At 34.5% G+C, this 72,089-nt stretch overlaps 4 protein-coding genes and 1 pseudogene across 13 annotated transcripts; 1 reads left to right on the top strand and 4 right to left on the bottom strand.

Moving 5' to 3' along the window:
• The first annotated feature begins 17,467 nt into the window (after positions 1–17,467).
• On the top strand, positions 17,468–18,371 carry LOC145159714 (uncharacterized). Its single transcript, XM_079078737.1, has one exon. The coding sequence runs from the start codon at positions 17,594–17,596 to the stop codon at positions 18,170–18,172; it is 579 nt and encodes a 192-aa protein (XP_078934863.1). The 5' UTR covers positions 17,468–17,593; the 3' UTR covers positions 18,173–18,371.
• A 5,133-nt stretch (positions 18,372–23,504) lies between these two features.
• Positions 23,505–24,382, bottom strand: LOC145156602 (aspartyl/glutamyl-tRNA (Asn/Gln) amidotransferase subunit B). The gene is made up of 2 exons (XM_079075901.1): positions 24,256–24,382; positions 23,505–23,853 (listed from the first exon to the last, which is right to left on the bottom strand). The coding sequence occupies exon 2, from the start codon at positions 23,844–23,846 to the stop codon at positions 23,604–23,606; it is 243 nt and encodes an 80-aa protein (XP_078932027.1). The 5' UTR covers positions 23,847–23,853; positions 24,256–24,382; the 3' UTR covers positions 23,505–23,603.
• A 4,204-nt stretch (positions 24,383–28,586) lies between these two features.
• LOC145157959 (kinesin-like protein KIN-7K, chloroplastic) lies at positions 28,587–34,119 on the bottom strand (annotated as a pseudogene). Its single transcript, XR_013737232.1, has 20 exons — positions 34,036–34,119; positions 33,578–33,845; positions 33,380–33,477; positions 32,501–32,590; positions 32,119–32,171; positions 31,949–32,014; positions 31,822–31,875; positions 31,478–31,537; positions 31,307–31,385; positions 31,147–31,214; positions 30,925–30,987; positions 30,750–30,854; positions 30,545–30,649; positions 30,362–30,469; positions 30,078–30,281; positions 29,625–29,744; positions 29,353–29,526; positions 29,212–29,262; positions 29,064–29,144; positions 28,587–28,988 (listed from the first exon to the last, which is right to left on the bottom strand). The product of XR_013737232.1 is annotated as a kinesin-like protein KIN-7K, chloroplastic (transcript).
• A 5,462-nt stretch (positions 34,120–39,581) lies between these two features.
• On the bottom strand, positions 39,582–46,070 carry LOC145159713 (kinesin-like protein KIN-7K, chloroplastic). The gene is made up of 18 exons (XM_079078736.1): positions 45,579–46,070; positions 45,308–45,405; positions 44,439–44,528; positions 44,158–44,210; positions 43,996–44,061; positions 43,851–43,904; positions 43,673–43,732; positions 43,436–43,514; positions 43,277–43,344; positions 43,124–43,186; positions 42,949–43,053; positions 42,750–42,854; positions 42,570–42,677; positions 42,256–42,486; positions 41,259–41,402; positions 40,994–41,176; positions 40,530–40,577; positions 39,582–40,465 (listed from the first exon to the last, which is right to left on the bottom strand). Exons 1-18 carry the CDS (start codon positions 45,635–45,637, stop codon positions 39,821–39,823), a joined length of 2,259 nt encoding a protein of 752 aa, XP_078934862.1. The 5' UTR covers positions 45,638–46,070; the 3' UTR covers positions 39,582–39,820.
• Positions 46,071–53,717: 7,647 nt separating this feature from the next.
• LOC145159711 (calmodulin-binding transcription activator 2-like) lies at positions 53,718–55,685 on the bottom strand. Of its 9 annotated transcripts, none has more exons than XR_013737873.1 (7): positions 55,313–55,685; positions 54,943–55,221; positions 54,766–54,862; positions 54,610–54,666; positions 54,419–54,527; positions 54,179–54,307; positions 53,718–53,967 (listed from the first exon to the last, which is right to left on the bottom strand). XR_013737873.1 is itself a non-coding variant. In XM_079078728.1 (7 exons), exons 1-3 carry the CDS (start codon positions 55,338–55,340, stop codon positions 54,836–54,838), a joined length of 360 nt encoding a protein of 119 aa, XP_078934854.1. In that variant the 5' UTR covers positions 55,341–55,683; the 3' UTR covers positions 53,718–53,967; positions 54,179–54,307; positions 54,419–54,527; positions 54,610–54,666; positions 54,766–54,835. The 9 variants fall into 9 exon arrangements, 7 of the variants coding, with proteins under 7 accessions (XP_078934854.1, XP_078934855.1, XP_078934858.1 ...); XM_079078728.1 differs by having other exon boundaries at positions 55,287–55,683; XM_079078729.1 differs by having other exon boundaries at positions 54,615–54,666; positions 55,287–55,683.
• Between the last annotated feature and the right edge of the window lie 16,404 nt (positions 55,686–72,089).

The raw sequence follows: 72,089 nt of genomic DNA, 5'->3' as shown, positions 1-72,089 counted from the left end.
CTCAAGGATCTGAGATTACCTCATCATTTGGCACTCATTGGAGGTATAAAGCTTTCAACATTCCTTATGTGTGCTTGGATCTAGTGTAGTAATGTTTTGGGATCTTTTAGCCCCAAGAATGCATCTTTATGACTCAAACTCGTTTCTAGGTCTAGCGTTGCCACCCTTAGTGATATATGAGTCCCATAAGCTGTAAAGTTTCGATCTTTAAGGCCCATTTGTGACCATGCATGAAATCTAGCCGTTTCCATGGAAGTTAGTTGCTATATTCCAAGTTTGGGTTTATTTGGTGGGTTGCAAGCCACCAAGTAGTCGACTTTATGAGTTAAGACATGCTAAGGGAATCAGGTCTATAATATGGGCTTATGGTCTTAATGGAATAAGCATTTTTGAAGTTGATGGCTTAACAGGGTAGTACGTTGGGCATACACGCCAGTATGCGCAACGTACAAGCCATGCAAGTTGTACGCTCAGCGTACTCTCAGGTTTTGGGCTTTGCGACGTTTGGGCCTCGGTTTGGGCCAATCTTTGGGCTTAGCAGTTATTGGGCCGCAATGGGTCATTAGAAGTCAGATAATGGACAAAGGACATGTTTGGGCTTAATGGAAGGCCTATTTGAGGAGTTGGGCCCAATTTAGAAAATTGGGCCATTAGTGGGCCTTTACTGGGCCATTAGTGGGTTTGGAAAGATTAGATGGAATCGGGCCTAGGATATGGTCCAAATTAGATCAGGGGGTAAAATAGTCATTTTACCCTAAGAAGGATTATTGGATTTTGACTAAGTGTTATTGTGATAATGATAGCCGAGGAGTCGCGGGAGCAGCCGATAGAGATTCCTTACCGAGAGGTTCAGCAACCAGCTTTGTGAGGTGAGTTTTCCTCCAGTAGGAACGGGTCGAAGGCACCAATGTCGGCCCGTTTATATATGTTAGCATATGCCAGACTTAGGTCCGATGCCGGGGTTAGCCCGATGTAGGTTATATGTTTCCGGAATTCGGTCCGATGTCGGGGGAAGCCCGAGGAATGTTTGTATGCTTGATGTCTTCGTGATTCTTGCATGTCTTTTTTTATATGTTCCAGGCTTTGGTCCGATTTCGGGGCAAGCCCGAGGAATGTTTAGCTTACATCTTATGTTTATATGTTCCGGGCCTCGGTCTGATGTCGGGGCAAGCCTGAGGAATGCTTATGTTATGTGTTTATGTTATATACGTTGTTGATATGTTATATGTATACCAGACTTCGGTCCGATGTCGACCGGGGACCGATGCCGAACTGCGGTCCGATGCCGGGCGGGGCCCGATGCCGGGTAGGGCCTGATGCCGGACTTCGGTCCGATGTCGAGCGGGGCCCGATGTAGCAGGCAAGGCCCAATATATGTTATTATGTGATTATGTGTATGGTATGTGGTAGTTTGGGGAGACTCACTAAGCTTCGTGCTTACAGTTTTCAGTATTGGTTTCAGGTACTTCCGCTAGCAAGGGAAAGGGCTCTGGATGATTGCAGTGCACACACCATATGTTCAGCATGGGATTTTTATACTCTGATGTTGTTGACGAATGTTATGATTTTTTGAGATACGATACTTATGTCTTATGAGATGATTTTGATGAGTATGGTTTTATTTATAAATTAAAAATGAAAATTTTGGACTGTATTTTTGGGATGTTTCACTAATTCACACTTTATTCTTAAAGATATATTTTTATAGGCTTAGTCTGTTAAAATATGTATAAAAATCATAACTCTTTCATATGGATTTTGTTCTCAGCTGTCTTTATATCGATGGATTCATATTACGAGATCTTCAAATCTCACTTACATTGTTTTGGCGAACACTTAACTGATTTAGATTTCAATTTATGTGTTAACATTGTTGCGCTCGAATGAGAGGTCAAAAATGGCATATGAACGATATAGAACTGGTGGTCGATGGTTGTGAAGAAGAAGAGAGCTAGATGAAAAAGAGATCAGAGATGTGGGAGATGAAAAAGGGAACTAGTGGCACAAGTTCTTCCGTGTTTTTTTTTAACAAAAATAAAGTGAATTTTTATTGATAAAAATCGATTGTAACATCAACACCAGTTCATGCAATAAGGGCGTAAGAGCTCCATTTCCTTCTGTCTATATCAAAGTTGAAGACTATGGAGATGAAGAGACAAAATCTAAGGTATGAATTAGTTCACATGGTGAGCTCAAAACTCGAACCAATCGTGAGACCTAGAGAAGAGAGGTAGAGGAAGGTGGGGTACTTCAAATTTTTTGGGGATTTGGTTTCCCCTTAGCTATATAAAAGAGGGCAATGCGCGCGTATTAAAAATTATAAAACGCCATCTCTACACGATGCTCATTTAACTTCGGTGCCCTCCGTGTTTGTAATTTTTTTGGCTGACAATAATTTTAGGGCACACACAAATGCATGTCCTCTATCCTTTATATTTTAGAAAACTGACATTATTTTTAGGACACACAAAAAATGAGTATTGTAAATCATTGTGTGTCATTGTTTGCGTGTCATTAAAGGGTTGTTTTCTACTAGTGTAAATTAAAAATAGTGAAGTACCAAGCATTCCAAATAAAACATGCAAGCGCCCAAATTGTTAACTAAATGCAAGAATTAGGAAGTAAAATGCAATGAAAGGACGGAAATAAAGATGCAAAATAGGTGCATATAATGCACCTATTAGTATGTGATTATAAAAAGGTTTCATAAACTGTTGTCAAGCTGGATGTTTAATTTGCTTTCATTTTAGGGTCGCTTAACCTCATTAAAATATGTTTTGGGGAGTCTTGATATCTATTAGATGTCTATGTTTAAGGTACTGGGAGGTATTCTCCGTTTGTTGGATTTGACGAAAGCTTGCTTCTTTTGGGTACGAATTCTCAGGATCGCCGTCTTAGCTGGGAGAAATGGGACCTCATCTTAAATTCAAATCAAAAAGGTGGGTTAGATGTTGGGAGCTTTAAAATATTCAGTTATGCCCTTTTGTATAAATGGCATTGGCATTTCTTTAATGAGTCTAACACTTTACGGGTTACAATTATTAAGGGTTTATATATGAAAGAAGGCGGGTTTGGTGTCGGTCATCGTTATCGGGTTTAGAGAGGTGTCTTGGCGAGTATCATGGGCTCTATGTATAAATTTATTAGTGATGGGACTAAAACGCGGTTTTAGACGGATACCCGGTGTGAGGGCATATGTAACAGCCCAAATTTCCAATAAAATTTTTCATTTTAAATAATCAAATCATTTCCATAAGATATAAAATTTCCATTCACATTTGTTTTCAAAATCCATAACATCAAATAAATTATTCATAATATCAGAGTGTCCCAAATAAAATGCCAGAGAGTGCATGTTGCACCATCACGCCGGGCTTTTGCCCTTAGATCCTAAAGTGTCACACCCCCGGACCAGACGGCAGAAACGTCCGGAGGCGGGTGACTTCATTGTGCAGTATCATAACAATTGAATATATATGAAATATAGCAAAATCCAAACATCATACATTGAGATAACAAACTTACATTGTTTACATATTGTGTTTGTTCTTCAAATTACACGAAAGAGACATAAGTAAATAAATTCCAAACTACAGCAAAATAATCCTGAATCCGCGTCCCTTTAACCTGCTTATTGATTTCCTAAGAATACAAGTCGTTTGAAAAGCGTCAACTAAAAAGTTGGTGAGTTCATAAGCATTTTCGTATAAAACTGGTGATAGTTTAGAAATCCAGAAAATTCCAATGGTTTCTTATCAAAATAGTTGTAAGTCTTGTTTTCTATCTAGTATAGTTGCATGCGTGTATTTTAGTTTATCATCTTTCGAAATTGTGAAATCGTTTTCTCCAGAAATTCCTATATTTTTGTTGTATAAAATAATCGTAAGTTCTTGTTTCCATTTGAGTATAGTTACATGTGTGTGTCTTAGTTTATCGTTTTTGAAATCATATAAAATCGTTTACTCCAGAAAATCCTATATTTTCTAATATACAAAATGGTGGTCATAAACCCTAAGACTGGTGAGGTGTGAGAAATCAACAGGCGATTGTGGACATTCCGCAAAACGCAAGTGGACGATCAACACAACGAATGTGGACAATCACTACCATGCATAGGGGACAGTCAACACAATGTGCCAATTTATTTGTAAGGTTTTCCCTACATAAATTTCTAATTAATATTATCATATTCTAGTGAGCCGTTATAACCATACTAATATGACGGAGGCCTGTCTTGGTGTTTCTCAGGCGCCCAAATCGATTAAAGACATTTGTCACCCTAGACTGGCCGGTCTAGCTGTAGCGAACAGCGAAGGTGCGGGGTGTCAACCCCGTATAGATCTATACACAAATTCCCGCTCTCCCTCTAGGAGACTCTGGTTACAACTCTTTACAGGACTTTAAACGTACACTAATATATATATATATATATATATATATATATATATATATATATATATATATATATATATATATATATATATATATATATATATATATATATATATATATATATATTAGGTACATTGGAGATTCGTCTGACTATAATACTAACAGGTTTTTGAGCAAATCGTGAAAATCCATTATTGATTAAATAAATAACAATAGTTATACTCGTTGACTAGATCTATCGTTTTCGTTTATTGAGGATAATCCACTTGGAATCATAATTATCAAAAATGACCCAATATTATCGGTATTGGCAAAAATGGCCATTCTTTTTATAAAGTATCAAATAAGACCCATATTTGCCAAAAGGTGTCATAAGTGGCCCAAAACTTGGTGAATTGTTGAAAACGGCCCATTTCTTCTAAAATGTTCATTTTAGACTTATATTTATGAAAATATTCAAAAAGGCCCTTGTTTATCCAAAAATTTCATTTTTGGTCCTTTAAAATTGAGATGTTCAATAATTCTTCAATTTTATTCCATTTTCCAAAATGGTCCTTATATATATATATATATATATATATATATATATATATATATATATATATATATATATATATGTGGCCGAAAATGGTCCCCAAAATATCATTAATACTCCAATTTAACCATTTCCAAAATATTATGTTTAACAATTTGTTTAAACAATTTTTGGAGCAAAACCTTATGATTCTTGATATAACAATTTATGATTTATATTTCATAAACATATTGGTTTTTGTTTCTAACTTCTACTTTGTGATATATAGTTCAAAACCTTGAGACTTGCTAAAAATCTCGAGTTCTTGAACCAATATATATAGGGTTCATAACTTTAAGCACATAAATCATATCATACATGCATAAACAAGCAATTATACTAAAATTTCACAAGACCCTTAACTTGTATCCTCCCCCAAAACCATGAAAACATCAAAAAGAGGGGTATGAAGTTTCAAGTCCTAACACTTAAAGAGTTTAATAACTCTTTGAAACTTAGTATCTCCTAGAAACATCACCACATAATATCTTGTGTAACTATGATGAAATAAACAAAATAATATGGAGAAATACTAACCCAAAACATGAACTACTTACTAGAATGTAGAGAGTGCTTAGAAGAATTAAAGCTTGAAGCTTGAATCCATATGAGAGCAAGTTATGAGTTCACAGAAAGGTGAATATGATAAATGGGATACAATGAGGAGTTTACAGAGAGTGGCTTGAGTTTTGGTGGAATAGGAGATGGGGTTTACGCCCCTAGTAAGGAGATGGAGTTTGATAGAGTTCTTGCTTAGTTATCTGATGTATAATATATGTTTATCCGTGAAAGCCTTGAAAATAGTTGAGATGTTGCATCATAAAGTCAAATGTATTTGTCTTATTCACACTTTATGGTCGTAAACCCCATGAAATGGAGTTGTTTACGGCCTAAAAGCCTCCTAGAATTGTGTTCATGGTCAAAGTGCCTTCTAGGATGGAGTTTACGCCCACAAGATGGTCCACCAAAGGAGTTTACGCCCTATATCCTCCTAGGATGATGTTCACAGCCTAGTTAAGGTTCCATGAAGTAGTTCACGGCCAAAGAGAGTCCATAAGGGGTGTTCACGGTCTAGATTCCTTTCCTTTAGGTGTTCACGACCAATGTGCTTTCTAGGATTGAGTTCATGGTCTTAGGTGGGTCCTATGGAAGTGTTTATGGCCTTAGCTAATAGTAAACCCAAACATATTGTCCTTATAATTCAAGTGTCCAAATTGTGGCACAATTACAAGCTTTTGTGTCTACACCATGTGATCCTTGTTTGATTGCATTGTAGATTGAATTCTCAATTTATTTGTCCCACTTTTTCTTGCTTAACTTGTTTACTTTTCTAAGAGATTACCTTACGTGCAACTTTCAAAGTGTTTACTTCCTTATACATGCACTTATGCTCTCATGGTTTTCAAGGTTCTTATTGTAATAGGGATACAATTTAGACCTTGCCTGGTCCAAATAGTTTGGGTTGTCACATCATCCCCCCGTTAGAGGGAATTTCGTCCCGAAATTTTGTAGGAGTCATTTTTACAGACTAGCGAAAGGTGGGGGTACTTTTGCATCATTTGATTCTCGCGTTCCCATGTGAATTCAGGTCCGCGCTTGGTATTCCATCTGACCTTCACGATGGGGATGCGGCCTTGTTTCGTGCGCTTAACTTCTCTATCCATAATTTCGATAGGCTGCTCAACGAATAGGAGTGTCTCGTTCACTTCAATCTCACCTAATGGAGCCGGTGGGGGTTTGTCTGATAGACACTTCCTTAGGTTCGACTCATGGAATACAGGGTGTACATTACTGAGTTCTGAGGGTAGTTGGAGTTTGTAGGCTACCTGACCGATCCGGGCAAGGATCTCGAATGGTCCGATGTATCGGGGATTTAGTTTACCTTTCTTCCACATCGTATCACCCCTTTCCAAGGGAGGACTTTTAATAGTACCATGATTTCCTACTTGGAACTCCAAAGGCTTTAGTCTGCTATCTGCATAACTCTTTTGTCGGTCTCACGATGTTTGGAGTCGTGCTCTGATTTGGACTATTATTTTCGTTGTTTCTCGAATAATCTCGGGTCTAGTGAGTGTGCTATTGGGCATTTGTCCTCTTGACATCTGGGTGTCTCCCACCTCAGCCCAACAGAGGATGATATGCACCACCGGCCACGCAGGGCCTCAAAGGGTGCAACTCCTATGCTATAGTGGTAGTCGTTGTTATGTGAGTACTCGATTAGAGGCAGGTGGGTATCCCAAACTTTGTCTATGTCTATTATACATGCTTCTCTTCGGGACGTGGGTTCTTGTTTACCTTGATCTCGTCGAGGGGATTTCCAGAGATTCGGTGGTCAGACACTTATGAGTGCTGAATACACGGAATGTGAATTGTTCGAAACTGAGTTCCTATGATAACTAAATGCCGTAGGTTACCGGACCTATCCTGGCGAGGACTTTCGAATGGTCTACTAGGTATCGTGCTCCTGGTGTCCTAGAAGTAGAGTTTTCCTGGGCCTTAAGAGTTGGCACCATTGTCACCAAAGTTGAGGTTGCGTGTGGTGTAGCTGACCTTATGAGTCTTAGGTTACTTTGGGAGTTCTCTTCCTATAGTGTTCCGAGCTAAAGATGGATCGGCCTCTGCCAGTTCCTTGCTGTTGGTTGAACAAGTCTCTGATTTGGGTAGGGAGTATCGATCCTTGAGGATGGGTTTATTTGACCTATTAGCAGTTAGCGACCTTATGGGCAATCCGTTTTCCCTTTTCTTAAGTCAGGCGGGTGTCTACTGAGGTTAGGGGCTTGGTCTGGTAATTTCCTTTCTTATTAGGTCGTTCTATTGATCGGACAATATTTGTTCTTGTGTTGGTGCTAGGTGGTATCGAGGGTTTGGTTATTGAGATGGTTCCAAAAGTCGAGGTGATTCTATCTCCGCTTAGCACATGGTTGAGGTTTCCAAAGGGATTCTGGTAATATCTGGGGGAAGGTTGGAAGTCTTTCGGATTCCCTTGATGTCTTTTGTTTCTTGCTTTTAATCTTCATTGGGGCTAGGAAAGAGCGTGACATCTCTTACACAGGAGCTCATGGGTTTGGATGCTAGGGATTTGTCGTTACAGGTTGGAAGAGTTTTGTTATTCGGTTGTGTAAGATGGAAGTCTCTTTGCAGTGCTCGAAGCTGGTAAAGTGAGAATCAAGCCAGTCCATGCCAATTGATGACGTTGGACTCCTTATTATAACAGATGTTACGTCGATTGGGAAGTAATGGTTGTTAGGAATGATAGGGTGTTCTACGTTCATGTTCTCATCACTACTAGTTTCGTTTTCGTTGTTACTATTGCGTCTATTCAGTTCCTGCTTGCTGGGGGTTTTATTAATACGAGAGCGCTGATATAAAGCAATGGGATTCGTAATCTGAACTCTGCTAGGTTTTTCTATTATAGATGGGCGTGACTTAACCGTACGTACTTAGGATTTTAAAAAGATAACTGACTGCGTGGTTCTGCCCTAATCAACATTCAGACCAGGGACAGGAAAATAAGGCGGGATCACACACTCTTAGTTTGTGGAATCCTAACTATATATGATACTAACATTCATATGGAACCATCATGGTCCTTTCACAAGGATCTCTAGTTTCTCCGTGATTTACAGGATTTTCTCGAATGAGGAAATAGTTTTTGATTATGTTTTTAATTGACAAAACCTTTTTGTGAAAATTTGATGCATAAAGTTTATCGTGGGAACGTACCAAAAACCTCGGTAGGGTTCCTTGTCGCCTCTTCCTGTCTAGTTGTTAACTCCTCCGCCATTCATCTCTGTTGGACAATCTCTCTTGAAATGTCCTGCTGCACCGCATTTGTGACATGCTGGACTTACTTCTGGGTTGAGGGTCGGAGTGACGCATGAGGATGGGGCCCTACAGTAGCGGGAGGTGTGCCCCATCTTGTTGCACCTTCTGCAACGAAATTCCTGGCAGGCTCCCCGATGATGGTATTTGCACTTGTTGCAGTGTGGAAAGTTCCCAAGATATGATTTTCTCGATGTGGGAGGAGTAGGGTTAGTAGGGGTAAGGACTGCTCCCGCTTGTTGCCTCATGGTAAGCCTCTGAGTCCAATTGCCTCCTTTTTCGTTCCTGAACTTTCGCTTCATGACCTTAGGTTTGGAGTTTGGGGTGTCTTGGTAAGTCGTCCTTCGTTGGTTTCCTTGGTTATTATTACAGTTGAAATTATTGACACCGCTTCCATTTTCGTTTGTGTTGTTGGCATTGAGGTATGCCATGACAGCTGCCACGGCAGCCGTTACAGTGGTTTGGAAAGTGGCGGAATCTATTCATAGGACCGGTGCTTCGCCGGGGTGTTGGTTGTTCTCATGAGAGGACATGATTATGTTGCATGATGGGAAACAGGTTCGTGAGTAACTATGGTTATTTCTAGTCATATCTTATCTATGATTATAGAGATGAACTTATGCATGTACGCATATAAATCACATGTTTCGTTATACGTTTCTCGTTGTTTTCGACCTACATCCCTACGATGTATTTACGATTGAGAGTAGAATTAAGCATCACATGAATGTTATGTTTTATCGGGATATGGTATAGCCATCTATACAATGATTAGATTTATATCACATGGGTTCTTGGAGGGCGTACCTCTCTTGGGTTACTATTACTGGTTGTGGTTTAAGACATTATAAGTCTCAGGCGAATAGTATGGGGATTCTCCTATGCCGAAATAGCGCACAAAGTGCTCGGCCATTTTACTCATTTCATGAGCGGCCCCTTCCGCTCCTTGCTCTGCCAAGGCTGTCCTAGTATCAGTTATAATCAGGTGTCGTCTCAGGGTGGTCACTTCCTCCTTTATGGAGTGTAAACGGTTCGTGCAGTTCTCTAGTTCTACTGGTTGGTTCCATAAGGCTTTGGAATGGTGTTCTTGTTATTCGTGGGGAAGTCGGATTTACATTGTCGTATATCAAACTTTGCCTTCGATATCCTTTAGTACACGATGGAGAGTCGTAAACTGAGGGTCTAGACGGATCACTTGTGGCCCAAACGGGGGTGGTGCTTGAATTGTGAGGGTGTTGGGGATCGAAGCACGGTGCACCTCGATTGTGGATGGGATTGTCTTTTGTGGGAATGCATCCTGAACCTGGTAGGTGTCAATCACTACGCTTGTCTTTGCGTGGGTATTGTTTTGTTACTAGGTACGTCTATTCCAGGGGCACTTATATTAGGTGTTTACGTATCTGGGAAGAGAGGGGTGAAAGGGTCTCTTGCCAATAGGATAAAGCTCACTAGGGGTTTCCTCGACGCTTTCATCCTTGCTTGGCTCTTATTCAGAATCTTCCCTTTCATAATCCATCTCTTGGCATTCCTTAGGATTTCACCTCTGGGTTTTCCTCATGGGCCTCTTTTGGTCCCTCCTTGGCCCATTCGCAAGTTACCGCGACAGGGTAGTAGAGGTCTTTGTGAGGAATTTATGTTGTTCGTACGAGAATCGGGGTGTAGGAAATACGGGGAAGATTTAGGTGTGGGGGTTTATGGTATCCTAAAATACTCCTATAGTATTTTAAACTTGATGTTCAATTCTGATGTTCTCTTGCATGTATAGTTGGTAGGTTTTAGGTTTGTTGCAACACCACCATCACTCCCAAGCACATGTTGGTCATATCTCAAATAAATATAGTTGATCAGGCTATATTTATCCCAGATATGATTACATAACTGCCTAGGTTTGACTGTAGTGTTCAACCTTTAGTTACTTTTGTTTTCTTCTTATCATGATACTGTGCTAGTAAATATGTATACTTTTAGTCAGAGTGTTTTAGTCCCATTGTATTTATAGTTGTATATCTTGTATGGCTAGATATACTAGTTCACTATAAACAATGTAAGTATGTATACTTTTAGTCAGAGTGTTTTAATCCCATTGTATTTATAGTTGTATATCTTGTATGGCTAGATATACTAGTTCACTATAAACAATGCTCTGATACCAATCTGTCACACCCCCGGACCAGACGGCGGAAATGTCCGGAGGCGGGTGACTTCATTGTGCAGTATCATAATAATTGAATATAAATGCAACATAGCAAAATCCAAACATCATACATTGAGATAACAAACTTACATTGTTTACATATTGTGTTTGTTCTTCAAATTACACGAAAGAGACATAAGTAAATAAATTCCAAACTACAGCAAAATAATCCTGAATCCGCGTCCCTTTAACCTGCTTATTGATTTCCTGAGAATACAAGTCGTTTGAAAAGCGTCAACTAAAAAGTTGGTGAGTTCATAAGCATTTTCGTATGAAACTGGTGATAGTTTAGAAATCCAGAAAATTCCAATGTTTTCTTATCAAAACAGTTGTAAGTCTTGTTTTCTATCTAGTATAGTTGCATGCGTGTATTTCAGTTTATCATCTTCCGAAATTGTGAAATCGTTTTCTCCAGAAAATCCTATATTTTCTTGTATAAAATAATTGTAAGTTCTGTTTCCATTTGAGTATAGTTACATGTGTGTGTCTTAGTTTATCGTTTTCGAAACCGTATAAAATCGTTTACTCCAAAAAATCCTATATTTTCTGATATACAAAATGGTAGTCTAAACCCTAAGACTGGTGAGGTGTGAGAAATCAACAGGCGATTGTGGACATTCCGCACAACGCAAATGGACGATCAACACAACGAATGTGGACAATCACTACCATGCATAGGGGACAGTCAACACAATGTGCCAATTTATTTGTAAGGTTTTCCCTACATAAATTTCTAATTAATATTATCATATTCTAGTGAGTCGTTATAACCATACTAATATGACGGAGGCCTGTCTTGGTGTTTCTCAGGAGCCCAAATCGATTAAAGACATTTGTCACCCTAGACTGGCCGGTCTAGCTGTAGCGAACAGCGAAGGTGCGGGGTGTCAACCCCGTATAGATCTATACACAAATTCCCGCTCTCCCTCTAGGAGACTCTAGTTACAACTCTTTACAGGACTTTAAACGTACACTAATATATATATATATATATATATATATATATATATATATATATATATATATATATATATATATATATATATATTAGGTACATTGGAGATTCGTCTGACTATAATACTAACAGGTTTTTGAGCAAATCGTGAAAATCCATTATTGATTAAATAAATAACAATAGTTATACTCGTTGACTAGATCTATCGTTTTCGTTTATTGAGGATAATCCACTTGGAATCATAATTATAAAAAATGACCCAATATTATCGGTATTGGCAAAAATGGCCCTTCTTTTTATAAAGTATCAAATAAGACCCATATTTGCCAAAAGGTGTCATAAGTGGCCCAAAACTTGGTGAATTGTTGAAAACGGCCCATTTCTTCTAAAATGTTCATTTTAGACTTATATTTATGAAAATATTCAAAAAGGCCCTTGTTTATCCAAAAATTTCATTTTTGATCCTTTAAAATTGAGATGTTCAATAATTCTTCAATTTTATTCCATTTTCCAAAATGGTCCTTATATATATATATATATATATATATATATATATATATATATATATGTGGCCGAAAATGGTCCCCAAAATATCATTAATACTCCAATTTAACCATTTCCAAAATATTATGTTTAACAATTTGTTTAAACAATTTTTGGAGCAAAACCCTATGATTCTTGATATAACAATTTATGATTTATATTTCATAAACATATTAGTTTTTGTTTCTAACTTCTACTTTGTGATATATAGTTCAAAACCTTGAGACTTGCTAAAAATCTCGAGTTCTTGAACCAATATATATAGGGTTCATAACTTTAAGCACATAAATCATATCATACATGCATAAACAAGCAATTATACTAAAATTTCACAAGACCCTTAACTTGTATCCTCCCCCAAAACCATGAAAACATCAAAAAGAGGGGTATGAAGCTCGCCTTGGTTTGATTTGGTGTGTGATTTTGGAGAGGTGATGAGAAGTTTCAAGTCCTAACACTTAAAGAGTTTAATAACTCTTTGAAACTTAGTATCTCCTAGAAACATCACCACATAATATCTTGTGTAACTATGATGAAATAAACAAAATAATATGGAGAATAACTAACCCAAAACATGAACTACTTACTAGAATGTAGAGAGTGCTTAGAAGAATTAAAGCTTGAAGCTTGAATCCATATGAGAGCAAGTTATGAGTTCACAGAAAGGTGAATATGATAAATGGGATACAATGAGGAGTTTACAGAGAGTGACTTGAGTTTTGGTGGAATAGGAGATGGGGTTTACGCCCCTAGTAAGGAGATGGAGTTTGATAGAGTTCTTGCTTAGTTATCTGATGTATAATATATGTTTATCCGTGAAAGCCTTGAAAATAGTTGAGATGTTGCATCATAAAGTCAAATGTATTTGTCTTATTCACACTTTATGGCCGTAAACCCCATGGAATGGAGTTGTTTACGGCCTAAAAGCCTCCTAGAATTGTGTTCATGGTCAAAGTGCCTTCTAGGATGGAGTTTACGCCCACAAGATGGTCCACCAAAGGAGTTTACGCCCTATATCCTCCTAGGATGATGTTCACGGCCTAGCTAAGGTTCCATGAAGTAGTTCACGGCCAAAGGGAGTCCATAAACGGTGTTCACGGTCTAGATTCCTTTCCTTTAGGCGTTCACGACCAATGTGCTTTCTAGGATTGAGTTCATGGTCTTAGGTGGGTCCTATGGAAGTGTTTATGGCCTTAGCTAATAGTAAACCCGAATATATTGTCCTTATAATTCAAGTGTCCAAATTGTGACACAATTACAAGCTCTTGTGTATACACCATGTGATCCTTGTTTGATTGCATTGTAGACTGAATTCTCAATTTATTTGTCCCACTTTTTCTTGCTTAACTTGTTTACTTTTCTAAGAGATTACCTTACGTGCAACTTTCAAAGTGTATACTTCCTTATACATGCACTTATGCTCTCATGGTTTTCAAGGTTCTTATTGTACTAGGGATACAATTTAGACCTTGCATGGTCCAAATAGTTTGGGTTGTCACATAAAGTACCTGAAACAACCAACAAACTGTAAACTAATGCTTAGTGAGTTCCCAGAGCATACCCCACATAATCCACATAATCATATAATTCATATCAGTCACATAAGCCATGCATATAACATATAGGGATGTCGTGGGCTCCCCCAGGTTCTTACTCCAGGATGTCGTGGGCTCCCCCCAAGGTCTTACACCTATGTGTCATGGGCTCCCCTATGGTCTTTACATGGAAATCCATGGGGTCCCCCACATTGTCTGATATCCAAGTGTCATGGGCTCCCCCATGGTCTTTACCTGGAATGCCATGGGCTCCCCCATATGGTTTGATATCCAAGTGTTATGGGCTCCCCCCACCCCCATGGTCTTTCATGCAAATATCACAGAAACAACTAGCATACCACATAACATATAACCAACTAGTATACCACATATCACTACATCAACTAGTGTTCCACATATCACAAAACGGGTCGGCATTAGTGCCTTCGACCCATTGGTATGGTGAGGAGACTCACCTTTGTCTGCTGAACTCGAAAGCTGCTCGCCTAATAGTCTGAAACCATGAGTGTTGAACAATAATACAGTTAACCCTAAATTAGGATTAAACATAATCTGATTGAAGGACCCAATTACCTAAGCCCAAGTCCTTTTAATGGCCCAAGAGTCTTCCATTGCTAATGGGCCCAAAGTCCATATCCAAAACTATTAATGGGCCTCATGGCCCAATAAGGCCCAACTAAAATAACCATGGCCCAAAACAGATTAACCGGTCCACTAACCCAAAATATGACTAGGCCCAAAACTGCTTAAGGCCCAAAAAGTTTACAATCCCACACGAAGCCCAAAACCAACTGGGGTGCGTATGCCAAGTGTACCACTTCAATACGCTTAGCGTACTTAGTCCTTGGATGTACGCGCTGCGTACGCTATATTACGCCCATCGTACAAGCAGATTAAGCACCACTTCCATTAAGTGCTTAATACTTGATATTATAACGTCCAATATCAGATCTGAGCTCATTAAGACGTCTTAGGGCATAAAGTTGGCAACTTTATGCCCTTGCATGCTATAAGGAACTTCAAAACTTCATTTTTCACATTAGGACTTCATATAAAGCTCCAAACTCATGCATAGAGTTTAGATAACCTTCAAGCTAGCACCTTTATGCATCTAGCATGCTCACAAAACTCAGATCTAACCATCTTAGTCTTTGGATTTGCTCAAACTCCCAAGAGATAATTCATGAACACAAAATGGGACAATATAGCAAACCCTAGCTCAATCTAATGAATAAGATGGCAAGATTAAGACTTTATATCTCTAAAAGCTCCTCAAGGTGAACTAGATGTAGGATCTTAAAGCCCAATGCTACCCCAAGCTTTCTTACTAACTTCTTCTTCTTGAATAAACTCCAAAATGGCCACTAACACACTTCTATGCTCCAAAATCACACTCTCAAAGGAAAACTGAGGTAAAGGGACGAAATGAGACTCTAGAGGCTGATTAGGGTTTGGTCCAAGTGGCTTAAGGATGAATAAATAGGTCTCAAGTTCGGGTTTTAGGGTTTTGGTCCTTTGTCGCGTACGCCCCGCGTACCTACATGTATGCTCCGCGTACCTACATGTACGCCCCGCATACTCAATATTCCTTCGCGATCCTTCCTCCGTAGTATGCTAAGCGTACACTTAGGTACACCCAGCGTACAAAAGGGACCATTTTTGCCAAATTAAATCATTTCAAGGGGGTTAGAACGGTTACCTGATTTGGAGTGTTACAACATAATTGTCCTGAAACAGTTTCCTAGATTATATGCTTTTTATTGCAATTAAGAGGGGACAGTTCGATATTTTTGGAGTAATCAGTCGTGGAGGTTTACATGGAATATGCTTATTCTAGGTGGAGTGGTGGTTCTCCAGTTATCTCAATTGTTGTCTATGTTGCAAGTTGTACAACTGACTTCGAGAGCATATGCTTAGGGTGGGAGTTAGTGATGGGTTTGATATGCATCTTTACACTAGATTTAGGTCATGGCAGCATTCAAAAATAATCCTAAGTATACATGCACCCAAGATCTAGGTTTTACTATTACAACAACCTACTTTCAAAACTATGAAGTTAAACTAACAAGAGGGATAAGATTACCATCCTTTCAAGTATAATCATATATACTTGTAATCCACTTGAAGATCTCGAATCCTTGCAATCACTTGGAAGAACTAGCACCCAAAGTAAGAATGTCTCTAATGGCTCACACCCAAAAGTCAAAAACCCTAGAATATTTAAAAGAGGGGAGAGATGAATATGAGAATGAAATTCTCACCCTAGGAGATGTTAGGAACGAAATTTTGAAGGCAGAGAGGTCTTTATATAACTGAGATTACTTGCAGATAAAGCTAATTTGAATCAATTAAATAATTAGATTTAATTCATATTCAAATCATTATCCTTAACATCTATTAGGATCGATTCTAAAACCTTTCTAGAGCTCCCAAAATTGTCCACCCTCTTTGGGGATTCCGGAATGTTCTTTTTGCTCAACTATTGAACAATTATCATTCAGTCTCTGCACCTTTAAACAATTTTTGATTAATTGCAATTAATTCTATTTAGTTTCTAATTAATTTATTATCATGTGATAAATTAATAAACTATTTTCCTCACTCTCTTAAAATCTATTCTAGCTATTTTAGCTCTTGAGGACTTTATTATTGTTCTCAAAGTTATACTAATTTAGTTATGACATTGGACCCCTATTTCCAACAGTTAGATCCTTCTAGTACGTTCTCGGTTCGATCAATCGAATTCCATATCGATGAGATGACACATGTCTTCCAATGGTAGTTTTGTGACTCGTTGGAATAGGTGGATTCCTGTAAAGATTAATGTCTTTATTTGGAGAGTTATGATGGATCGAATTCCAACACTGAGGAATTTAGATAAACGTGATGTGGAAATGGAGTCTCTATTATGTCCGATGTGTAGTGGTGATGTCAGAGATGTTAGTAATTTGTTCTTCAAATGTTCTCTCGCTCATCAGCTTTGGTCAGGGATTGCGCGTTGTGTGGTATTGCAGTTCCCGGTTTTTGATTGCTTCTTGTCTATGACAGAGTGGATTGATATCCAGCTTGTAGCTCGTTTAAAGCATGCAACTTTGGACTCGGTGTGTATGACAATCCTTTGGGTTCTATGAACTTACCAAAATGATTTGATTTTTCGCCAAAACAAGTATAAGAAAGATTTTATTTTCGATAAAATTATAGCGTTTTTTTTAATTGGTTTTTTGTTAGATCGCTAAAGCTAGGAAGAATTGAATTGGACGGTTAAAAATTCAGATTCTTAACTAGTTTGTTCGTGTTGATGATTTCTATCTAGCTTTTGTTTTCATTTCATGGTTAAAAAAACGTGTAATTTACTCTTATACTTTACTAAAAAAAGTTTCTTTAGTTCGATCTAGATTAATGTTATTTTATTCCATTTTTTACCATTGCAGATTTGTAGGCAACGTGAGTGGGTTTATCGGCGAATCTATCAAGCATCACACCCTTTTCTCAGCCTCTCCAGAAACCCTCGTCTCCCTTTCCCCTCTTTCTCTCTTCCCCCAATTCTTCAGTCAACAATGACATCCCTCTTCTCCACCTTCAAGTACTCCGACGGCCTAACGGTCGTCGGAATCTCTTTCTGCACCGCCGTCATCTGCGAAGCAATCTCATGGCTCTTGATCTACCGCACCACATCTTATAAATCACTCAAATCCTCCATCGACAAAGCCTCCAAGAAACTCGAAACCATGAAAACCGATTCAACTGTCGCCGCCGCCCCCAAAAAGTCCAAAACCAAAAAAATAGATCGCGTGGAAACGTCGTTGAAGGAATCCAGCAGAGATTTGTCTCTCTTCAAGTTCAAATCTGGTGGCGTCGTTGCTTTGGTTCTGTTCGTTGTGTTTGGGTTTTTGAACAATCTTTTTGAAGGGAAGGCGGTTGCGAAGTTGCCGTTTGTTCCGGCGAGGATTGTTCAGAAGATGAGTCACAGAGGATTGCAGGGAGACGATCCGACGGATTGTTCGATGGCGTTTTTGTATTTCTTGTGTTCGATCAGTATCAGGACGAATCTACAGAAGTTTTTAGGGTTTGCACCTCCTCGTGGAGCTGCCGGCGCCGGTTTGTTTCAGATTCCGGATCCTGCCAAGACCAATTGATGATGACGACTGATGAGTGAGTTATAGATCTATTCTTCTATTCTGTTTTTTTGTCTTAAATCTTTGAATTAGATGAGCCATAATTGTGAAAATCGTGAAGCAATAATTAAGATGAATTCTGTTTACACTTGGATTCCAACATTTAGAAAACTTCAACGCTTGTTAATTCCATTATCGAGATTCACGATTTGTTTTGATCCGTGATTTTCATGATCTTCTTTCCCTTCATCGTTGAAATTAGTCATTTATTTCTGTTGTGCTAAGATCTAGATCACAAACTTATTAAATATTGATTATGATTATTCTTATTTTGAACAAGTTATATCAAGTAAACATATCTAATGATCATGTTGATTTGTTCTTGTTCATGCTTCGAACATACTCCATCTGATGATGAAGATTGATGTCATTTTCGCACTGGTTGATTAATTAGGAACTTCCAGATTTACATAATATTTTTATTATATTAATATGCATGAACATGGTTAAAATTAACCAAAATGATGAACATGATCAAAATTTAAAGCTCTTTATCACGTAACTTTAGAGCAAAAAGAACATATTTTAAACCTATCTTCTTTTTCTGAATTTGGCTCAACCCATAAACGAAATAGTTTAGTTTCAAACTTTTATTTTGTACTTAGTTAATTTATATTTATACTGTGGTTTATTTTAATTTGTTTTACTTAATTATATATAAAACTTACTAATAAATATTAAAAAGAAAATTAAATATCAAAAAAGTTGAAATGAAAAGATACTTTTTTTAGAGGAATTGCTATTTTGACACTTAAAAGTTTCTTCTATAGGTACTATAATCATGCTCTCACAAAGAAACTTTTACACTATTTAAGAATATGATGTGTATAATTTCTAAACAAATTTCTAAGCGACCTAAACATATTTAATATTCAATTAATTGAATTATGTGATTAAGAAACATATTATAATAATTAAATATTAAATTTAATAATAGAATAGAGAAATACTTTTGTTCGATTACCATTAATTTCAATAGGACAAAATAACCATGAACTTGCGCACTAAGAAATTGCAACGAATGTGGGCAGCAACGAGAGATTTTAAGCGTTTGTGGGTTGATTTATCTGATTTTATTCGGGTTAACCCCGAATCTGAAAATCTTTATAAAAAGTGACCCAAAACCCGACACTATATAAATATCAGGTTTGACGGGTTAATAGGGTCTGGAAATCAAATCCGGTTATTTAGGTTATTCAGGTTAACCCGATATGTATATAAGGTCGGGTTTCGGGTCACTTTTTATAAAGATTTTTCGGGTTCAGGTTAACCCGGTTATCCCAAATAAAATCAAATAAACCAACCTACAAACGTTTAAATTTCTTGTTTCGTTATTGTTGCCCACATTCATTGCAATTTCTTACTACCCAAGTTCATGATGATTTTGTCCACTTGACATTAGTGGTGATCGAGCAAACGTATTTCTTCATTCTATAATCTAATTTAGTATTTAGTTATTATACCCTGTTTCTTAATCATATAATTCGCATTTGATTCATTGAATATTAAATTCGTTTAGGTCTTTTAGAAATTTATACACGCCTGGTTCTAGAATTGTGTAAGAGTGTCTTTGTGGGAGCATTAGTATTCTTTCCAAATTATGAAGGTCGGTTTATTTTTTTTTCTTTTGAGTTTCTAGAATCTATTTATGTGATGGGGTCATGGACTTAATGGGGCTGTTTTCCATAACTCTTATGTTTAAGAAATCCATTTAGCTCTTTTAGGATTACTAAATCACTCATTCAGTAGCAAAAAGATCAAAACATGTATTAACTCGAACCCGACTAACCCGAAGTTTAATGGAGTCGGGTTTTGAATGAATATTTCTTAAACAAAACCCGACTAATCCGATCCGTTTAACCCGATTACGAACCTTTGTTCTACCCATTATTAAGCCAATGATGGGTTTATTAACCAAGCTAACCACACTAAACTCTTCTTTTTCAATATACTTGAAATCTAAAAAAATGAGACCATTAGAATGCTATGAAAAATAGGATCTCTTTGATATTTAATCTTGGCAGAACGAATGTCATACTGGGATTTCCAAAACACCTACATATAAGCGAAAGTGGCCGTATCAAAGCATTTTTTTAATTAGACAACTGCCTTGTAATGATCCGCCACCAAGAACATTTCCTCAACGGTAGTTGGCTATTGGGTCCGAGTTATGTCACACCATTTAGTAATTTTTATCCCCGCTTCTTTAGCTAGAGCTCAGTGGATGAAGACGTGTTGCGCTCTTTTGAGCATACCCAAGTTTGGCCTTTGCTTCCTGGTTCAAATTATGGTTAATATTATAAATATATCTTATATTTTTCGATTTTTAATATTTTTTTCTTTTTTTTTTTCTCAAAAGAACTCATGTTTTTTTTCAATTTTTTTCTTTCTAAGCCTTTTACAAGGTTTAGTAGTAATTGGTAAAAAAAAAAAAAAATCCGAAAATCCTAACATGAAAAATAAAACCTCTCATATTTGACAATTGTTTCATTTGCATAAACTTTTTCGTTTTTTTCCATAATAATATTGCTTATGGTGTGCTTAACGGGGGAAGATCAATGTTTTGATTATATATGTGTTTGTTAAGTTGAAAACCAAAAGTTTTGTATCTTCTAACTTAGATGTAATTGTATAACAAATGGTTATGTAGTTGCTAATTTAAAGATCGGAAGTTCTGCGTTGGTTAACCTGGATGGAATTGTATTGCAAATGGTTTTGCATTTTCTAATTTGGAGACCGAGTGTTCTACTTTTGCTAATTGAAGGTTCTATATTTTCTTATTTGAAAATAAATAACAATGAAATGATAAGAAGTTTGTTGACTATGTGATTATTGATATGACTATTGATTAGAAAAACTTAGAGTCTCAAATAAATCATAGGGAAATCTCTGTAAAGTCCTTACATTTTGGTCTCATATTCAATTAAGTATATATAATTTTTTTGACCTCATATTCAACACTTAATCATATATATATATATATATATATATATATATATATATATATATATATATATATATATATATATATATATATATATATCCGATTAAGTGTTGAACACCGGTTAAATTATTCAATCGTGGACACTTTTTTAGATTAACTGATTTCACGTTTATGTGACACATATAAAGTCCTTACATTTTGACATCATATTCAATTACGTCCCTAAACATAACACCTACGTATGCAGGTAACATGTTGTAATACCGACTAACCTACAAATTTTCCATAGTTGATAACCAGTATTCGGGACTTAATATATATATATATATATATATATATATATATATATATATATATATATATATATATATATATACTCTAATAAATGAAAATCAATATGCCACATGTCATTCTTTCATTACTTTTGACACTTGTAGTTTTGTAATTTTTTTGGATTAATAAAATCCAAATGTCAAATTCTAGGTTTTTTCAAAATTTAAAATTAAAATCTACATAAAACTTTATTTAAATAAGTAATGTATTAAATGTTTTAAATATGGTTTATTCATTTCTTATTTTAGATCCCCAATTTCCATCTATACTTATACGTCCTTGATTTGCTCAACAATTCACAAAGAAGGATTTCAAGATTTGATTCTCACCATAATCTTTCATTTTTTTCTGAAAAAAAAATCAAATTTCAACTGAACATTATAATTAAATAAAAAAGTCGCAGCATCAGTAATGACATTTACAAAACCATTTATAAGATGAATTTCAATTCAATCTAATATTATGTAGTTTGTATGATTAAAAAATAATTTGTATATATCTTAAAAATATCAAAATATATTATACGAAAACTTTTTCATAATGACACCAACAACATGCTTATCTAGCTTGTATTTGTTTTTTTTTTATTTTACAAATAGAATTTATTTAAACATATTTTTGAGAATAACAAAATAATAGAAGTTATTAACAAACTAAATTATTTCACTATAATTATTTTAAATAAAACAATAATATTAGTCATATTACTATATATGATTGTAGTTTTTTTTCGAATATTAAAATTTGTATTTGATTGTACAACACGATGATTTTATCATTAGTCTCAAGTTAAAACACATTGCTGATATTTTGATATTGAAACCTTAATATTTAACTTTTGTTTTAAATAACCCGTGTATTACACGGGTTTCACACCTACTATATATATATATATATATATATATATATATATATATATATATATATATATATATATATATAGAGAGAGAGAGAGAGAAAGAGAGAGAGAGACTTAACTTAATATAAGTTTAAAATGTAAATTTATAGGATATTTCCATCGGAGTTCAAAAGTTGTCTTTGTGTTTGACTATATGTACATACAATGGAATAAATATATGTACATACAAACATGTATACTCAATGTGATGAAAGAAAATTCCCAAACTAGAAGAAATGAATAAACAAATATGGGCATTTGGATGCTTATAGTCATTATTTGGCCATGATTTATTCTTCACCTTCAACAAAACAATTATTGTATACGGATAAAATTGTTGTGTACGAATAAACAAATTTAGTCTTTTTTACAAATTTAATTTTCTACAACTTTTTTATAATGGTTTATAAGATTTTATTTTCTTTAACTTTTTTTTTATAAATTTCTAATCTACAAGTTGGTTGCTAATTTGCTAATGTATATGAGGTATTGCAAAAGTTGAAAAAAGGTTAAAAAAATATATTGTAAAAGAAAATTTTTTAATAGTTGAAAAATAAATTAAGAAAAAAATCTTATAAACCATTATAAAAAAATTCTTAAAAAAAGTTTGGAAAAAAAAAACTAAATTTGGGAAGAATTCATAACAAAATTTTAAATTCAGATCAAATTTGTAATAAAATTTAAAATTTAGGTCAAAAATATAAATTTAAAAAAAGATATGACGTATTAAATTAAACCTAAGATAACAATAGCCATATAAAAAACATAAGTTGATTTCCCTTTTAAAACATAAAATCAATTACTTGACAACTTTAAATATTCTGAAAAATTAATTTCCAAAAATCAGTGATAACACATCTCAGATAATAGTCGGATATGATATTCCGATTTGTACCAAAAAATTGTAAATAATGGAACCCTACACTCAAACAATCTAATGTGGTTTGGTCATTAACAAGACTCTTAACCAAATATACAGAATGAAAAAGGAATTCACGTCTTTTGAGCTAATCCTACCCCACAAATTTCCTTATTTCCATATGATAAAAGACAAAAATTACAACTTTTATCAAATTTACAGCATTGCCACGCAATTACACCCAAAAATATCAAAAACATTTGAAATATAAGTACTTTTCTATTACGGATAATTTGAAATATAAGTACAATCATACAATGCTATTATGGATGATAAACAAGAACACTTTAACACGTTGCTATTTGAATAAATGGGCGAGGGCAGGATCATTTAGGTCAAGATCTAACCATCCATTCATCCTCATGTAATCGATGTAATGATCTGGTGGTTTAATGGCACGAGGTTTTGAAGGAACATACCCATGAATCCTCTCCAAATCTTTGGCAAGCCAACGAACATATGCAGAGTCCAATGGAGGCACAATCTTTATCACTACTTCTTCTCTTTCCTTTCCCTTTTCCTTTGCAGATATGTTTCCCATCTTCAATCTGACAAAACATTTTTTTATCAGCAACTCATTCATGTCGAATCGGAAAACATGATTGATTCCCCTAATCTATTTGATAATTCAGTGTAGAGTTGATAAAACTGTGCTCCAATTTTGATTTTTGTGACTAACCTAATAATAAAATGAAAATTTGGTTGCAGGAATTTAATCGAGATTAAATAGAAAAAAGATCTGCGATTCTGTGCAATAGAAACAGATACAGATGGATGTTCGACCTAAAACTAAAACAAAGGCAAATTTGTGAATTGTGAACTGTAAATCGGAAAACAACCGAAATTAACGTAACGTAGCATTCGAAGATGATATGAATGAAGGAAGGCAAATTGATTAATCGGATAGAGAAAGTAGGTAAAAGATAGATAGTCCAAGTGAAAGAAAATACCAGAGAGTTACAGACGATGATGATTGATGATTGATGATTTGATGGGGGTAGAGAAACACAGGTGGCCTTTCCAAGACTACAACGGCGAGCTCTGTGTTGGAAGGGCTTTTTTTAAATAACAAAAATTAAAAAATAAATAAAAATTGTTCGAGCCTTCGAGGGTCTTATTTGAAAAAAAAAAAAATCGAAGCTTTTAAATTTATAAGCCTTTGTGACGACTATTTTTAATGATTATGATATCGACCTGGAGAGAGTGGTATGTAGGATTTTTTTAGTTTTTTTTAACTTCGTGTAAGTTTAGCATGTCTAACATAAAAAATAATAATAATAATAATAAATAATAAAAAAATAAAATGGTAGTGTGCCAATTTAATAGTTTGATTTTAAGAGATAACATTAAGAAAAATAAATAAATGCCAATTAATCACGACACTCCTTTCCATTTTTTCTCTCATTTCTCACTAAAAAAGTGTTGTCATACTTACGACACGTCATCTTCATTACATGTTCACTACCACACTAGTACTCCTTAGAAATGATTACCACTCCACATTACTTATTTTTTTTAATTTTTATTTTTATTTTACATTAGATTAAGCAATCATATTGTGGTCGTTTGGACCATTTCGAAAGCAAGCAATCATATTGGGCGTAAACATACGTAGAGAGGTTTACTCCACATTACATCCACTAGCGGACATGTCCGCCACATAGGATTTCACATGTGGCTTTGTATGCCATATCAAATGGCCTAATAAAATTTTAAAAACAAAATTATTGGTTTGAAACTAAGTAAATTGAAAAACTATCATATCATAGAAATATAATAAACTTTTTCATTTAAGTTTATATATATATATATATATATATATATATATATATATATATATATAATAGAAAATACATAAAAGTTTGGAAACCCTAAAACCTAAAAAATCAATAGTAATACATAGAAAAAATTATTTTAAGATATCTAATCTTTTTTTTTTTTTTTTTGACTTTACAGGCTAAAAATCGTAGGTTTTGGAACAAATTCGTTGAAAAAAATTTGAAATTTTTTATATAAAAAAATTATTATTTTTTAATTTTCTTTAAGAGGTTTTATAAAAAAATTAGTGATTTTTAAGTTTGTAAAGTCAAAAAAAAAAGATATCTCAAAGTATTTTTTTATACATTTTTATATGCATTTTTCTATTGATTTTCCCAAAATATATATATATATATATATATATATATATATATATATATATATATATATATATATATATATATATATATATATATATATATATATATATACAGAGAGAGAGGGGATCGGGTGAGGACTCGAGAGGACGCCTTAAAAAAATTGAAAAAAAAAATACAAATCATAAAATCGAGCATAATACTAAATCGGAGAGAAAAAAGTTGGAAAAAAAATTTGGATCATTAAAATTGAAGCATGAATCATTTTTTACGATCCATGATTCAATTTTTATAATTTATGATTCAATTTTAATGATACAAAAAAATTTTCATTTTTTTTCTCCTGGATATAGTACTATGCTCGATTTTTTGATTTGTATTTTTTTTAGATTTTTTTAAATTTTTTTAAGGTGTTCTCACGAGTCCTCACCGAAAAGAGAGTCATCACCGGAACTGGACCCTATATATATATATATATATATATATATATATATATATATATATATATATATATATATATATATATATATATATATATATATATATATATATATATAAGGAAAATCTTCATAAATGGTCCATGTGGTTTCCAAAAAAATCTAGTCCCCTCCTTAACTTTTTTTTTATGTCTTTAAGCATTATCCATATGGTTTCCAAATATAACGTTTTACTTCCAAAATTTTAAAAAACATAAAAGAGACAATTGCTCGTACCTTGTTTTGTGTTGCTTGAATCTTGATGTGTTTTGCATGGTACATGAAATTCAATGTGTTATTTGTTAGGAATATGTGAAAACAAGTATGTTCTTTCTCACGAATATGTGTTTTGAAGGATCATGTAGTCAATTAGGTTATCATAAATTATTTCTAAGGATAATCCTACAATATAGCCATTTACATTGTGTTTATCTTTGTGAAAATGAACAACTTCTATTTATTGTTTGTTTTTTTAGAAAACAGAAGACATAAAACAAATGTTTGTGTTGTAGAAGATATAAAAAATAATTTCTAAAGTTTGAAGGCATTTCTAACCCTTAGCTTTTAAAGTTCATCATCTTTTCCGATTTGCTTTTCAATTGTTTTTGTCGATTTATTTTTTTTGTTTTGATTTGTTTGTTTTTTTTTCCGATTTGACTTTTTTGTTTGCTTTTTTCAAATTAATTTTTTTATGATTTTTTTTTTGTGTTTTTTTCATTTTGTTTTGATTTGGATTTGAACATGGTTTTTATTAATTTTCGAAACATGATGTTTTTGAAGATGATAATGGTCGTAGTGGACGATGTGGTGGTAGTAATGACTTCGATACGATTACGGGCAGATGATGATTTCACTTAATTTATTATATATACATAATAAAAAATAATATTAATTTGCAGACTTTTGAAAAACAAACCGTCAATAAACAGTCAATACAGTAAACTTCTGATCCACATATTCTTCTATAGACTTGGGAAAAGACTGCATACATTTTACCTTTTCAAAACCAAACACCACTTTAATGTCTCCGGCACAAGAACAATAAGCAACATACCACATTTGTATTTGGATGTTCAAGATTTTAGGAGTTCAAGAAAGTAGTGTATTATATGCCATGTATCAAAAGTTGCTAGGCGGATACTAGGTATATGTCAACTAGGAAGTAGCGAGCATTCGACATAGTCGGGGAGTACTCGCATAAGATAAATTTCTTAAAATCAAAATTACCTGAGTTTGATTGACTGAGTTTCTAAGTAAGACAGAAATACGACCGAGTTTGACTAATTTCTAAAAAATCGTTATATTACATGCCCAAATTCCAAATACTCAACTAGGTTAACCGACTTTTACAACATTGATTATATGTTATATATATACTCATATAGCTTCATTTGGTTGCTTATTTATACAAGTATAATCTTTTCTATTTCGCTTACTTTGCAAGAAATATAATTTATAACAAAATACCAAATACGATGAGTCAAAAAGACAAAATTGCAAAAATGGTCCCTGTGTTTGGCAAAATTCTGTAGTTTTGGTCCAAAACGAAATGTTGGTGCACCACTGGTCCAATTTTAGATACCTTGTGTGGTTTTGGTCCCTATGGTTGTATTTTCTTGTGTTTTTGGTCCAGATCCCACTAAAATGACTAATATGCCCCTTAAATAATTATATTTTAATTTCTTTTATTTATTTTCTTATTCTTATAATAAAATGAAAAACAAACAAAATAAACCCACCTCTCTCTCTCTCTCTCTCTCTCTCGCCTGCTTTCATCTTGATCAGATAGATCAAACGGGAATATGTGGCAAAAAAAAGTTAATTCATCCCTAAACTATATAGTGAACACAAGAACCCACCCACAATCAACCAGATTTGTTACCAATCGTGATTTGCAAGTTTGAGATTCAACAAAAATCGAGACTCATCGTTGGGTCTCTTGGTCTCGACCTGTTTCTTCGTCCTCTGTCATGAACCACTGGCTGTAGTGGTGCTTCAGTGAGCCATCGAGACAGCAGCCTCACCTCTCGCACATCTCTTCTTCTCCCGTCAAAGCAAACACCACTGGACCACCTGCGACGTCCTGCTTCTCGTCTGAACTCTTTTCTGGCCTCCTTCCCTTCGAAAACCCTAGCCACACCGATCCCCCTTCCTTCGCATCCTTCTTCTGAGACAGAAGAGCACAAGATCTGCTCAAGCAGCCATTGCTGCCCTCGCTTCATCCTTCGCTCCGGATGAGTAAAACACCAAGAGGCGGCGATTTCTCTTCCCGATGAAAGATAAAAGGTGACGGCCTCTTGTGTTGCTCGCCCCTACTCGCGAATTCGGCCACTGGACCATCGATCGACCTTGGGGCTATTCCAATTCGTATTTCTTTTTCTCCATCGGACGAGGATCTTCATAACTTTGTGTATTTTGTGTGTGTGTGTGTGTTTAAGAAGACGAAGTTAAAGAACCCAGATGAAGATTTAGAGAGAGAGAGAGAGAGAGAGAGAGAGGATGGTGGTGGTTTTTTTTATTTTGAATAAAAATAGATAATAAAAAAATGGAAAAAAAAATTATAAGGGCATAATGGTCTTTTTAAGTAGATAGGGACCAAAAACAATAGAAATATCCAATTTTGGACCAGTGGTGCACCAACATTTCGTTTTGGACCAAAAACACATAAAATTGTCAACCACAGGGACCATTTTTGCAATTTTGTCATTCAAAAACCAAATGAGTAGTTTCCACTTTCCACTTTCCATTCACCACACTTTTTTTTTTTTGTTTACAAACAAGTATATGTGCAAGACCATGTAGCCTTTAGCAATGAAAACCACACCATTAATGTTTACAAAGCAACCAAATACTCGCACAATCAATCAACCTCACTGACTTAATTCAGACAACACCTTGATTCATTAGCTTCACGACTTGTTCAGACATCATCTTAAGCTCATTTGCAGCAGCAGAGGCTAATTCATTGGCGTATGCACTCTCTTCTCTCAGCCTTTTGTTTTCACTTTCTAATTGCTCTTTTGACTCTGTAATCTTGGCTACTTTCTGTTTGAGTTGTTCAATCTCAACTGCCTGATTAATTAACATGAAATTGGTAAATTATTTAAGTATGTTATTTTTTTGGGTAGTGGTCATATGGAAACAAACCTGTGCTTTAATTGTTGTATTTTCTGAAAGAAGTTGTTTCAAGGCTTTGATTGTTTCTTCAAGTCCTTTACATTCATTGTTCTGAGGAAACACAATATTTTTTAAGTAAAAATATTAAATTAATAATAATGTACAACTTCAGTTTTACCTTTCCGTTTAGCTGCTCTTGGATTGCTTCACTATCTGTGAGTACTTCAACCTGATAGTAGAACAAACATCTTTCAATTTACTCAATTATTATATAAAATATATTAATTTGTAGTAACTGTAAGTTATATAAAAAGTCAACCTGTTGCAAGGGCTCTGATGTAGATTCTGATGGAGAAGAGTAAGAAAGTCTTCTGGATTCAACAATAGCAAGAGTATGAGTATTTGCTGGAGGTGTAGGAGTAGGATTGCTTGTTGTAGACATGCCTCCACTTGATTTATCACTACCACTGGTCAAAGTCAAACCATCTCGTTTCTGGTCAAACCAAGTTAAGAACAAGATTTATCACTACTAAGTACTATCACTGATCTAAATTTAATAAAAAAAATATTTGTTAAAAAAATTAAACAGACCTGTGGCTTCTTGATCTTTTTATCATCCTTTATGTGTGTGCCTTCATTAAGAGTAACATGCAGTTGAATGTTTTCATGATCCAAACTTAAGTTGCGCCCTCTTTTTGGAAGATATGCAAGCTGCCCATTTATCAGATTATTCAAGTTAGCCTAAATTACAGTTTTCGTCCCTATGGTTTGTTGAAAGTTACACATTTCATCCCCCGTATACAGAACTTTTAACGTTTTTCGTCCCTACAGTGAAGTTTTTCAACACTTTTCGTCCCTCCTGTTGACGTCTGTATTAACCTTTAACCCCATGTAAAATGACTAATTTGCCCTTTCTCTTACATGTATTATTATAATTATTATTAAGTTTTTTAGGATTATTAAATCAATTGATATGGACAAAGTCAACTACAGGGACAAAAAGTGTTACAAAACTTCATTTCAGGGACGAAATCGTAATTTTACCTCCTCTTCCATGAAGGAATATCTGCTTCCTGGATCAGTCTGATGTGGCGATTTGGTTGAGACTAGGATCAGTCTTGTGAGACTTTGTATTTGGCTTAATAAAGCATCTTTAGCTTCTCCTTCATGCTCCAACTGATGTAACTCCTCTTTTAAAGATCGAATTTGATTTTGATATGTTTTGATAAGGGATTTTTCATCATTGATCTGAAAATATAAAGTTTTACTTTCAAAACTCTTAATTACAGATTTAATTCTCAAGTGCAAATAATTCAAATGCTCATAACCTTATTTTGTGCTGCTTGAATTTCAATGTGTTTTGCATGATGTGCAAATTTCAATGTGTTGTGTGTCTCCTCTGAATTGCTTGAAGAGGGAGTAACAGTGCAAATAAGCTGAAATAATAAATAAATAAATAAAAGATATATGGGCATTAAATAATAAATATGGAAGTTGCATAAAAGACTTACAGATACCCTTCCATGACCACTTAAAGAAGACTGAAGAAGTCTGGTTAATTTTGAGTCTCTGTATGGTATATGAGCAGCCCTCCCATCTGATAGTTTTGATATAACCTGTGACAATTTATTATTTATCACGAATCTTGTTTCCTTTTTTACCCTTGGAGATTATACTGATAAAGTAAAGAGTTAATGAAAATGATTGAGGGCTTACAGTTCCAAGAGTTAGAAGGCTTTTATTTATGTAGGCCCCTTCTTTTCTACGAATACCAGTAGTTTCAGCTTTAGAGCTCTCGGAACCAGCAAGATCTATGAGGTTCTGCAAAACAAGTCAAAATGACGATAATACCCCTGGGGAAATATGTCTAAAATGAGGTTCAGGGGCATACCAGTTGCGACAAGTTAACAGCCTCGCCTTCAATATTTTCACCACATGGGCTACTCTCGATTGTCTATACGTAAAAAGTAAAATAGAAAAGATTAAAATAAGTTATGATATTTAATATTTTAAATACTTTTGGAAGCAAGAGGTGCTGTTAAAAACTAAAACAGCAATTAAAGAGTGGAAAGAATAGATAATAAAATTTGGAATACACAGAAAATTATATTACCAGTGTAAATATTGTGTGACTTCTGCTGCTGTGCAGATTTAACTTTGTGGAAGCAACGTGTCTTTGCTCTGAATTAGCAAAAAAAAAAAAACAATGTATAAATTAAATTCCAATTAAAAAAATTAAATAACCAAAAGTCTAATGAACTATTTGTTATTACCTTCTCCAGCTGCAATAATGGAAAAGGCATGGGCAGGAGATAATACAACTTCCTGTTTTACACCTTCAACAAAGGTTCCCTGCAATTGCAAACAATAATTATTGCATAAATTTATTTTGATTTATGATTTTTGATTTTTTATAAAAGTATATAAAAGTTATACAACTTTACCTGATTGTCCTCTCTTATTCTTAGATGGTGTCCTGCTGGATTCAACAAATCATTAACAACCTGCAAGAAAAGAAAAAAAAAAAAAAAAAAAACTTGAGATAGTAACATTACAGACAAAAGGGACTCATCCATTCATACATTGACATGTGGCATGCTCTCCTAGGTCATGTATCATGCCTTATTGTTTAATGTGAATAAATTTAGTTAGACTCCAGCTTTTTGATGTGTTCATTATTGATGTTTTCTGAAATCTGGAATGTGAAATGTGTTTGCTGAGATGTGAAATTTATGTTCTTGTTTTTCTAGAAGGTTAAAATGGTAATTTTTCCAATTCAGAAGCTCACCTCATTGTATATTTCCAAATATGAGAGACGGAGGAGAAATTCGCGACATGGGGTCTGAAAACACATGAGGAAAATCAATGATTATTTCTCTTAAAACAATCAGATGTTTAGAAAAGCATATTCATACCTCTTGAATGATACAAAAAGCATCCTTTATTGCCAATGGGATAATTCCAGGGGACCTCTGGTTTCCCTGTCTTGTGTGTATGATATGAGCGAGGCAAAATAAATTCATTGGAATATAAAAATTCATTAAAATAAAAAAGTAAATTCATTGGAATACAAAAAGATACTTACATGCATAGTGTGAGTTTTCCCACTACTTGTCACACCATATGCAAAGATAGTGCCTGCTCTTATGATGGATCAAAGAATATATATAAGAAAGAGAGAGTTGATAGAAACTAATAAGACACTTGCAAGAATGATAGAAATTAAAGAAACTATTTTGTACATCAAAGATAAAACTATTAAAAGAGCAAGAATGGGAAACTATATTGATCCAAAAAATAGTATTTGAGTGAAGACATTGTGAGAGAAAAAAATACTAACAATTGGGAAAGTTTTGGATTTAATTTTGGGAAAGACAAAGTAATCATATCATGATGCCAATGCATGTTTGTTCATTCTATTGCAATAAAACATGGTTTTCTTCAAAAGGAAAAAAAAAATAACATACCATTAATGCCTTCCATAGCACCACTGACAACATGTTGGGCTGCAATATCGTATAAATGACGTGTAGTGGTTGTAGGCCCAAAAACTTGATCTAGAAATATATTTAAAGAAAAGAAATGAGATTTCAAATGCCAATAAAGAAATAGAACCTACAATACTTGTGATAACTTCAATTATACAATATGCAAAACCAAGCTAAGCGTCTACCAGTTAATGGTGGAAACATTGATCAAAGCTGATAAACTAAAGTTTTTAACAAAGAAATCATTCTTAAATGAGGATCCTAAATAGGAACTGATACTCTCTTTACATTATCAATTTTTCCATCTGATCTAGCACTTAAGCCAAGAACACTAGATGTTCAATCAGATCTCCCCACTCTCCATATATTATTTATGCCTGCCATTTCTTGGATAACTAACAGCTATACAGTACATGTGTACTCCCTGGTTAATAATAACTTCTGATATGTCCACATATGTGATGATCATGACAGGAGTGGAGGTTATGTATGCAGGGATTACAGCTTTGTGATATTTGAAGTACAAATCTGAGAATGAGATGATAAATTGTGAAAGGGGAAGTTCCACAACAGCCTCATGAAAGAATTGCTTATGTACTAGTTTGTGACATGGTCTTCAGTTTCATTACTCATTAGATGTTCAACCAGATCTCCCTACTCCAAAGTTACTTATATCAAGAACACTAGCACAATGTATGGCAGCATTTAGTTCAAGATCTGGATATGAAGTAGGGTTAAGTTGGTTATCATTGTAACCTACTTTTCTCAAATTCAAATTCCAATTCTAGAGCATGACTCCATGATTGTAAACATTGCAACAATAAATTTCACAACAAGCATCAGATTATTGTATCATACCATATGCAAAAGCTATTGAGGGAGTATTCTCATTCCGCACAATTGTTTCTCCATCAGCATACCATGCAATCTCCTCCCCTTGTCGTATTTCCCTAGGACTACTCCACACAAAATCAATTAATTTGTATACAAGTTAACCAAAAGTATATACATAAACACGCGCATATTATTCCAAATTTTTTGATACAATTTGATCACCTGAGAGGCCGGAATCGGATGGTGACTGAAACATTCTCTTTCAATCTCTCAGAATTCATTGTTGAACTCTTGGTGAAAAAGTATTCGTGCTTATTTCTAGTTTTCTAGCTGAAGAATTAGAGGAGCTCGGATTATCAACTGAAGCTTCTGGAATATGTTTAGAAGACAAAGCTGTAGAAGAAAGCGAATTGGCACATTTCAAGCTTGAATCTCCGGTTTGGATCCTCCATGGCTCGCGGCCATTGTTGAATTCACCACCAAATTTTTTCTACAGTAGATCAAGCAACACGAAAATGTAATCAGCTTACCGAAGATCTTTCTTTCAGTGCTTTCGACAATCGAGATTTAATAACAAAATAAGGATTTCGGAGAAAGATTTGAGAAGAACACAATAATGAGGTTGATTTACAGAGAGATGTGTTTGAGTGAGAGGGGTAAGTGTGGGGGTTACAACTTACAACTTGCAAACAAGTGAGTTTTAGCAGAAGCTTTTGTGCTTCCCTTGTAAGCAATTTACCCCTTTTGGAAAGTTGACCAACATTTTGAATAGTTGGATTTCAAGTATCTAATTGATTATCCGCTGGAAAATAGCTTTGAGAGTAAATTACAGTTTTGGTACCTGTATTTTGTTCCAATCTGCATTTTTGGTCTAACTTTTGAAATATTGGTATGGATGGTCTCTATAGTTTTCAAATATTGCACTGAAGTCCAAGGTCCACGAGCTGTTACCCTCTATATTGCTTAGTTAAATGTATGTTAAAGGATGAAATTGCCCTTATTTTTGTCTTTTTTCTAAATTTGTTATCATTTTATTTTTTTGTTATTTTTTAAACATATTCCAGAAGTTTCACCATTAGAGCTAATGTTCGGATATATATATATATATATATATATATATATATATATATATATATATATATATATATATATATATATAGAGAGAGAGAGAGAGAGAGAGAGTTAGGTTCATGTATTTTAAGTATTTATTGTGTGAATGTATGAATCAATGTAGACCAATCATTTCAAAAGGGTAAATATGTAATCTTACATTTAATTAATTATGGTAAATATATAAATCAATTAATATCCCTTTAATTTAGGAATATCAGTTTTAAAACCCAATTTCTAGTATATATATCCTCACGTCCGCCTCTTCCCCCTTCTTTTCTATTCATCGTCGCCCCCTAATTTGGAATTCCCTCCCAATCCCAAGTTGATGAAATTACCTTCAGTAAAATTAGGTCTATTCATTTCCGATTCCTCCCCTCGTTAAACCATTCCAGTTCTCCAACCACGTAGCCACCGTTGATCGCAACTATTTCTCCGGTCAAGTTCACCTCCTTCGTCTTCAATCACTCTCTCGATCACATTGTATCTCAATTTTCTTCTGTTTCCTTTTCATCTACATTTCTGATATCAAAGATGCTAACAGGTAATCATCTCATTATGCTATAGTTTGGTTTAGTTGATGTTGTTTTTGTCTAGGTTAATGAGTCATTACTCTTGATTTATTTGTTGGAGTTGATTAGGTCATGGAGGTTACTCGTTTCAGTCGATTTGAAAGAATCGATCGCGAACTCTCAAAATATTTGGGACGATTTGGTGTAAAACACAACAGAAAGGAAGCGAAAGTCGTACGGCTTGATTTAAGGTATGATTTACTTACTAAACACAAATTAAAAATCATAGATTAAGCTTTTTACTACACTGTGTTGTTGTTTGGTTGACTCCTTGTACCCAAAATTAACTAGAATGATCATTTATTCACTAAAACCATTGTCCGTTGATGATAATTTCTGGATATATATCGAACTAGCAGTTGAGTTTTGGGTTGATGTTTTAGAATTTGTAACAAGGAATTAGTTCAAATCTGAGTTTCTGTGTAGTAGTAGTTCTTTATTTATTACATATACATTGGAGTTGATAGAATTTCTTAATACTACATGGTTTATTTGTGTGTATATGATCTTCGTTGTTGGTTTGAAGAAGTAATTTTTAAGTAGCCTTCATGTTCTATTATCATACATATGTTATAAAATAATAAAAAATAAGAAGTAATTTTTAAGTAGCCTTCATGTTCAAGAATATTTTTATTATTTTATTGTTCTAGAATATTTTTATTTTTGAACATACTCAAACATATTCTGTCAGAATGTCCGAATTAAAAACCTTATAATTAGTAAAAATCGGATTTTTAAAATTAATAGAATCTATGATTCCTTAAAATATGCAAATTTCCTTTATTAAATCTATATTAATTGACTAAAATACCCTTCTAGTTAAATTGGATGGTATTTTTCAATTATATTTAATTCAATAATATGTATTAATCACTTTCTTAAAATAAATAAAATGATTGGCCCACATTTATGTATACAATAACACAATAATTACTTTGAATAGAATAACCTAAGCATATATATATATATATATATATATATATATATATATATATATATATATATATACACACACACACACACCATATATGTGATCACCACGACGTGGTTGATAAACACCACGTCGTGGTCTTCATGGATATCCCGTATTCTCCGAGTCAGCTTATTGGTCGAGAATTTTCCATTTACCACGTCGTGGTCTTTTGTCTTCAAGCCTTATTTTTCTTCTTTTTGCTTTAGCCCATTCATTCTTGCTTCTAGCTCCTCGTTTTGCTTCCTTTTCATCCCAAGCATGTCTTTGCTATTACGAAACAAATTTCAAACTTAATAAGTACTTTCTGTCCCAAAATAAACATAATTGTACCTAAAGAATTAGAAATATACACAAAATACATGATTAAATATGTGCATATCAATGAAACTTTTCAAATCGGTTATTCTCACTGAACTATTTGTTTTTTTGGAAAGAGACGTTCCCGCAATAAACACCTTTTTTTACTACCAGTTTGCTTTTTTTTTCGAACACTTTTTTTCCTATTAGATTTGGATACACGCCAAAATTAAAATCGGTGATCAGACAAAACCTTTCAAGGCCATAAACCATTTTCGTATCTCCCATTTTAAAATACAATCGGTTTATGCCATTTAGAGATAATATTGCGTCTGACCGTATATGATGAAGAAAAATTTTATGGAATAGCAAGTCATCTACTTGTAATGAAGGGACGTCCAACAAATAACCAAAAATGGTCCTTCTAAATGCTTCATGCCGGGTACCCTTCAATTGTTCAAATGCTTCCCATATATTACACCCCGATCCTCACCCGTGCTGAAATAAAACAAGATGAATGGTATATTTTTTTCTTCAACAACACATTAAATGCATCACACAACACCAACGACAACACAACGGGTAATAACTTTAACACAACTTATTATAAGGAAAGTAGTTGTTATTTCTAATTAAACTAAAAATTCACAAAACTGTAAAAAAAACATATAAATATGACAATTCAGTTGGAATGCAATTCATACTTTACATAAATCTACAATACAAACTATGAAATGCATCGGAAATAAGATTTACACAACAAGTTTATTTTTAGTTTTTCAACATAATTGCATCCATAAATTAACTACACATAACATCATATTTGCAACATACTAGCATGGGAAATCATCTACGAAATGCATTGTCTATCACATTTGCATAATAATAACATCATAATCAATTTCATAACAATACAATACTATGAAATGCAAAGGTACAATTTTAAGATGCATCAAAAATCAGTTTTATAATACAAATCATATTTATAGCACAATTCTATAACATATTTGCATAACACTTGCATCGAAAATCAGTTTACTACACACAATGCATGATTTACGCATCACATACTTGTACTATCACAGATCTGCAATATACTAACAATACCAAGTATGAAATGCTCTTAAAACCCCATGGCTACTTATGAAATGCTCTAAATATCGAATATAACACATAGATCTATGAAAATCGGAGGGGTAGCACCTTCGATTTTCATTTTTTTCCTATTTTTTCCAGATAATTCATAAACAAACATACCCTAAACATGGTAAATGATGATTAGAACACAAAATCAGTAAAAATCTTACCATGTTTTCGGGAGAGTACATGTTTTCATCTATAGCTCCCTCAAAGAGAGTTTTCCCCAACAAATAACTAGAAAAATGAGTGCTAAAAAGGTATTTATAGTCTCATACCTCCAGGTTTGCAGATGGTCACTTACGTCCGCAGATGGACCTTTCCATCTACGAACATACAACACTCGATGCATAAGCTTGCTTTAAACACTTATATGTTTGCAGGTATGGAGGAGAAATCGCAGATGACCCTAATCCATCTGCGATTTTAGTGGCGAAAATTGTAATGTTGGTTATTTTTGGCTATTTTTTGCAAAGTGATTAGCAAAAGTTGCTTTTTTGTAATTTTCTCAAAAATTGGTTTTAAGACACAAAATAAATTTCAGACTAATATTCCAGTACCAGACAAAATAAAAATGTTCTGGGATTTCAAGAACAAGCCTGAAATCTGATGAACAATTCTGAAATTTTAAAAAAATTATTTCGTGTTTTACTGAATTCTAACAAAATGTTAAAGAAACATAACAATAGCTATGATACAATGGCTTAAAGTGTAACATTTGATTGAAAAATCAGTTATTAAACACATTTCAAAATGGACATTTCGAACATGGATAAAAAGAGTTTTTGAAAAATATTTGGTAAAATAAACATTATATATCACCATTGAGTCTAGAATTACTTATTCCTTACTCGATAGTCATTTCGGTAAAATATATAAATTGGTCAAATGCATTTATTCTACACATTTGTGGTCATTTTTGTAAATATCTCTCTAAAATTTAATGATGCAACCTTTCGACTTGTAATTTAATATATTTTGACTATGTTGTTAAATATACTAACTTAAAAGAATTCAAGTAAACTAAAAAACTAGTTTTTTAAATAACTGAAAAAATTTAAATTCATTAGTGAACGTAAAACCTAAATCAAAATACCACATAAAAAATTTAAATTCGTTAGTGAACGTAAAACCTAAATCGAAATGTCACATAAACTTAAAGATGTCCCAAAAATTAATTTTTAAATAACCATACACACATGCATGCATACAACCATACATCTATTTTCACTTATTTTTTCTTTGAAATTTCCATATTGCAACATAACCACTTATAGATTTTAGATGCCAATGGTAAAACCAACAAATAGGAAAATGCAAAAGATATAGACTTAAAAGTTAAACAATGTTGGGCACACAATGTTTGTCATGATGGTTTCTTTTTGCTTCAATGTTTAGAATAACTCCAACCTTGACACTATAAAAAACACTAAAATGGTGTAATTTTCACACCAAATTTTTTCCCATCCAACCACACACTAAAAAAATCGCATTAAAAACATATATTCAATATAATAATAGCAAAGTAATATTTTTTATGTTTATTTATTTATCAAATTATTATGGATATCATTATCTTTCTTGAAATAGTTCCATCTACGGTTTGATATTCATATGAAACCACAACTTATTCTGATTCCACCCACGGTTTGATATTCCTTTTAAACCACGGTTTCATTTCCTAATTTCTCAACTATATTGAATAATCTTTGTTGTCAATTTTCATTTTCATTTACTTCAAGCTGAGAACCAGAAAAGAGTTTGTCTAGCGCATATTGCCCAATTTTCGTTTCAGTTTTCCATTTCCAAAATGAAGAGCAAAATGCACTTTGGATCACCGAAGGAAAGAAGAAACTGAAACCACCAATTTCATTTCTGAATTTCAGCATTCCCATTTACGTTTCTGTTTTTCATCTTAAAAATGAAGAAGATTGAAAGATTTAATAATTGGGTCGTTAGAGTAAAACAAAACCTTAATTAGTAATTGGGGTCGACGGAGGAATGAAGAAATATTGTGGCGATGAAGATTGAAGAAGGCAAGAACAAATACACATCTACTATACTAATATGTTTCTTATTTCCGTTATTTTGCAAGTAATATAGTTTACCAACAGAATACCATATAGTCATATACAAATTATTCAAAAACCAATGACCAATTTCCATTCACCACACCAAACATATGTACAAGGCCAAACACTCAATCACCTTTGACTCACTCTCAACTCAATCAACTCACCCCAAAAAGGAAAAAGAATTTATACACAAACCCAAACCCGAAAACGCTAACTCACTCGATTATTTATTTACAAATTGCAAGCACAAATTAAGCTAATAAAAATTAAAAAACATAGCCTCCCTTTTGTACAAATCTTTTTATATGTCCTCTGAGATCTCAAAACCACTCTCTTTACTCGACTCAGAAACATCAATTTCAACATCTTCCGATTTTCTTAGCCTTGACACAAGAATCCACATATTCGCCAGCTCATTTTCAAGATACTCCTCGCGTTGATTTGATTCCATCACCATTTGTTCTAATTCAGATTCTCTTTCAGATTTTTCAGACAAAACAGCTTCATAAGCCATTTCTCTCTCTTTACTCATTGCAACCTCTCTCTTTAATAACTCCAACTGACTCACATTTTTTCTATGTCCATTATTCTTAGTCGTATTTCTTGGGGAATTAGAGTTACTGTTACTGATACTACTGTGTGCTGCCAACTCAGCTGATAGTTTCTCGTTTTGGTTCATTAGTTTTATGATTTCTTCAGATAGGATATTGAGCTCCATTGCAGCTGCTGAAGCTAATTCTTTTGCGTATGAGTTTTGTTCTTTTAGTCTTTTGTTTTCGGATTCTAATCTCTCCTTTGACTCTGTAAGGTTGACTATTTTTTTTTTCAGTTGTTGGTGTTCGATCTCAAGTGAATGATTTGTATCTGTGTTTTTTTCGTTTTTTTCTGAACCAAGTTGTTGTTTCAAGGATGTGATTGTTTCTTCAAGTCCTTTTAATTCGTTATTCTGTGGAAATACAAGATGTAAGAAAACTAAAAGTAATAATAATAATAATAAAGTAAAAGTTTACCTTTTGGGTTAGTTGCTCTTCGATTACTTCACTATATGCGACTTCAACCTATCAAAGGAGATAGTAAAACTTTTTTGTTTTTAAAAAATATTTTTTTAACATAATCGTTTAAAAAATAGTATATGCCTGTAAGTTTTTAGAAAACATCCAATAATTTTCAATTTTCACATCACTTACAAAAAGGGTGGGGTCATATCACAAAATACTTTTCAACATTAATTACAAAATAACCACCCATTTCTCAAAATGCCTTTTTTTTTTTTACCACAAATGATGATGTCATTTCGCAAAAGTAAAATGAATTTTGTTAAGAAAACGGTGTTATGTTGTGATTAACCTTTTTTTAAACCTATTGTCATAGTGATTATATTAGTGAACGATAATATATAATATAAGTTGTATAAAGATTGATTACAAATTTATTTTTTTAGAAAAATAAAAATAAAAATGAAGACTACTTTTACCTCTTTGTTGATATCTAGATCTTGTTTGGGTTCTAATAAAAAGCCAACAGATGTAGCTTCTGAGAGTGAAGAGTATGAAGGTCTAGATTCAACAATAGGAAGAATATGACTACTTGCAGGAGTTGAAGGTGTGCTTGATTTATCACTACTACTAGTCAAAGTCAAAGTCAAACCATCTCGTTTCTAGTCAAAAGTCAAAACCAAGATTTATCACTACCAATGGTTTTTTAAACTCAATTAAAAAATATATATATAAACAGACTACCTGTGGTTTTAACCACTTAAGAAGTCCAGGCTTCTTTATCTTTTTGTCTTCTTTTGTTTCTATGCCTCCATTAATAGTAACATGCAAATCAATGTTCTCATGATCTAAATTTGAGTCCCGCTTTCTTTGAGGGAGATACACAAGCTGCCCATTTATAAGATCATTCATTCAAGTTAGGCTGTATTACACTTTTCATCCCTGTAGTTTGTTGAAATTACAGATTTCGTCCCCGGTATTGAATTTTTAACGTTTTTCGTTTTTCGTCCCTAAAGTAAGTGAAGTTTTGTAACACTTTTTGTAAATCGCACCATCTGACACAGTTGGAAAGTGTTACACTTTATTATTCCATGTAAAATGACTGTTTTGCCCTTGCTCTTACATTTATTTATTAAGCTTTTTATCGTTGTTAAACTTTGATATTAATTTTTTTGGATTATTCAATCAATTGATAAGAGTGACGGGTCGGAAAGTGTTACAATACATCATTTCAGGGACGAAAACTGTAATTTTCAACAAAACACAGGGTGAAAACTGAAAACTAGAATTTTCAACAAATCACACATTGTTTCCATTATATTATAATTTATAGATGAGCATTATACAAGCTACGCATCCTATGTGGCATCCATGAAACATGAAGTTGTTTGTTACCAAATTGATTAAATTACAGCTTTCGTCCCCATGGTTTGTTGAAAATTAACAGATTTCATCCTTAAAAGATTTTCGTCCCTAAAAATGACATTTTGTAACACTTTTCATCTCTTACTACTTGACACCAATTAAACCATATATTAAACTGTTAACCCCATGTAAAATGACTATATTACCCTTACTCTTACATTTATTAGTATATAATTTTTTAAGATTCTTCAATCAATTGATATACACAACACAGCATCAACTTGAGGGACAACAATTCATTTTAGAGACGAAAAACGTTAAAAAAAATTGCAAGGGCGAAATTGTAATTTTCAACAGTTAAGTTAATGAGACTTACCTCCTCTTCCCCAAAAGAATATCTGATTCCTGGATCAGATTGATGAGAAGATTTGGTGGAAACCAAAATCAATTTTGTGAGACTTTGTATTTGACTTAACAAAGCATCTTTAGCTCCAGTATGCTTCAATTGAGGAACTGTTACAATTTCTCTCTCCAACTCATCTAACTCCTCCTTTAAACATCTGATTTCATTTTGATATGTCTTAATAAGGGATTTTTCATCAATAATCTACAAAAAAAAAAAAAAAAAAATTATAAACTTTTACTTCCAAAACTCTCAATTACACAACATAAAATTCAAATCTCTCAAACCTTGTTTTGTGATGTGTTAATTTCAATGTGTTTTGCTCGATGTGCAAATTTTAAGGTGTTGTGTGTCTCCTCTGAATTGCTTGAAGAGGGAGTAACAGTGCAAATAAGCTGAAATAATAAATAAATAAATAAATAAAATATATATAGGCATTAAATATGGAAGTTGCATAAAAGACTTACAGATACCCTTCCATGACCACTTAAAGAAGATTGAAGAAGTCTGGTTAATTTTGAGTCTCTGTATGGTATATGAGCAGCCCTTCCATCTGATAGTTTTGATATAACCTGTGACAATTTATTATATATATCACAAATCTTGTTTCCTTTTTTACCCTTGGAGATTATACTGATAAAATAATGAGAATGATTGAGGGATTACAGTTCCAAGAGTTAGGAGGCTTTTATTTATGTAGGCCCCTTCTTTTCTACGAATACCAGTAGTTTCAGCTTTAGAGCTCTCGGAGCCAGCTAGATCTATGAGGTTCTGTAAAACGAGGTAAAATGACGATAATACCCCTGGGGAAATATGTCTAAAATGAGGTTCAGGGGCATACCAGTTGTGACAAGTTAACAGCCTCATCTTCATTATTTTCACCACATGGGCTACTCTCGATTGTCTGTTAAAAGGTAATAAGATATTATTAACATAAAAAGTAAAATAAAATTATGATGTTTTTTAATTACTTTTGGAAGCAATAGAATATTACCATTGTAGATATTGTGTGACTTCTGCTGCTGTGAAGATTTAAGTTTGTGGAACCAACGTGTCTTTGCTCTGAATTAGCAACAAAATAAAAAAGTAAAAAAAAAATTCATAGATTTAAAAAATTAAAAAACCAAAAGTCTAATGAAATATTTGTTATTACCTTCTCCAGCTGCAATAATGGAAAGGGCATGGGCAGGAGATAATACAACTTCTTCTTTAACACCATCAACAAAGGTTCCCTGTAAATAATAATAATTGTATAAACAATTTTGATTTATGATTTTTTTGACTTCTTATATAAAGGAGAATCATATAACAGAATTGAAGACAAGAATTTGAAGTTGTATGGAGATAATATGAGAAAACATGTATCAGTATAGAAGTTATAGAACTTTACTTGAGTGTCCTCTCTTATTCTTAGATTTTGTCCAGCTGGATTCAACAAGTCATTAACAACCTTAAAAAAAACAAAAACATAAGACAATACTCAGATTTGTCAATAAAACAAAAATGGAGACTAGGGTTCCTTTTTAAATAGTAAATGAATCACTGAAAAAGATACTTCAGAAGCTCACCTCATTGTATATTTCCAAATATGAGAGGCGAAGGAGAAATTCGCGACATGGGGTCTGAAGATACATGAGGATAAATAATTATTATTTTAATAAAAACTGAAAAAGTGGAGTTGGATTTTTAGCAATGCATATTCATTATTCATACCTCTTGAATGATACTGAAAGCATGTTTTATTGCCAATGGAATAATTCCAGGGGACCTCTGATTTCCCTGTCTTGTGTTTATGTATTATCAAGGAAAAATAAATTCACTGGAATATAAAAATATAGGAATAAAAAATTAATTGGAATACAAAAAGATACTTACATGCATAGTATGAGTTTTCCCACTACTTGTCACACCATATGCAAAAATAGTTCCTGTTCTTATAATGGATCAAAAAATATATATAAGAAAGACAGACATACTGAGATTTGATAGAAACTAAGAAGACAATTTCAAAATCCAGAAAGAAATTACTTTTTCCTTGGCAAAAAATAGAGCCCATTTTAGTATTAAAAAGAGCAAGAATTGGTGACTTCATTGATCCATAACATTGTAATGAAGTGAAGACTGAAGACATTGTGAGATGAGAAAAGATAACATACCATTAATGCCTTCCATAGAACCACTAACAACATGTTGAGCTGCAATATCATACAAATGACGTGTAGTGGTTGTAGGCCCAAAAACCTGATCTGAATATATATATTTAAAGAAAAGAAATGAGATTTCAAATGCCAATCAAGAAATAGAACCTCAATAACTTAAACCATGTAATATGTAATATGTAATATGCAATATGCAATATGGATTCTCTCTAAAAGGAAGATTTTTGCTTTTTTAGCATATAACTGGATGACATGACAAAGTAATATTGAAAAACATGAAATTCTCAGATATATTTAACAAAACTAAGCTTAGCTTCTTACAATTAGTGGTGGAGGCATTGAGAAAAGCTGATAAATTAAGTTTTTAACAGGAAAGATTCCAAATCTATTCTCTATCTTATGTCACCTAAAAGGTATCCCAAGAAAGTAAGAAGACAACTTTTAGTTCACTTAGGGTTGTTTGATAGTTGCTGATTGAGTCAGATTTGTTTGAGTCAAGGCCTGATTGAGTCAAAACTAACCTCAATCTTACAAATTCTCTAGCTAAACTTGAGAGGATCAATTTCAGGTTTTGACTTAGTAAATACGAGTTGATCTGGCTACTCAATTTCACCTTTACAGTAGTTACATACTTTTCAGTTTCATTCAGATGCCTCCGTTCATCAATTCAATCATATCAAGAACATTAGCACAATGTATGGCGGCATGGTGTTCAAGTTCAAGGTCTGGATATGAAATTGGGTTGAGTTGGTTAGCATTGTAAGCGACTTTTCTCAAATTCAAATTCCAATTCTAGAGCACGAATCTAAGATCCCAAACATTGCAATAATAAATTTCATCACAAGAATCACAATAATGTATCATACCATACGCATAAGCTATTGAGGAAGTATACTCATTCCGCACAATTGTTTCTCCGTCGGCATACCATGCAATCTCCTCCCCTTGTCGTATTTCCCTCGGACTACTCCACACAAAATCAATTAATTTGTATACAAGTTAACCAAAAGTAATACAAATACTTTATACACAATACAAATCTGTATATATACATGCATATAAGTATACATGTGAATATCAATATATGTATATAAACACGCGGATATTATTCCTAAAACTTTGACACAATTTGATTACCTGAGAGGCCGGAATCGGACTGTAACTGTAACATTCTCTTTCAATCTCTCAGAATCCATTGTCGAATTCTTGGTGAAAAGGTATTCTTGTTTATTTCTACTTTTGTAGCTGAGGAATTCGGAGAGCTCGGATTATTTATTAACTGAAGCTTCTGGAATTCGGAGAATAAGTTTAGAAGACAAAGTAGTCGCACAAGGCGAATTGGCACATTTCAAGCTCGATTCTACGGTTTGGATCCTCCATGCCTCACCGACATTGTTGAATTCAACGTCAAATTTGCTCTACAGTAGAACAAACCACACGCAAACGTAATCTGCCTACTGAAGACCTTTCTCCATCATCTTGGAGAATCGCAATTTTGTAACAAATTAGGATTACGAAGAAATTTGGGATTAGAGAGATGTGTGTGTGAGAGGGATGATTATGGTGGGGGTTACAAATTACAAGTCAGTTTTAGGTGAAGCTTTTTTGTATTCCTTTCATGGAAAGTATACCAAATTTTTGCATAATTTGTAATATTTTATTGGAGGGGGTATAATCCTCAAGAGTCGACCATCTTCACCCTCCAAATATTTTAAATTTATTTGACTTTATTCGATTTATGAAAATATTAATCCCATAAATTAATTCCAAGTAGGGTATGTTTCATTTATGAAAAAATATCTTTAACCAAATTTTAATAAAAAAATGGCCCAAATTTTAATTTTATCAGATTTATCTTTATTGATTACTAATGATAAGTTTTTGTCATTATACTTAGCTAATTATTGGTGGGAAATTTTAAAAACTATAAACAATTATTGTTTTAAAAATAGTTTGGTCCGTAATTTTTTTTTTTGGTCTATAAAGGGTATCTAAACTTTTTTTCTTTCATTTTGTGATTTTTGTTGGCTATTATCCATTTACTACTATATGACATTTTTTGTGTTGTGTGTTATTACATCTTGATATTGATCGTGGCAAGTGAGCTTATCACTTTTTTTTTTTTGTAGATTAGTGGGTTTTTAAACTCGTTTTTTTTCCATCATTACTCTTATCAAATGGTTATCATAATTTTGTCTCTTTTAAAGAATGTGCTATAATACTGAAGTGTAATATGAATGCAACTCTCCATATCCTCTCTATAAAATAAAGATCTTATTGCCACATGTCATCTTCTTATTTAATTTGTCACATGTAATTTTCTCATAATTTTTGATTTATTTGTTTTCCACGTGTAATTTGCTTATTGGTTCTATTTTATTTTTAGTGAAAATCATTTATTTAATTAATTTCATTCATTCTTAAAATAAATTATAATAAATTCCATTCATGAATCGTTACTCGCTTCTACAAACATGGTTTTGTTTTCCTTTTTTATTTTCATTATTTACATAAAAGTAAACTTTTTCAATTTAAACTTATTTTTACATAAATTTGTATTACTTTGGATTCATTTACATACTTATTCATCAAAGCTTTATATATATATATATATATATATATATATATATATATATATATATATATATATATATATATATATATATAATTATTACTTTTCAAATTGCCTAACGTTTATAAGTTTATATTTTTTTTAATAAACCTGTGTAATACACGAGTCTCACACCTAGTAGATGTAATATGTAAATGTATGAAAGAATCAGTTGCAATTAGTTGGAGTAAGGATAACGCATGTCGAAGGTTTAAGAGTTGTCCTGATTGGATCGTGAGTAAGGATAACACATGTTGACTATGTTATTTTATTTTTCTGATAAAATTATTATGGAATGTGCAAGAGCCAAGAAAAAAATGTAACTAGTTCCATTGGTCAGACCTTGAACTTCCAAGTAAGCATTATAATGATATTATGACATATATGCATAAGAAGTTGAAGGCATTGAAAATGATAAAGAAGTGTATTTGAAGCTTGAAGTAAAACAAACTCATTTAAAGAAAACATTTTGCGGATAAAGGTTCCAATGGTCAAATCCTTAACATTTAGTAATGTTTAAAGTAGGGATGTGCTATAAACCGCAGAAACCGCATAAACCACCCGCACCGCACCAAACCGCACCGCACCAAACCGCACCGCATAACGCGGTTTAAAACACTCGCGGTGCGGTTTGTGGTTTGTATTTTTGTTAAACCGCATTATGCGGTGCCGTTTGCGGTTTAAGATTACAAAATTGCGGTTTAAACCGCACCGCATTGATAAAATCAACTAATGATTATATATATATATATATATATATATATATATATATATATATATATATATATATATATATATATATATATATATATTGACATGTCCTAAATTAGTGACATTATCTTAAGTTTTTAAAATGTAATCTTAATTAATCCAAAATTTAACGCAGTTACCATAGTTTTTTGTCTCAAATTCATTTTCAACTAAGATTCTAACCATTATTTTATAGTCACTATGTTTTCTTAACTTATGTATATTCATAAGTAGTTAATGACCACAATTATTTGACCACCAAATTTCTTAATGACCACTTAATGAGCCGTTAGTGATCACAATGATAGTATTATTATTAAATTTAAAGTAAATAATTAGTCAAACCGCATAAACCGCCCGCACCAAACCGCACCACATAATGCGGTTTTGAATGTTTGCGGTGCGGTTTGCGGTTTCTAAATAACTCAAACCGCATATGCGGTGTGGTTTGCGGTTTTGGCTCTAAACTGCACCGTGCACACCCCTAGTTTAAAGTATCAAGGCATACTACATACGAGAGAGTGTAACAAGTTCATCAAGAGACAACGGTTTAAAGTAAACATCCATACGTTCATTTTAAAGACAAATTAAAACATCTTCTAAATATACAAGTGCTAAATTTTTTCATCGATCTTCAACATAGTGTTTCACCCTAAATACATGTCAAAATATGTAAGTTAGGTTTCAAAAGCCTAGTAAGTTCTCCTACTCATAAAAATATTAGATAAGGTCATCACTTTAACCTAAATTCAACCCCTAAGGGTTTTTAAGCATCATAACATTTGTCCAAATTCAATATTAGGGAAAAGACATTTCAAAGATAAGCATTGCTAATCAACATCAAACTCATAATATATCAACAATTTCAAAAGAATACAATAAATATACGTCTACTCCAAAACCCAAGTCATCTCAAGTCTAAAAGATCTTTGTCATATCAGACATCACTAAATGGGGAAATAGTCCATGTAAAAGTAGCACAAAGCATGGTAACACACATGGACTCTAAAACTATGGACATGTTTCCATTACGCTTTATTCATACAATAGGTATCTAGCTTCAAGTTCAAACCCAGTAAAAGGAATATCTAAATGTGGCCACATTAGTAGAAAATCCATAGAAGGGAATATCTCAACTTGGTGAAGGGAATTTCTCAATGCGACTCCATTTGTGGCAAAATCCATAAAGGGAATATTACAAATTAGAGTACTCAAGTGATAAGTGGTCGCACAAGTCATCAACCATCCTAAGTGAATATACATATTCATGTCAAAATCACTTTCCAAAACAATAAGTAAATCCTCTTTTTCAAAAGCTCGTTACGAAAAATCCATTTCATAATTAAACAAATATACATATAGTATTCACATAGTAACAACAAATGATAGTCAAGTAAAAGATGATTTAATTAAACAAAGTATAATAGTGACATGTATTTTTGGGTAATAATCACCTTAAGTGTGAAGGTTATCTTCTAACAAGCTCTACAAAGTGTTGAATGAGTAGAGAGCACTTGTGCATGCATAATCAACCTAATAACCATAACTACTCGACCTAAATTAAACCATTAAACTAATTATCCAATTTAGGTTTGAAAGGGCTTGTAACTCTACACCTGCTAACACATTTTTTTGCTACTTCAACCTCATTTCAAGGCATTGCAAAGCCTTCTGCAACGCATTACATAGTTGAACAAAATTAAAGACACCACTTTGTAGTGTGTGTTAAAGTTGGTTCTAAAATTTTAATACCAATAAGTTCTAATACATGTATTAGGTTTAAATATAGTATTCAATCAAGTTATAACATTTCTAAATCATTATTAACTTGATCAGATCATGGATCAAGTTGATTATCATCATAATCTCTATTTTAAGGCTTTAAAATTCAAATATGATCACTCGATTGAGTTTTCATCCATGATTTACATCAAGGGTGATGCAAGTAAATTCCTAATATATTATAACATTATTAGCATTCTTAAGTTCAAAATAAAGCTTCAAACTTTATTAAAACACCCAAAACTCACTTTCAATCCTATTAATCCTACAGATGGGTTCATGTAACGCCCGTAGATCCCGCTAGTCAATTTAGAGACGATAAGCATCAAAAGTGACTTTTAGATAGAAGATTATTTAGAATGAATAATCTTAACTAAGTTGTAGTGGTCGTGACAAGGATTCCGAAAATATAAAGAATGCCGAAATTCGAGTTATAACGAAGAGGTTATGACCTGTCGAAGTTTCGCGACAGAACCGGTACGACACTGCATGACGTAAATAGTAAATTTACGATAGAGCGATATTTAGCCTTAGTGATCCAAACGAAAGTCGTATAATAAGTTAAACCGAGAGTGTGCATAAGAAGAACGTCTAAATCTGACTTCGTATGAGGAAGTTATGATTTTTCGAAGTTTCGACTTAGCGGTATGCAGCCCAAAGTTCGAATATGAGATCGGGTGATTTCTAGCCGAAACAATCTAAATGAGAATCGAAGATCTCGTCGATGGTAATGCGACGGTAAAAAGACAGACGAAAATGGACGTCAGATAAAGGAGTTATGAATTTCTAACGGAGTTTTCCTGTCCCGGCCTACTAAAAATAATATAATAAAAGTTAAAGTCAAAATTAGCCGACGGAGTCTAAACGAGAGTTATAGATCATAACCTCACCTACGCGTGGATATAAAGAACGTCGAAAATTGAGCTCGTATGCGAAAGATATGAATTTCTGAAGTTCGGGGCACGAACTTCAACCCCTGTGTCAGAGCTCACGACGTGAGCACAGTGGCTCATGAAGTAAGCAGGTGATAGACATATTCCAGGGCAAGTGGTCTGATAACGAACGCCATGACATCGAACTCACGACGTGAGCATTAGTGGCTCACGACGTGAGCATAGATTTTCAGCCTCCTATAAATAGAAAGCAAGACCAGCCGAGTTTTGTTGCTCAATTTCTTTCCTCTCACCCGTATTACCTCGATTTACGTGAAAGTTATACCCCGAAGCCCCGGTGTCATCCCGAGACCCGAAGCGAGTCCCGAAGCACCGAAGATCCCGAGAAGAAAAGAGTTTCGAGCCGAAGCTCTGTCCGCGAGAAGCCCGGTGTGTGAAGAGATCACAGTTTCACCGAAGAATACTGCTTTAAGAGCCGTAGTGCTGTCCGAGCATCGTCTTATCAAGTGAGTGCATAGTCCCTTTCATGAACATGATTTTAATACAAGTATTAATTAATGTATTAAATATCTGTTAAAAAGTTAAATATTTGTTGAAGAGTTTATGTGTGAGTGCATAGTCCCTTTCATGAACATGATTTTAATACAAGTATTAATTAAAGTATTAAATATATGTTAATAAGTTAAATAATTGTTGAAGAGTTTATGTGTGAGTGCATAGTCCCTTTCATGAACATGATTTTAATACAAGTATTGTTTGAATGTATTAAATATATGTTTTGTGTGAGTTATTTGATGATGTCTGAATTAAGTGTTAAAGAACACACCAGATTGTTTATGATAACTTAGGTTAAAGAGTAAACCTAAGATTGGTTATAATGGTTATAGGGTAGTATCTCTTTATGAGTATGAGTGAGATATATATACGGAGAACAAAACTTTAAAATATGTCATTGATCCGGAAGCATTGATTAGACATAGTTATTCGTCCTTAGTCCGAGAGTATGGATTGGACTTAGTTAATTGTCATTAATCCGGGAGTATGGATTAAGACATAGTCAGTTGTCCTTAGTCCGGGAGTATGGACAGGACATATAATCTGTCATTAATCCGGGAGTATGGATTAAGACATAGTCAGTTGTCCTTAGTCCGGGAGTATGGACATGACATAGTTATTTGTTAATAGATCCGGGAGTATGGATCAGGTCGAGAGGTTAGTTTTTAGTCTCGTTGAGAGGATTGACGGGGTGGGGTAAGAGTTGGTTATATATATATATATATATATATATATATATATATATATATATATATATATATATATATATATATATATATATATATAGAGAGAGAGAGAGAGAGAGAGAGAAAATTTTATATTGTGTGAATTCTTAATTATGTATATGTTATAACATTATGGGATTGAAATCCCTATGTACTCACCAGGTTTTCCAAACCTGACCCACTCAATATTTTTGTATCACATGTATCGATAACAAATACACATTACACTGAGAGATTAAATAGATGTATATCATTAGTGTAGATGAATGTAAGTTCGGTTTATGCTTATGTGTCTGTATTGACCAGGACATCCCAAATGTTTTAAAACGAATAAAATACATCTCTTCGGAGATGCTTGGATAAAGTATTTATCATGTTTTCTGGGAACAAATTCTGCAACTCTTTTAATCAAAGGATTACTCTGATTTGATAAAACAAAGCATAAACAAATCTGTCTTTTCTGGCCATGAAATTGGGGATGTCACAGTTGGTATCAGAGCATTAGTTTAAGCGAACTAGGAATTTATAGGATTTCTAGACTTAAACTTAGAATGCTAAGCGATGATTATGAGATGAGTGTCTACCATATTTTAGACACGAGCACTAGTATATTTTAGGAAAGATGCCTAAAATGCTTTTATGTGCAAAATGCTATATGTTTGCCATATATGATATTATTTGTTTGGATCTATGGTCTGTTGTCGACCGGATCTGGAAACCTTATGTGTTTAGGATTCTAAGCGCACGACTACGATATTAGAACTAGCATGTAAACGTTTCGGAGTGATAAGGAGGTTTATACGTCTATCGTAAATAAAGCTTTCTTATCTTAAATTCTCGCCCGGTACACCGAACGTCTGCTTGGGTGTACAAAACGTTATGGTGAAGGCTCGTAGAGAATTGAGTAAATGGAGGAAATGAGAGGCTTATGATAGTGAATGACACCTATCGGAAGATATCGTAAGAGTGGTATCTTGCCTTTAGAATATGTCTGATAAAATAACGGAACGTTTAGAGGAGTACGGTACGTCTGAAGTACACCTTCGATTGGCAGGATGATGGAACGATTAGTGTAATTCTTGAAGTTGTCCCATCGTCTGGAATTTCCATCACCAACCGAGTTGAAGTATAATTGATGATTGAAGATACGCATGGAAGAAGTCCTAGTAGAGTCTAGGAAATTTTTTATGATTAATTGGACACATTCGTATGTGTTAAATTGTTTTGTGATTTTAGGACTTGGGAACTGCGAGACAATACTTGGGACGAGTATGAGTAGGTGTGAATAGTAGTAGAGATCTATACTACTGGAAGCACACACTACAAGAAAAAACCGAAGCAACTACGGAAAAATTCCGTATTTAAAACATGATATTCTGTAGTTAAACACGATTAGAGACGAAATTTTCTACGGAACCATTCTATAGCAAAATTCTTCGTTAGTAAAGGTTTGTTACGGAATCCGTAGGACATTCGCAACGGAATTTGCAACAAACTTGTTCCGTAGCAAAATAGCTATGAACTATACCTGTAGCAATGTCGTAGCAAATTAACTATAATTTTTTCCATAGCAAGTCTGTAGCAAATTAACTACGACCCGATCCATTGTTAATCCGTTGCAAGTTAACTACAAACTAACCCCGTAGCTGATTTCCATAGAAAATCCACTACCGGTAATAGCGTAGCAAATATTCCGTAATGAATTTACGATGACATAATTCCGCATCAAATACTTCGTAGTAAATTTACTACGGTTTATTTCTGTTGCAAATTTACTACAAATACACTTCTGTTGCAAATATTTCATAGTAAATTTATCACGACCTATTTCCGTTGTGGAAAAAATGTGACATGATAGATTCCATAAAAATTCAGCTACATAATACTACATAAAACATATATGTAGTAACTCATAAAAATATCAATAGCCAAAAATGGTGACATGATTAGTTCAAATACATACAAAAATAACTTAATTTTATTTCCAAAGCAAATTTATAACAAAATCAGAATTATGTAAATGCAATAACAATTTATCAAAAATATTGTAGAAATCCTATGTGAAATACTAACAAACATTTCTAAGTTACCGAAAATATTGTTTTCGATACAAAATATCACCGAAAACTAAAGGTTGCCACAAAAGAAGACCATTCTTTACGAATTTCATCAATATCAGCATCTGTGTATCCATCTTAGCCACGACCAACCTGAGAAAAAAAATGTACTGCACTATAAAGAGGGAAGAGTATGCAAAATCAAGGGATATATAGAAAAAAATTGTAAGCAATTTGACATGGGATATAATACCCATCAATTTGAAAAATAAACATAAAATGGTCCATTTTAATTCGTTATCTTTTATATCATTGTCCTTTTAATTTGTATTCTATTATAGCATTATCCTTTACAAATTAATACCTAACTAATTTGGCTTGATTGTGCATATCTTTCAGTAGTCTTCACATAAACATGAGCGTCAATCAAAAAATCCCATTTCCTAACAAGAGATTTCAACTTGTCTGTGGTGGACTGTGGTGGATTCCATTCCTTAAAAAAATGAAAATCGAGTTTATATATATAATACCCAAAATAAGAAACGTCAAATAAAGATACTATAAGGTTATAGAAACAATAATTATGCATGAGGTGTACATTTACCTTAGATAATATGAAATCACCTAGCCACCTATTGCAGTCGACATAATTTTTATGGATTGAAGCAGTTAATAAGAAGTGTTGACATCAGATTAAAAAAATGGACAAATGCCTATTTCACAAAAGAAACTAATCAATAAAAAACAATTCTAACCGGAATTAAATTCACAGATATTACATTCAACAGGAAATACCAAACTGAAAAAGGGGTTGTTGTTGGAGGCAAGACTTAAGAGTAGCACTGACAACCACTAAAAAGATTGGATTATCAAAACATTGAAATAATAAACAACATAAAGCAAGAAGCGTTATATATATGACCGAAAAAAAGACATATCAATATAAATTACCTCCCCACAAGCAAAATAGGCTTTGGTTGTTCCATTGGGTAGCACAGCCTCAAAAACTCTCAATTCAATGTCATTTGCTGCTATCTTCATGGCTCAACTGTCAAACATAATCATCACAAAAACATCACAATCACCACCACATTAACACAGTATGAGTATGAGTATCATTAACAATACCTTTTCAAACTTCCCCACGAGCCTCATGTCTTGTTCCTGACCTTCAGGATTCCGAGCCATGGAATGCACCCTAGCCAATGCCTTTTCCACTCCAACATATTTCTGTTTCCGACCTATTCTCAAGAAATCATATTCCGATTCTGGAGCTCTCAATTCCGGCTGGAATCCACGCAACCCACGACTCTTTCGTCTCCATCTGAGTATCGCTTTCTCCACTATCCCAACAGACCACACCATTTTTTTATAATGCTTTTGAACTTTATGCCCACGTAAATGTGCCTAAAAATAAGATAAAATAGATTCCCACTTAAATTAACAACATCAAAAAACTAACACCAGTTTACCTGAATCTTGACAACACGATCACGACCTATTCTCAGAAAATCAAAACCTGCCATAGAGTGAAGCCCAATGGAGGGCGGTCCGGCCACATGAATCTCTAAAATTAGGGTTGACACCGGCGGTGACCGGACTGGAGGAAGCGGAAAGTGTGCACGTCGATAGAATATACTTGAGGCGGAGGTCTAGAAGTATACGATGTTGCTGGTTGTGAGCGGTCGTAATAAGAGGCTTGATGGCGGAAGGAATCGATCGGTTGTAGTGAGAGGCTTGATGGTTGAAGAAATCGATCGATTGAGAGATGGAGAAAGAATGTAAGTAGATTCGATCGATTGTGATTGTGAGGGACCGCCGTTTTAGGTTTAGTGGTGTTACGTTTTTTTTTTTTTTGTGGGAGACAGTGGAACTTTTTCCAGGATAGTAATTAAGAGTCTATTTTCTAAAATATTTTAAATTATATTTATATTTAAAATAATATAAAAATATTAAAAAAAATTATATTATATTTTATATTAATCATATTTATCAAATAACTTATAAAAATATCATTTTAAAATTATATAAAAAATAATATCATTATCACAAAAATGAATATGATACTTTTTGTAAAAGCGTATGACTATCAATTTGTGGTGAAAGTTTAAATATATTTGAAACAATTATCACATTTAACCTTAACAATAACTAGTTAAATAAACTCAAAATATATTAAGTTAAACTTGGAATAAACTCAAAGTATATGGGGTGAGAGTGGGAGCATGGATGTGGATGTGGAGGTAGGTGGGATGAGTGTAGGTGCAGGGTAGAGTTGGTTGGATGGGTGAGTGGGTGTGGGGTGGGGTAGCGACAATGTTGGCTTGTGGCTTAAGGCTTAGGACTTATGGCTTATGGCGTAGTGCTTAAGGCTTATGGCTTGGGGTTAAGCTTTAGGGCTCATGTCTTAGGGCTTACAACATAGGGATTAGCTAGGTCTTAAGGCTTAGGGATTAGGGGTTATGACTTATGGTTTATGCCTCTTAACTTATGGTTTAGGGCTTAGGGCTTAAGGTTAATGATGTATGGCTTATGAGGTTCATTCGGGGGCCAATACACATCGAGAAGGACCACAATCGAACTAACAGGATGGGAACCCCCCCCCCCCCCCACCACCACCACCACCAAAAACTTGTTTTCTTATAAGGTTTTGGCGGTTCTTGTTGACCTCAAATGCAACGTGGTTGCTGCTAAAATATAGACTCACAATTCAAGAATGACTTCAATCTTCTACATCACCTAGTCATAATTAGATATATAAAAAATTTCAGTTCTCGAATAGAGTGTGTCAGTCTCTAAAGTTCCACACATTAAAATAAATCGATTATAGTCTTGGGGACTTATTCATTGGTCATTCGAGATCGTTTAAGGGTCTAAACTTTACTTGAGAAGCTTCTAGACACCTAAAATTGTTTATTGGAAAATTCCATTGCATAATATTTATGATTTTTTTTATTTTTTAATATATAGCTACGTTCATTGATTCCATAGAAAATTTATTAGTAGCATAGTTACGAATTCTGATTCCGTAATAAATGCCGTAGCAAATTAGCTACAGACTTAGATTCTGTAACAATTTTTGTAGCAAAATAGCTACATATTTTGATTCCGTAACAATTTCTGTAGCAAAATAGCTATAAACATAGATCCGTAGTAAATTTTTTAGCGAAATACCTACGACTTATAATTTCGTAACAAATTTTGTAGCATACAGAAATCCAATTATGTAGCAAAAATCCGTAGTTATCCAAATATTAGCTACAAAACATAATTATGTAGCTAATTCTGTAGCAAATATACCTACGTCTAACTATTCTATAGCATAGTGCATAGTAGAATACCTACGATTTTTAATATCGTAGCAAAATTCCGTAGTTATTCAAATATTAGCTACAAAATGCAATTCTATAGAAAATTCCATAGTAAAATAGCTACGACAAGCCATTTTGTAGCATAATCCGTAGCAAAATAACTATAGATTGTACTTTCATAGCAAATTTCCGTAGTTATTTCAACTTTTTCCGTAATAAATGCCGTAGCAAATTAGCTACGGACTTAGATTCTGTAACAATTTTTGTAGCAAAATAGCTACATATTTTGATTCCGTAACAATTTCTGTAGCAAAATAGCTATAAACATAGATCCGTAGTAAATTTTTTAGCGAAATACCTAGACTTATAATTTCGTAACAAATTTTGTAGCATACCAGCTACGAAATCCAATTACGTAGCAAAATTCTGTAGTTATCCAAATATTAGCTACAAAACATAATTATGTAGCTAATTCTGTAGCAAATATACCTACGTCTAACTATTCTATAGCATAGTCCATAGTAGAATACCTACGATTTTTAATATCGTAGCAAAATTCCGTAGTTATTCAAATATTAGCTACAAAATGCAATTCTATAGAAAATTCCATAGTAAAATAGCTACGACAAGCCATTTTGTAGCATAATCCGTAGCAAAATAACTATAGATTGTACTTTCATAGCAAATTTCCGTAGTTATTTCAACTTTTTCCGTAATAAATGCCGTAGCAAATTAGCTACGGACTTAGATTCTGTAACAATTTTTGTAGCAAAATAGCTACATATTTTGATTCCGTAACAATTTCTGTAGCAAAATAGCTATAAACATAGATCCGTAGTAAATTTTTTAGCGAAATACCTACGACTTATAATTTCGTAACAAATTTTGTAGCATACCAGCTACGAAATCCAATTACGTAGCAAAATTCTGTAGTTATCCAAATATTAGCTACAAAACATAATTATGTAGCTAATTCTGTAGCAAATATACCTACGTCTAACTATTCTATAGCATAGTCCATAGTAGAATACCTACGATTTTTAATATCGTAGCAAAATTCCGTAGTTATTCAAATATTAGCTACAAAATGCAATTCTATAGAAAATTCCATAGTAAAATAGCTACGACAAGCCATTTTGTAGCATAATCCGTAGCCAAATAACTATAGATTGTACTTCCATAGCAAATTTCCGTAGTTATTTCAACTTTTTCTTGTAGTGACAGGACTCACGCTTGTATCAGGGAAAGTAATAAGGTTACCAAGAAGCTAGTGATTGATTCCGTTTTTATTCAAGTATGTCGTTACCATTGTTTCGGTAATGACTAAGAAGATGATTGATATTCTGACCCTAGTGGTCATATCAAATTAAGTTCGACTACGATGAGTTTGTTACATGGTTTAGAGAACCAAGTTCGATGTAACATCTGACTTAAGTCAGAAGATTGAAATCAATGCGATCGATAACATCGCGCCCGTTGTTAAAGAAGCTTGTAGCTAGAAATGCTATATGCTAAAATGTGATTATATCACATTAGAATATAAAGGAAGGTATATTCCATTCTGGAATTTGACTCTAAGAGACTTGAGTCTAAGCGTTGCATCATACGATGAGAGATCATTAAAGCATGACCCCATCGGTCTGTTACAATAGATAAGGGAAAGTACTTATCCTAAGAAGAAGAAGAAGTCTTCAATAAGGATTTATTTTGTAACTCGTAGGTTACGATTGAAAGTCCAACATAGTACGAAGGTCAGGTGCAAGATTGAGCATCGCCTGCAGTAAAGAAGTCCAAGAGTTAGATACTAATTCAAAGAAACATAGAAGTTACGATTATTACCTAGGATGAAAATATAACGTATGGAATCATTATACAAGTCCTATTTTCGTTGATGATTCTGGGACGTAATCATCCTAGGGGGGAGATAATTGTAACGCCCGTAGATCCGGGCTAGTCAATTTAGAGATGATAAGCATCAAAAGTGACTTTTTGATAGAAGATTATTTAGAATGAATAATCTTGACTAAGTTGTAGTGGTCGTGACAAGGATTCCGAAAATATAAAGAATGCCGAAATCCGAGTTATAACGAAGAGGTTATGACTTGTCGAAGTTTCGCGACAGAACCGGTACGACACTGCATGACGTAAATAGTAAATTTACGATAGAGCGATATTTAGCCTTAGTGATCCAAACGAAAGTCGTAGAATAAGTTAAACCGAGAGCGTGCATAAGAAGAACGTCTAAATCTGACTTCGTATGGGGAAGTTATGATTTTTCGAAGTTTCGACTTAGCGGTATGCAGCCCAAAGTTCGAATATGAGATCGAGTGATTTCTAGCCGAAACAATGTAAACGAGAATCGAAGATCTCGTCGATGGTAATGCGACGGTAAAAGGACAGACGAAAACGGACGTCAGATAAAGGAGTTATGAATTTCTAACGGAGTTTTCCTGTCCCGGCCTACTAAAAAAAATATAATAAAAGTTAAAATCAAAACTAGCGGACGGAGTCTAAACGAGAGTTGTAGATCATAATCTCACCTACGCGTGGATATAAAGAACGCCGAAAATTGAGCTCGTATGTGAAAGATATGAATTTCTGAAGTTCAGGGCACGAACTTCAACCCCTGTGTCAGAGCTCACGACGTGAGCACAGTGGCTCATGAAGTGAGCAGGTGATAGACATCTTCCAGGGCAAGTGGTCTGATAACGAACGCCATGACATCGAGCTCACGACGTGAGCATTAGTGGCTCACGACGTGAGCATAGATTTTCAGCCTCCTATAAATAGAAAGCAAGACCAGCCGAGTTTTGTTGCTCAATTTCTTTCCTCTCACCCGTATTACCTCGATTTACGTGAAAGTTATACCCCGAAGCCCCGGTGTCATCCCGAGACCCGAAGCGAGTCCCGAAGCACCGAAGATCCCGAGAAGAAAAGAGTTTCGAGCCGAAGCTCTGTCCGCGAGAAGCCCGGTGTGTGAAGAGATCACAGTTTCACCGAAGAATACTGCTTTAAGAGCCGTAGTGCTGTCCGAGCATCGTCTTATCAAGTGAGTGCATAGTCCCTTTCATGAACATGATTTTAATACAAGTATTAATTAATGTATTAAATATCTGTTAAAAAGTTAAATATTTGTTGAAGAGTTTATGTGTGAGTGCATAGTCCCTTTCATGAACATGATTTTAATACAAGTATTAATTAAAGTATTAAATATATGTTAATAAGTTAAATAATTGTTGAAGAGTTTATGTGTGAGTGCATAGTCCCTTTCATGAACATGATTTTAATACAAGTATTGTTTGAATGTATTAAATATATGTTTTGTGTGAGTTATTTGATGATGTCTGAATTAAGTGTTAAAGAACATACCTGATTGTTTATGATAACTTAGGTTAAAGAGTAAACCTAAGATTGGTTATAATGGTTATGGGGTAGTATCTCTTTATGAGTACGAGTGAGATATATATACGGAGAACAAAACTTTAAAATATGTCATTGATCCGGAAGCATTGATTAGACATAGTTATTCGTCCTTAGTCCGAGAGTATGGACTGGACTTTTTTAATTGTCATTAATCCGGGAGTATGGATTAAGACATAGTCAGTTGTCCTTAGTCCGAGAGTATGGACAGGACATATAATCTGTCATTAATCCGAGAGTATGGATTAAGACATAGTCAGTTGTCCTTAGTCTGGGAGTATGGACAGGATATACTTATTTATTAATAGTGTTGGATTAGGTGTCTAAGCCCATAACTATAATTGGTATGTACTTGAATTGATAGCAGCACAGTCCTTTTGGGTTGCCCTCAACCTAGCAACTGGACAATGAAATTATGAAAGGAGAGATATTAATTTATAAGATTAATAAATTAATATATATATATATATATATATATAAATGATTTATTAATATGTTAATGGATTAATATATTAATTAGAAATCATTATGTTTAATTAATAGTTAGCCAAAAATTAATCAGAATTAATTTTGGGGTTAAAAGTATTAATTATAAAGTGCAGGGACTAGTTTGCAATTATCTAATAGTTGAGTGGAAGGCTCCAGAACCTCCTTGGAAGGAGGTGGACGAAATCTATAGGGGAAATCCTAAGGATTTCGTCCAAGGGGCTTTTGATAAGGCCTTTGGATTAGCTTAGGCCCCAAGCAAAGGAGTATTAGGGTTTTCCCTAAACCCTAGATCCCTCAGCTATATAAGGAGCCTCCCAGCTCCTAAATTCGATCACTCCTTCTTTGGTGAAACCCTAGGGCCGATTTTGCATACTCTCTCTCTCTCTCTCCTTCAATTTTCCTTCTTGCTAGTTCTTGGGTGTGATTCCATTTGAGGCATTACATTTGTGGTGCTAGGCTTCCAAGAAGATCAAGTTCAAGAGGATTAACAATTGTTTGCTATAACAATTGAAAGGTATGTAATTCTAAAATCCTAGTTTGTTAATTTCGAAATTAGCCTCTCTCCTCTAGGGTTCTTGTTTGCAATTCAAAGTTATATGTTCAATAGTTAAAACATAGATCCAAAGTAGGTTGCATGTGAACTTAGGAATTGGTTTTCTAGTTTATTTGTTTTACCTAAAATTCATCAGTGGTATCAGAGCCATTGTTTGTTTTAAATTGAATTGTAAATTAGGGTTTATAGCCATTAAACCCTAAAGGCTAAAATTTTCGTTTTTAGGGTTTTTGGTTCAAAGGGGTTTTCGAAAAACCCTAGCCTCCATTAACCCTAATCGAAATTAGGGTTAGGGTTTTGGAAAACCCTAGCCTCCTCCCTTGAATTTCGAAATTTGCTTGTTATTTTAGGGTTTTATCTTATTTTGGATAATTATTGCCTAATTGGATAATTGAGAAAAATAAGGAAATTATCCTTTACCCTAATTTTCGAAATCTAGAGGGATAAGGATTAGTATTAAATTAATTGTTTAATTTGATTAGATAATCCTTACAAGATTTAATAGATTAATTAAAAGTTAATTAATAGATAATTATTAAATCTAGTTATTTGGTTTATTTTAAATTTAAATTAATAGTTTAATTTTTCGAAATTTATATATAAACCTTAAAGTTTTAAAAAGTTTAAAACACACCTTATATATGTATTATAATTAAAAGTTTAATATTATATATGTATAAGAATATGGTCAGTCAAATCGCTAGTATGCCTCATTCACGAAGCTAGTCTATAAGGGGGGGTATAAGGAAACTGCCTATAAAATGATAGTTGAATGGGTGTCCACTCTCACCCACCGCTTCCTTGATTAGTGGAGGGTCGTTAGCAGAACGGGTTTGATAGGACAACTACATCTCATTAAAAGTATAATGTTATTAAAGAAAGTACTAGAACATTATTTTACAAAATCCCAACTCTAGTTACTTTAGAAAAAATGTGAAAAGTATGCTAATCCATGAAATTGCACATTATGCTTTATTGGTCGTTAGTGGAGCATGTGTGGTTAACCAGCACACTAAAAGGCACTAATAAAGAGTAGTAATGGGTATCTCATAATTGTCATTTTGATGGAGCGTGTGTGGTTTACCAGCACATCAATAGTTAATGATAAAGACAATGAGGTTACCAAGCACATTTGCATGGTTATTCACATCTTGTTTGTGATCATCGGCATCCCAGTCACAAATAGAAGAGCATAATCTGAGATTAAAACATGCCATTGAATAGTTTCAATGTATCTCAAAAGAATTAGGAATTTCAATTCGTTTATTTCGTCTAATGGTGGAATTGGTGAATCGTCATTCACCTACCTTTATGAAATTTACACTTGGATCTCGGCATCCCATTTCTAAGTTGTGAATCTTCATAGTTGGATCCTAACCTTAATATTATATCTTTGGGTTATTATATTGAGGTATCTTGAGATCTAACTAAAACTTTCTTTCTTTTCAGATGTCTACTCCTGGAAACACTTCTGCTTCATCATCCTCCAACCACAACTTCTCTTTGCTCAACATTTGCTCCAAAGTCGTTATGGATGGCTCTAACTATAACGATTAGATGCGCAACATCAAGATGACGCTTCTTTTTTAGGACAAAGAATATGTCCTTGAAAAGGAGCTTAAAGAGCTTGATGAGTCTAAAGCTACTCCTGAAGAATATGCTGCCTACAAGAAACATTATGATGATGCTACCAAAGTGGCATGCATCATGGTCGCGACCATGTCCCCAGAACTGCAGAGGTACTATGAGGACTACTGGCCCTTTGAGATGAACAAGGAACTTATGGAAAAGTACCATAAGCGAGCTCGTCAAGAAAAGTTTGAAGTAGTCAAGTCACTCATGGCTTGCAAGATGAAAGAAGGGGAGTCGGTTGTGTCTCATGTGCAAAGAATGCAACGCTACATAGAGCGTTTGGTCAAGCTCAACATTCACTTTGATGAGGAATTGGCCATTGACATGGTCTTGAACTCATTACCTGATTGTTATGGTCAATTTATTCTAACTTACCATTTGAACAACACTGAGCAGACACTGGCCCAATTGCACAACTTGTTGCAGACAGCTGAAGCAGGGATGAAGGGTAAAAGTATACCCTCCACTCCTGCAAGTGCCTCTGTCTTGGCTATTGGACAGGGAAAGGGGAAAAAGAGGAAAGGTCCTCCTAAGCAAAACTGGAAGAACAAGGCTCAAGCTGGGTCATCTAGTAATGGCCCAAAGGCTAAGCCCAATGCTACCATTCCCCATGTTTCTGATCCAAAAGATGCAGATTGCTTTTATTGCAATGACAAAGGGCACTGGAAGAGAAGCTGCCCAAAATATCTGCAGGATATCAAAGATGGCAAACTGAAGCCATCTTCAGCAGGTATTTACACTATTTCTTCTAATAACTCATTATCTTCTCGTTCATGGGTCCTTGATACAGGATGTGGTTTTCACACCTGTTCTGATTTACAGGGGCTAAAAGAAAGTGAGGAGATAGAGCGAGGAAGGATAAACTTGATCATGGGAAACAAGAAGTCTTCACCAGTGAACAAGATCGGAGTTTATCAACTTTTGCTTAGTAATGATGTTAGATTGGATTTATTAAATTGTTGCTATTCGTCTGAGATGACGAGAAACATTATTTCATTTCATGCATTGTTCAGACAAGGTTTTAAATATTCTTTTAATGATTTGAATGGTTCAATTTCTGTTTATAAGAATGGTGTTTTTGTATTTGAAGCTTTACCTTGTGATGGTGTGTATGAAACAGTGACTTGTGTTGATAGCTTAGGAAATAGTGTATTTAATATTGACTTGTCTAATAGTGTAGACAAGGCATGCTTGTGGCATTGTCATCTTGGACACATTAACAAGAAACGCATAGCCCAACTCCAAAAGGATGGAGTGTTGGAATCATTTGACCTAAAATCAGATGATATGTGTGGATCTTGTCTTTTGGGAAAGATGACAAAATCACCATTCACAGGGTCTTGTGAAAGAGGTGAAGGTCTGTTGGATCTCATACACACAGATGTGTGTGGGCCCTTCAGATCAACTACAAGGGATGCTAATCGATTCTATGTGACTTTCACTGATGATTATAGCAGATATGGCTATATCTACTTAATCAAACATAAGTTAGAAACCTTTGAAAAGTTCAAAGAGTTTAAGCATGAGGTCGAAAATCAATTGGGCAGGAAGATAAAGGTACTTAGATCCGATAGAGGCGGGGAGTATCTTAGTATCGAGTTCAACGACTATCTGAAAGAATGTGGGATAGTCTCACAATTAACTCCTCCTACGACACCACAGTTAAATGGTGTAGCTGAGAGGCGTAATCGAACCTTGTTAGACATGGTTCGTTCTATGATGAGTCGTGCTTCGCTTCTTATTCACTTCTGGGGGTATGCATTAGAGAAAGCCGCCCACATCCTCAATCTTATCCCTACAAAGAAGGTTGCCAAAACACCTCACGAAATGTGGACGGGGAAAGTTCCCTCGTTAGCACATATTAAAGTCTGGGGTTGTGAAGCTTTCGTAAGACGGGAGACTCACGACAAGCTAGCAGCTAGAAGTGAGAAATGTGTTTTCATTGGTTACCCAAAGCAGTCTTTTGGATATTTTTTCTACAGACCTAGTGAAAACGTGGTCTTTGTAGCACGAAGAGGAGTCTTTCTAGAAAGAGAGCTCATATTCAAAGAGGACAGTGGGAGCACCATAGACCTTGAAGAAATTCAAGAGTTGGCCAATGAAGGAACCTTAGATGACACTAGCACTCAACCAGAGGAAACAGTTCCTGTTGAACCAGTTGATAACTCATTACCTCTTCGAAGATCCACTAGGGTGAGTGTGCCACCTGATTTGTATGGTTTTCATATTACTTCAGATGGTGACACATTCATCAGTGATAGGACACTGGTAAATTTAGATGAACCAGTTCCTTATAAGGAAGCAATGGCAGGCCCAGAGGCTTCCAAGTGGAAAGAGGCAAGGGAAAGCGAGATTAAGTCCATGTATGACAACCAAGTTTGGAATTTGGTTGAAAGTGCACCAAGTCGTAAGACAGTTGGGTGCAAATGGATCTTCAAGAAGAAGACAAACATGGATGGAAATGTGCACACATTCAAGGCTCGACTGGTTGCAAAAGGTTTCACTCAAACCCCAGGGGTTGACTATGATGAGACCTTTTCGCCAGTAGCCAAGATTAAATCCATTAGGATATTGCTCGCCATAGCTGCCTTTCATGACTATGAAATCTGGGAGATGGATGTCAAGACTGCTTTCCTTAACGGGAAGTTGGCTGAGTATGTTTACATGAATCAGCCAGAGGGTTTTGTTGATGCAAAGTTTCCCAATAGAGTGTGCAAGGTTGAGAAATCCATTTATGGATTGAAACAAGCATCTCGCAGCTGGAATCTTTGCTTCCATGAGAAAGTCAAAGAGTTTGGTTTCTCTAGAAGTGAAGATGAGTTTTGTGTGTATATCAAGGCTAGTGGGAGTATAGTAACTTTTCTGGTGTTATATGTCGATGACATATTACTCATTGGTAACGACGTTCCAACCTTGAAAGATGTTAAGTCTGATGGGTTTTAGGTACAACAAATAAACTAGAAAACAATTCCTAAGTTCACATGCAACCTACTTTGGATCTATGTTTTAACTATTGAACATACAACTTTGAATTGCAAAACAAGAACCCTAGAGGAGAGAGGCTAATTTCGAAATTAACAAACTAGGGTTTAGGGTTTACATACCTTTCAATTGTTATAGCAAACAATTGACAATCCTCTTGATCTTGATCTTGATCTTCTTGGAAACTTTAGCACCACAAGTGTAATGCCTCTAATGGAATCACACCCAAACTAGCAAGAAGGAAAGTAGAAGAGAAAGGGGAGAGGGAGTATGCAAAATCTCGGCCTTAGGGTTTCTTCAAAAGAAAGAGTGACCAAAAACATGAACCAGGAGGCTCCTTATATAGCTGAGGGATCTAGGGTTTAAGGGAAACCCTAGTTATCCTTTGCTTAGGGCCTAAGCAAACCCAAGGGCCTTATCCAAGCCCCTATGGACGAAATTATTAGGGTTTTCCCTAAAGATTTCGTCCACCCTCTTCCAAGGGGGTTCTAGAGCCTTCCACTCAACTATTAGATAATTGCAAACTAGTCCTTGCACCTTATAATTAATTCTTTTAACCCCAAAATCAATTCTGATTAATTTCTGGCTAACAATTAATTAAACATAATGATTTCTAATTAATATATTAATCCATTAACATATTAATAAATCATTTATATATATATATATATATATATATATATATATATATATATATATATATTAATTTATTAATCTTATAAATTAATATCTCTCCTTTCATAATTTCCTTGTCCAGTTGCTAGGTTGAGGGCAACCCAAAAGGACTGTGCTGCTATCAATTCAAGTACATACCAATTATAGTTATGGGCTTAGACACCTAATCCAACAGTCTCCCACTTGGATAAGTCTGTAACTATAATTGCTAGTATGCCTTCTAAATTTGACCAGCAAATTGTAGCTTCCAAAAGCTGCTGCCGAACTCTGACCCAGTCAGTTACGTGTCCTAAGATAAGTGATCATATAACCCTTCGTTCTGCTTGATATCCCCAGACAAAAGACATGGAATGTAATCAATCTGTTTGTCCAGAATCTATGTTTCCCGATTCCTGATTTGTGATGATGTAGGACTTCTAATCGAACACATCAATTTAGTCCTGGCTGGGCCCAGCACATAAGTCAACACCAAATCATCGAGGGGCCCACAGATATCGCTTTTCCTGTTAGGGCAAAAGGAACGAATAAACGTTGACTCATATGCTTGTATCTTTTACTCATCAAATTATGCATGACAATACGTTTTATAACACCAAGTTACTGATGTGTTTTCGTATCACCAATGCACAACCGACTTGTAAATTACAACTCATATATCTTCGTTTCAAGATTATAAGATATTATCGTCTCAGTATTACTCGTGATGAATTCCATGAAGTAATACTCTGAGCGAGGGTTTATCCAATACTCAAATCTCAATTTCTGAGTACTCATGAACGTTGCAGCAATTCTATTGCCATGTCTATCTTTAGACAATCTGCAATCCAATTCATGACAGTCTTAATTCACTACTTACTTCCAAGAGTACGAGCGACTGTGGAGTTTGAATAATCTCATTATTCAGGAAGTAAAACATGCAAAAATGAAACACAATAATAAACAATTGACAAAAGGTAGTAGCCAAACTTATAAATAATACTTTATTATTTAATCACCAAAAGTCAATTACATTTACTTTGTTACAAGTTTCAAAAACTAATCTAACTACTAAAACTAATATCATCTTTCAGTCCTATGCTCCGAGCATGCTGAATATGCTTAGCCCTACTCAGACCCTTTGTGAGGGGATCTGCTGGGTTATCTTCAGATGACACCCTCTTTACTATAAGATGGCCTTCTTCTACTCTATGTTTGATGAAATGGTACTTTCTGTCGATATGTCTGGTCTTACCATGATCTCTCGGTTCCTTTGTCAAGGCAACCGCTCCTTCATTATCGCAGAACAGTTCCATAGGCTCCTGGATGGTTGGAACAACTCCGAGATCCCCGATGAAGTTCCTCAACCAAGCTGCTTCTTTCGACGCTTCACTTGCTGCTATGTACTCTGATTCACAAGTAGAATCAACCACCGTATTTTGCTTGAAACTCTTCCAAGTAACTGCTCCTCCATTCAGTAAAAACACCCAGCTTGACTGAGAACGGAAGTTATCTCTATCCGTCTGAAAGCTGGCGTCACTGTAACCGTCTACTCTCAAAGTATCACTGCCACCAAGCACAAGAACCCAGTCCTTTGTCCTTCGCAAATACTTGAGTATATTCTTAACTGCTATCCAATGAGCTCTGACCATGCTCAAAGCAAATGCCACATCAGGGCGAGTACATGTCATAGTGTACATGATCGATCCGACAGCGGAAGCATAAGGTACACGACTCATGTCATCTATTTCAACATCTGTACTCGGGCATTGAGTCTTACTCAATTTGGTATTGCTCTGGATAGGTAGCTCTCCCTTCTTGGAATTTTCCATACTAAACCTCTTTAGTACCTTATCCAAGTATGTGCTCTGACTAAGTCCAATTAGTCTCTTCTTTCTATCTCTCAATATTCTAATCCCAAGAATATAGGCAGCTTCTCCAAGGTCTTTCATGGCAAAACACTTTCCAAGCCAAGACTTAACTTCTTTCAGGGTTGGAACGTCGTTACTAATGAGTAATATGTCATCGACATATAACACCAGAAAAGTTACTATACTCCCACTAGCCTTGATATACACACAAAACTCATCTTCACTTCTAGAGAAACCAAACTCTTTGACTTTCTCATGGAAGCAAAGATTCCAACTGCGAGATGCTTGTTTCAATCCATAAATGGATTTCTCAAGCTTGCACACTCTATTGGGAAACTTTGCATCAACAAAACCCTCTGGCTGACTCATGTAAACATCTTCAGCCAACTTCCCATTAAGGAAAGCAGTTTTGACATCCATCTGCCAGATTTCATAATCATGAAAGGCAGCTATGGCGAGCAATATCCTAATAGATTTAATCTTAGCCACTGGCGAAAAAGTCTCATCATAGTCAACCCCTGGGGTTTGAGTAAAACCTTTTGCAACCAGTCGAGCCTTGAATGTATGCACATTCCCATCCATGTCTGTCTTCTTCTTGAAGATCCATTTGCACCCAACTGTCTTGCGACCTGGTGCACTATCAACCAAATTCCAAACTTGGTTGTCATACATGGACTTAATCTCGCTGTCCATTGCCTCTTTCCACTTGGAAGCCTCTGGGCCTGCCATTGCTTCCTTATAAGTGACTGGTTCATCTAAGTTTACCAGTGTTCTGTCACTTATGAATGTGTCACCATCTGAAGTAATATGAAAACCATACAACTCAGGTGGCACACTCACCCTAGTGGATCTTCTAAGAGGTAATGAGTTATCAATTGGTTCAACAGGAACTGTTTCCTCTGGTTGAGTGCTAGTGTCATCTAAGGTTCCTTCATTGGCTGACTCTTGAATTTCTTCAAGGTCAATAGTGCTCCCACTGTCCTCTTTGAATATGAGCTCTCTTTCAAGAAAGACTCCTCTTCGTGCTACAAAGACCACGTTCTCACTAGGCCTGTAGAACAAATATCCAAAAGACTGCTTTGGGTAACCAATAAAAACACATTTCTCACTTCTAGCTGCTAGCTTGTCGTGAGTCTCTCGTCTTACGAAAGCTTCACAACCCCAAACTTTAATATGTGCTAACGAGGGAACTTTCCCTGTCCACATTTCGTGAGGTGTTTTGGCAACCTTCTTTGTAGGGACAAGATTGAGGATGTGGGCGGCTGTCTCTAAGGCATACCCCCAGAAGTGAATAGGAAGCGAAGCCCGACTCATCATAGAACGAACCATGTCTAACAAGGTTCGATTGCGCCTCTCAGCTACACCATTTAACTGTGGTGTCCTAGGAGGAGTCAATTGTGAGACTATCCCACATTCTTTCAGATAGTCGTTAAACTCGATACTAAGATACTCCCCGCCTCTATCGGATCTAAGTATCTTTATCTTTCTGCCCAATTGATTTTTGACTTCATGCTTAAACTCTTTGAATTTTTCAAAAGTTTCTGACTTATGCTTGATCAAGTAGATATATCCATATCTGCTATAATCGTCAGTGAAAGTCACATAGAATCGATTAGCATCTCTTGTAGTTGATCTGAAGGGCCCACACACATCCGTGTGTATGAGATCCAACAGACCTTCACCTCTTTCACAAGACCCTGTGAATGGTGATTTTGTCATCTTTCCCAAAAGACAAGATTCACACATATCATCTGACTTTAGGTCAAATGATTCCAACACTCCATCCTTTTGGAGTTGGGCTATGCGTTTCTTGTTAATGTGTCCAAGACGACAATGCCACAAGCATGCCTTGTCTACACTATTAGACAAGTCAATATTAAGTACACTATTTCCTAGGCTATCAACACAAGTCACTGTTTCATACACACCATTACAAGGCAAAGCTTCAAACATAAAAACACCATTCTTATAAACAGAAATTGAACCATTCAAATCATTAAAAGAATATGTAAAACCTTGTCTGAACAATGCATGAAATGAAATAATGTTTCTCGTCATCTCAGACGAATAGCAACAATTTATTAAATCTAATCTAACATCATTACTAAGCAGAAGCTGATAAACTCCGATCTTGGTTACTGGTGAAGACTTTCTGTTTCCCATGATCAGGTTTATCCTTCCTCGCTCTATCTCCTCACTTTCCTTTAGACCCTGCAAATCAGAACAGATATGAAAACCACATCCTGTATCAAGGACCCATGAACGAGAAGATAATGAGTTATTAGCAGAAATAGTGTAAATACCTGCCGAAGATGGCTTCACTTTTCCATCCTTGATATCTTGCAGATATTGTGGGCAAGATCTCTTCCAATGCCCCTTTTGGTTGCAGTAAAAGCAAACTGCCTCTTTTGGATCAGAAACATGGGGAGTGGAACCATTGGGCTTAGCCTTTGGGCCATTACTAGATGACCCAGCTTGAGCCTTGCTCTTCCAGTTTTGCTTGGGAGGACCTTTCCTCTTTTTCCCCTTTCCCTGTCCAATAGCCAAAACAGGGGCACTCGTAGGTGTGGAGGGTATACTTTTACCCTTCATCCCTGCTTCAGCTGTCTGCAACAAGTTGTGCAATTGGGCCAGTGTCTGCTCAGTGTTGTTCAAATGGTAAGTTAGAATAAACTGACCATAACAATCAGGTAATGAGTTCAAGACCATGTCAATGGCCAATTCCTCATCAAAGTGAATATTGAGCTTGACCAAACGCTCTATGTAGCGTTGCATTCTTTGCACATGTGACACTACCGACTCCCCATCTTTCATCTTGCAAGCCATGAGTGACTTGACTACTTCGAACTTTTCTTGACGAGCTCGCTTATGGTACTTTTCCATAAGGTCCTTGTTCATCTCGAAAGGCCAGTAGTCCTCATAGTACCTCTGCAGTTCTGGGGACATAGTTGCCACCATGATGCATGCCACTTTGGTAGCATCATCGTAATGTTTCTTGTAGGCAGCAAGATCTTCAGGAGTAGCTTCATTCTCATCAAGCTCTTTGAGCTCCTTTTCAAGAACATATTCTTTGTTCTCGAAACGAAGAGCCATCTTGATGTTGCGCATCCAATCATTATAGTTTGAGCCATCCATAACGACTTTGGAGCAGATATTGAGCAAAGAGAAGTTTTGGTTGGAGGAGGACGAAGCAGAAGTGTTTCCAGGAGTAGACATCTGAAAAAAAGTTTTAGTTAGATTTCAAGATACCTTAATAAAATAACCCAAAGATATAATATCAAGGTTAGGATCCAACTATGAAGATTCACAACTCAGAAATGGGATGCCGAGATCCAAGTGCAAATTTCATAAAGGTAGGTGAATGAC

Source organism: Lactuca virosa, chromosome 2, assembly GCF_052849685.1.
Source record: "Lactuca virosa cultivar CGN04683 chromosome 2, Lactuca_virosa_CGN04683_v6, whole genome shotgun sequence".
NCBI lineage: Eukaryota > Viridiplantae > Streptophyta > Magnoliopsida > Asterales > Asteraceae > Lactuca > Lactuca virosa.
Note: the sequence above shows the minus strand (reverse complement) of the source record. Positions and strands in the feature narration are given on the sequence as shown.

Bases quoted from the DNA above. Each gene is read 5' to 3' on its own strand.
- LOC145159714 (XM_079078737.1), top strand. From the start codon at position 17,594: ATGACATCCCTCTTCTCCACCTTCAAGTACTCCGACGGCCTAACGGTC.
- LOC145156602 (XM_079075901.1), bottom strand. From the start codon at position 23,846: ATGGGAAACATATCTGCAAAGGAAAAGGGAAAGGAAAGAGAAGAAGTA.
- LOC145159713 (XM_079078736.1), bottom strand. From the start codon at position 45,637: ATGGATTCTGAGAGATTGAAAGAGAATGTTACAGTTACAGTCCGATTC. The intron at 44,211-44,438 runs GTATGTTATCTT...TTATAAGAACAG, and splicing joins TTCTATGGAAGGCATTAATG to GAACTATTTTTGCATATGGT. The intron at 42,855-42,948 runs GTAATCCCTCAA...AAATTGTCACAG, and splicing joins GCCTCCTAACTCTTGGAACT to GTTATATCAAAACTATCAGA.
- LOC145159711 (XM_079078728.1), bottom strand. From the start codon at position 55,340: ATGGCAGGTTTTGATTTTCTGAGAATAGGTCGTGATCGTGTTGTCAAG. The intron at 55,222-55,286 runs GTAAACTGGTGT...TCTTATTTTTAG, and splicing joins ATCGTGTTGTCAAGATTCAG to GCACATTTACGTGGGCATAA. The intron at 54,863-54,942 runs GTATTGTTAATG...TATGTTTGACAG, and splicing joins TCGTGGGGAAGTTTGAAAAG to TTGAGCCATGAAGATAGCAG.